The sequence below is a fragment of the Callospermophilus lateralis genome, chromosome 7 (assembly GCF_048772815.1).
Source record: "Callospermophilus lateralis isolate mCalLat2 chromosome 7, mCalLat2.hap1, whole genome shotgun sequence".
Taxonomy (NCBI): Eukaryota; Metazoa; Chordata; class Mammalia; order Rodentia; family Sciuridae; genus Callospermophilus; species Callospermophilus lateralis.
The window spans coordinates 138,004,538-138,074,771 of NC_135311.1; the positions used below are offsets into that span (position 1 = coordinate 138,004,538).

Here is a 70,234-nt window from a genome sequence, read left to right on the forward strand (position 1 = left end):
TCTACAGTGAGGAGGGGAGAGCAGGAGAGGGAGAGCTGGGCCTTCCGCCTCCCTGGGCTGGATCAGGAGGGACTGGCATCTGGTTTTAAGTGCACAGTCTGTTTTTCTCCTGCTCGACCGGCGGGTTTGCCTGGAGTTCCAGAAGGAACTTTCAGGAAATTGGTGGCAATTTGAACCCAGTCTCCTTCCGGCCTCTGTGTCTCATTCTGACACCAGACCACCCAGGCGGCTGGCACTTACTAGGAGGGTCTGAACTCTGTCAGGAGCCGCCTCTGGGAGACACTGTACAGGCGATGCCCAGGCCCGGGCTGGCTTCAGAACCGTTAGTCTGTGGTCCTTGGGTCCAGGGCTCACCGGGCCTCTGGGCCCAGCAGGAATGACTACACAAAGATACACAAGGCCTTTAGCTGGACAGGCCACACCTGGCTCCTGGGAAGGACACGGGAACTCCAACAAAAATCCAGAAAAGTTGTGTCTCCTCTGAGGGAGCTCCAGTCAAGGAGTGGACGTGCTATGGTGGTGAGGCCTTGTCACCTGGCCACACAGGTGCCGAGGAAAGCCGAGCAGGCTGCCCTGCTGGGACCCCTGCCTCCGCCAGCCATGGATCCTCTGTCAAAGGCGGCTCTCCAAGAAGGTTCTGAGCTTTCAAAGGTTCCCAGTCACTCCCAATAGATCCTCAGGTGGCCACAGCCTTCTGGGAGCCCGACGGAGGTGTGTGGCAGCGGCCAGCAGAGCCAGGCTGGATGCTGAGCAGCCCCTGGAGAGGACAGGTCGGCAGGCAGTGCCATAGGCCAGAGACCTGACTTACTGAGCGCCAGCTGTTGTCCAGGCAGGAGGCCACAGCGATGTCCCCAACTGGGGAGGGCTGTCACAGAGAAATCACAGTTTGGTGTGGACAGGGAGGACCCTGCCTTCCTTCTGGCCAGGGACCCTGCATCCACCATCATGCCTGCACTCAAGAATGAATGAACCAACAAACAGACTGGGGCTGTTGTGAAGCCCCCCCCCCGACTGGCCCACGATCACGCCACAGCCACACCCATCCAGACCCCACCCCAGTGACAAACCCTTGGATGATCCCCCAGTGCCATGAGGTGATTCTCAAACTTTCCCCCCAAACTACCCCGCCTCCTCCAATGGGATTATCCTGATGTCCTTATTTATATTTTAAATTTGAGAGTGATGGAGTTTTCCATTCTGTTTCAGAGCAAAAATCATATTTTTCTCCCATTCTTGGAGACACTTTTGTTCTGGGAGATAGTGCCACCCTCATCCTGTGGCTGAATGGGGTCGTCAGTTTGAGAGGCTGGGATGGACCAAGGCTGCATCCAAGCTGTTTGGCTGAACTTCAAGGCCTTGGACTCCCACCTCCATCAGCCTCAGCCTCCTGAGCCGCCCACCTGGAGCTGTCACATCCTGCGGCCCAGAACTGCGTGTGGCTCCCACCTGAACTGGGCTACTTCAGCCCCTGTCTTGGAATCCCCTCCTGAGGCCCACGCCCTTCTCCCAGCTGGGGCACCCAGCTCCCCGGACTTCCCAGTCCCAGGTGGGGTCAGTGCTGTGCCCTGGGCCCCCCTATCATCAGATTCTAAGGCCTTGTTAGAATTCTGTTTCCTGTCTGTGTTATCTGGGCTTTTTCATTGAGGACATCAACAACGAAACAAAAATCAATTGAAAATGGCTTAAGTTGTGAAAAAAAGGTGAGATGGATTGGTTCACACCCTGGGGAAGGTGCGGGTGGAGACGGCCATTGTGGCAGGCGGCTGGACCCTTGGTCTCTTGTTCGCCGCCTCCTTCTGCAGGACGGGCTTCTGGAGAGGAAGGGGCCTGGCTGCCGCTCTCCCACCAACTCCAGGTTGGGGCAGTGGGTGAGCCTTGGCCCCACGTTCAAATTAGGACTCTCAGGAGCTTTGAAAGGTCCTTTTACAGAGGAACAGACCCATTAGGGAAGCCCTCAGGAGCCCTCTGGGGCTGCCCTCCAGGTCCGGCAGGGTCAGTGGGACGTGGGGAGAGTGGAACTCCAAAGCAGAGAGCCAGGCTCTCAGGCCACCTCGTCCCTGCTCCTTGATGGGTCCAACCTGAGTCGGGGCCAAGAGCTCCTGAGGCAATTGTGCAGAGCACCTCCCTCTAGACCAGGCCGAGGCCGGTGGAGGAGGCTGCTGGGCAGCCAGAAGGCCTCCACCAAGGGCCCCGGGCTGCCTGCTCCCAGCCCCTCTCTGCACCTTTCTGTGGGCCCTCAAGCCTCCAGCCTGGGGCATTCACCCTCCTGTGGTGAAAGGCTGGGAGCTGGATCCACAGGATGGAAGGGGTCTGGGAGGTCAATGCATGGTCACTGCACCCCGAGCCCACTACTGGCCTCTTTCTCTCCGTGTCCAGGGTTAAAGACACGGATGAATGGGGCTGTCACAGAGCTCAGCCATGGGGCGTGCAAATGTGTTTTGGGCCCACCTTCCAGGTGTGGACTTAGATTAGGGACAGCGGAAGGAGGCGGGCCTCTGTTCCTTCTCACCACGCTGACCTCTTGGTGGGGGTGGGGGCAGAGACAGACACGCCCAGATGACCTGAACTTTGAGCTCAGGAGAGACCCCCTGGACTGCCTGCCTGCTGGGTAGAGCCACCAGCCTAGGAGACATCCCAGAAGGGACCTGACCCACAGGGCAGAGGGCGGCTGGAGATTGCAAAGAGGAGGAAGGAAAGACTAAGGACCCGTGGAGAAAGAAGCCCAGAGAACCCTGTTTGGTGAGAGTCACAGGGAGCATTCTTCCTTTGGGCCCTCCCACCAGGGGCTGAGCAGGGCAGCGTGAATGGGCAGAAGGGCAGACATGGCCCTGAGACTGGAGTAGCGGATTCAGCCCACCAGGCCGCTCCCAGGTCCACCCTCTGCCTCTGTCACCTGAGGTCCAGTGCCCCAGCCTCCCACCTCTCAGCTCGTCCACTGGCACCTGGCTGGCTGGGAACATCATTTGTATCCAAGAGTCGGGTGCTGACCTCTGGCTCCCCGACCCTCTGCATTGCATCTTAGGATTTGGGGAAAATCCTCTACTATAGCACGTGAAGTCATAATATTTACAAGGAATCAGACTCGGTAAGAAGTTAGAGGAATGCAAATCAAAACTACACGAAGATTTCATCTCACTCCAGTCAGAGAAGCAATTATCAAGAATATAAGCAATAATAAATGTTGGCAAGGATATAGGGGAAAGGTATACGCATATATTGTTGGTGGGACAGAAAATTGGTGCAACCCCTATGGAAAGCAGTACGGAGATATCTCAGAAAACTTGGAATGGAACCACCATTTGACCCAGCTCTCCCACTTCTTGGTTTATACCCAAAGGACTTAAAATCAACATACAGTGACAAAGCCACATCAATGTTTATAGCTGCTCAATTCACAATAGCTAGACTATGGAACCAACCTAGGTGCCTTTCAACAGATGAATAGGTAAAGAAAATATGATATATATACACAATGGAATACAACTCAGTCTTAAAGAAGAATGAAGTTATGGCATTTGAAGGTAAATGGATGGAGCTGGAGACTATCATACTAAGCAAAATAAGCCAGTCCCCCAAAACCAAAGGCCAAGTATTTTATCTGATAAGCAGATGCTGATCCAAATGGAAGGGGCGCAGGGAAGAATGAAGGAACTTTGGATTGGGCTGAGGGGAGTGAGGGGAGGGGAGGGGGTGTGGTGAAGGGAAGGACAGTGGATGAGATGCAATTTGTTACCTTAGGTACGTGTGCGACTGCACTACCAGTGTGACTCTGCACCATGGACAGCCGGAGGAAGGAGAAGTTGTGCTCCATTTGTGTACAATGTGTCAAAATGCTTTCTACTGTCGAGTATAACTAATCCGAACAAATTTAAAAATAATAAATAATAAAATTAAATTAAAAAAAAAAAAAAAACACCTCTAAGAATGGAGAGGCTGTGGTGGCCTTGGAAATTTTGTGGTCCCAGGAGTCATTTCAGCAGCTGGCTGAGGGGGAGCTGAGGGGAGACCCCAGCGTCCTTACTTCTCAGAGCCCACAGATGCCCTGCGCCCCGGCCCTCCTGCCGGTCCCGGTCCCGTGGACCTCAGCTCTGGAGCACAGCGCCGCAGAGCAGGCGGCTGCAAACACACCCCTCCTGCGGGGCTCTTGGGGGAAGGCTGGCTCCCGAAATATCTTGGGATTAGAAAAGCTCTGGGGCGGGCGTTCCCTTCCCTACAGCACCGAGTAACAGCTGCCGAGCGCTGTTTCTGTGAACGAGCTCTGATTTCTAGGGAGCAGCAGGCATTTGGTGGAGGTTCTTCCCTCTCTCCAGGGTCTCACATCAGCCCATGCGGCAGACACAGCTGGGCTCTGCCAGTGTCTTCTCGGGTAGCCACCCACCCAGTTGGCGCAGTGCCCCAGGATGGATGACCGGTCCCCGTCACCATCTAGTGACCGATTCCTTGACAGCCCCCCAGAACTCCCATGCAGAGGTGCTCCGGGCGACCCCAGAAGGTGGAGCCTTGAAGCCCCATGGAGCAGCTCTTGATGAAGGCTGAACCCCAACCGCTCACATCCGAGAACTGATCACCGAAGGGGGAGGCTGGCAGGGATGGAGGGAGGTGGAGAGCCTTCCCTGGCCGCCTCTCCGGTGTTAGCACATGACCCAGGCTGGACCCGACAGTGGAGCAGGATGCCCTCTCCTCCCCTGGAGTCTTGGCCGTCAAGATTAGGTGAGCTGCTGGTGATCATCTTCCCTAGAGGGAAAGTAAACACAAAAGGCAAGAATGAGACCGTTGGGCAGAGTCAGGTTGCCTAACAAAACACAGGACACAGGGTAAACTGAATTTCAAATTAGCAACCAGTAACTTTCATTGAAGAAATAATGCTTAGTATAGTATGTCCCAAATGTTGCCTGGGATATACTTATACTAAAATTCTACTGGTTCCTTGTCTGAAATTCAGATTTAACTGGGCATTGTCGAGATATACTTGCTGCATCTGCAACCCTAGTGTATGGGAGTTGAACTCAAAGTTTCCTGGCACCACAGCCTGACTTCCCCGTGCTCTTCCAAGGAGGGGAGTCAAGGGATAATTTCCTTTTTAAAAAAATTTAGCTTGAGCAGGGTTTCTGTCCCTTATAGCCAGAGGAGTCCTGGTTAACATAGCAACCGATGGTTAACATTCAGAAACAAACATGGACATCCAGGGGACGGGAAGCCCAAAGTTCAGAGCCCTGGGCTCCAGGACTCCTGAAGGAGGACTTCTGGGCTGAAGGCAGACTCCCCACTTCTCTCGGTGGCGGGTGCCATGCTGTCTGCACAGGGTGTGGCTGGTGCGGACCCCACGCTCACTCCTCTTGCTCCTGAGGCAGAGCTTCCCTGACCTCCATCCATACCTGGGGACATGGCCCCTCTGATCCCTCCCTTGCTTTCCTCTCTAGGCCACTGTTTACTACCCAGTTTAAAATGATGGTCATGTCAGTGTTTGTTTTCCATTTGCAAGGTAGTCTGTGCCTGCCAGGCCACTAGAAACCTCACGCTGCCAACATTTTAGCAGAACGAAGGTTTCCTTGCACAATAAATACCCTTCGCAGCAGCCCTATTGTCTGCAGTTGGAGTTGGGAATCACCTAAATGGCCAGCCAGGGAGGACTGGGGAGTTCCCAGGATGCTTGCCGTCCCTGGGGTATCGTGCATGGGATGAAACTGTGAGCGTGAAGACCGTGAGGCCGTATGGAGCACGCTCAGGATAGGACAGAATATGGAAACAGAACACTCAACTGCTTGTAGACAGAGCCTGCTGCCTTGTAAGAGGCCCCAGGAGGACAGTGGGGGCTGCCCGCCACTCCCTTCCTACCAGGTTTTTTATGCAGATTTCCAACGGGAGAAAACCCACCCTTTGCAAACGGCTTCTCCTCCTGGGTAGGAGTGCAGAGTGGCTGACCTTGGCTCTTTGGACCACAACATTAAATGCCTGAAGAGTCGTCTCTCTGGATCTGCTCTCAGGATGGTGATGTTGTTCCCGGGTCCGGTGGCAGCCTGTGAGTCTTAGTGACAGTCACTCCTGGCTTACTGGTGTTTCCTGCTGAGAGCAGCAGGAACGTGCTTCCCAGAAGAGGACAGAAGCCAGAGTTGGGTAAAGCGGATCCCCACTCTTGGCTGGAGCCCTGGCTTGGGACCCGGCTGAGGCAGGAGAGGCGCAGATGCCTGGGGTCAGCCCTGAGCTGCAGGTTTGCCCAGCAAAACTTGCTCTCCCGGGAGCAAGTGCTCCAGATGTGACTTAGTGGCTTTGCCACTTGGTAGCTGTGACCTTGGGCAAGTGAAGTAACCTGTCAAGCCTTAGTTTCTTACTTGCAAAATGAGGGCCTGAAGGCCTTCGCCATGGCTGAAATCCCAGCCACTGGAGGCTGAGAGGGAAACTGCGAATTCCAGGCCACATTCAGCAACTTAGTGAGATCCTGTTTCAAAATTAGACAATAAAGAGGATTGGGATGTAGCCCAGGGGCAGAGTGCTTGTCTAGCCTTATGAGGTCCTGGGTGGAAACCAGGACTGCAAATAAATAAATAAACAAATAAAAAGTGAATAAGAAAATAAAACAGGTTCTCCTGCCTGGGCTGTGGTGGCCGTGGTGGCTTCACCTTATAATGGCACCAGCCTCCGTGCTGCGGCCTTCCAGAGAGTGTGCCTCACAGAGCACCGGGGTGGAAGGAGCCAGGGGCACTCAAGAGTCTGTGTGGGGAGCAGAGGGGAGCCCAGGGAGCCTTCAGGAAGACGTCTTTGGTTAAAACCGTGAGCGCAGGGACAGCAAGGGCCAGGACAGCTTCCTGGAAGCTGGATGGGCGACCCCAAGACACAGGAGAAAAGGCCGGATTCCGGAGAACTGGGAGCAGAGCTCTGCCGCACAGGGGCTCTGGGCCCTGTGCCCCTCTGCGCAGCGCAGGCCTGGGCAGTCAGCCGTGGTGCACAGGCACGGTGGAGCCCGGCCTCGCTGGAGGACACAGAGGGTGGGTGCACTTCGGGCAGGAGAGAAGGAGATGCAGAGGGAGATATCCTCCAGGGCAGAAGAGGTGTCTGGTGTTTGGGCACCAGGAGAAGTGGGAGGCAGCTGGGGAAGGAGCCCCTAGGAGGCAGGATGGGACAGAACACCAGTGAACAAGGGAGAAACATGAAGGACCCTGACCGAGAATGATGGACCCGCTGGACACAGTGGTGCACGCCTGTAATTCCAACTGCCTGGGAGGCTGAGGTAGGAGGATCGAGAGTTCAAAGCCAGCCTTGGCCACTTAGCTTAGCGAGTCCTTGTCTCTAAATAAAATATAAAAAAGGGCTGGGGATATGGCTCAGTGGCTAAGCGCCCCTGGTTCAATCCCTGACACACAAAACAAAACAAATCAAAAAAAGAATAACATACCTTAAAAAGCAGGGGACAGATGATGGGAAGGTGCTGGAGAGTCGGTGTCGACACTTGGCAAAGTCAACAAACCCCAAGATGGAAATCGAGGCAGGGAGTGAAAAATCACACGAACTAGACTCCTGCTCCCTGATGTCTTCCATATGCTCCTATCGTTCAAGAGAGGTTTTGGAAACAGAATTTATTATGTGACAAACTATTTATTTGCGGCTTAGCAATTCCTTCAGTTTCAAGCAAAATTATTAATGTACTATTAAAATCAGCATCAAGAGAAGGATCCCAGATTTATAAAGGATTTTTGATCCCTTCTTCTCAAATCCGTGTCTTAAAGAACATCCACCTAAAGCTACTTTGGCCCATTTCTGGGGACTGGACTGCTGTGATTGTTTCCTTCACACCCATCTGTGTGCTTGTTCACTGTTCAGATTCATTAATAGCAAGAAGCACGCATGAGTTCTTCAGAAATATTAGTGATTTTTTTTCTTTAAAAAAAGAAGGTATAGCCAGGTGTGGTGGTGCACACCTGTAATCTCAGACACTCGGGAAGCTGAGGCAGGAGGATTTTGAGTTCAAGGCCAGCCTCAGCAATTCAACAAGGTTCCAAGCAACTTAGTGAGACCCTGTCTCTAAATAAAAAGTAAAAAGCGCTGGGGGTGTGGCTCAGTGGTTAAGTGCCCCTGGGTTCAACCCCTGGTACAACAAGAGTGTGTGTGTGTGTGTGTGTGTGTGTGTGTGTCTTGTGGTTAATGGTGAGTGAGGAAGGCTTCCAGCCTTTGCCACAGGGTGACCCGTCCTCCCGGAGGCTTGGGATGTGTCTTGCATTCATTTCCATCACCATGGCCTTAAGGGTCCTGCCTGGAGCTCCCCACTTCTGTAAGGAAATGCGGTTCCTGTTGCCACCCTGTGATGTCACCAAAATCTACTTGGGTCTTGTCTGCTGTTCGTGATGACCAGCAGATTCTGGGCTCTAATACCTCCCTGTGCTCCAGGAACACAACACAGTGACCAGGCCCAGCTCACTCTGCACCGTTTCCCAAAGACAGAATTAAAGCATGAGTTCTGGCAAAACAACTTTATTGTTTAAAAAATAAATGTGACATTTGACATAGAAAAAGGCATTTAAAAAACTGTTTTGAAAGGTCTAAAAAGGCTTTTGTTCTGAATGTGTCTCAGCATGTTAGCCGTTGTTGTTTCCTTAAAACCCAGGGGCAGCGCCGGGGCTCCTTCTTGCTGCTGGGCCCTCCACCAAGAAGAGGACCTCCCTCTTCTCCCCCCACAGAGGCCCAGATCCCAGGTTGCCCGGTGTGGGGCAGAGAGCAGGGACACAGTCCAGGTCACAACCAGTCCCGGACACACACACACACACACACACACACACACACATGCTGGTTGTCCACGGCCCCAGCTCCCCAGCACGAGTCCAACTCAAGCTTCCAGTGGGAGCCACAGCTCCTCCCTCCCCCCAGGCAAGGTCAGGGCAAACCTGGTGCCCACTCCCACCCCGTTCTTCCAGTGGGCACAGTGGGCAGAGAGTGGGGGAGCTGACCGCCTGTTCATGTCCCAGGAAAACAAGGGCAGAGGAGTTCTGGGAACCGCGGCCCAGGGCCCCTCCCCCGCCTCCCGTCCCACCAGCTTCATTTTGGGGGGGCAAAGACCAGAGCCGCACGCAGCGGTGGCGCTGCGCACCTGCACTTGCCACGCCAGCCACCAGCCATCCAAACCCACAGCTCTCTGCCCCTCCCACAGCAAGGGACAGAAAGATGCAGAGATTTCCTTCAGAGCACCCGAGGAGAGCAAGGCAAGGGCTTGATGAAAGCTCATCCCTGGGGATCAAAGAGGAAGCAGAACTAATGAATCCAGTGTTCCGAACCTCCCGTCCCGCCCTGGTCACACACAGACGGGCACATGGGCACATCCCTTGACCCGTTTGCAGACGGCTGCCTCCCCAGCGCTGGCTGGAGGGGCGTCTCCTGCGGAGCACTGCTAGCTCCGTGTCTTGCCAGACTCTCTGGGAGGCACAAGCCCCTCAGCTTCAAGGAGTGAGCTCAGCTGGACTGGAGCACCCAGGAGCTTCTCCCTCACACCCACCGCCACGGAGCGCTGACAGTACCCAGGGGTCGGGGTGTGCACATTCCTGAGAGGCGTCTTCAAGAACAGATGCTGCTCTGGGCTCGGTCCCTTCATGGGAGGCGCGCCTCGCAGGGCAGACTGAAGCGATGGGAGGGCCAGCTCCGCTCCAGAGTGGGAAGGGCTGGAGGACATGGAACCCTCAGGTGTACGGCAGAAAGGAAGCAGCACAAGCCAGTGACCAGCCCGGACCTGCCCCGAGCCACCAAATGGAGGCTGGACAGTGCAGGCTGATCCCTGGGCTGACAACAGGGGCTCAGTGGGTGCACGGTAGGAGCAGGCGGGTGGACGAGAGGACACAGATGTGCCTTCAGTTTAACGCTCAGGGCCCCCGGAGCGCAGTAGAGCCCACCAAAAAGTCTAGACTGCATTGCTGGCTCAGGTGACCTCTTGGGTTCTCATCAGCTGCCAAGGCTCTGGGGAAGACCTTCCTACCCCAGGGGTTGCCTCCCACCCATGCACGAAGCCATCACCAAGTGCCTGTGTCCTCAGGGTCTGGGTGCTGGTGTTGAACAGCTGCAGGGACAGCTGGAGGGAGCGGGGTGAGAGGCCAGGGTCAGTGCCCCTCATGGGCCATGTGGCCCAGGATGTTGGAAGCAGCGGCCTATTCAGGCCCTTAGCCTCTCAGCAGCCTTGCTTTCAAGGAAGGCAGGAGGTGACCGAGCAGGCCATCCCATGCTCTTCCTTGCCACGGGTTCCTTTCCTGACGCAGACACTGCCGGGCACATGCCACCAGTGGCTAACGGCACGCAGAGCCCATCTGCTTAAGGTAACAGCCCGGCTGGGCAAAGCTGTTGCGGGGCTGCTTATGTGAGGTGGCACATATTTGTAGGAGAACCAAACAATGTTTCCGAAGACTAAATTCTAGGAAACAGCCCTGTAAGTTTTTCTGGAAGCTTCTCCCTTCCCTTCTCTTCCAGCTTTCTGAAGAACAGAGAAAGGAGGGAAGCAAGACAGACAAAAGGGAATTCTCGGACCAGGGACTGAAATTTTGGAATGAAAACCCTCCAGGAAATATTCTAATTTATTAGTCCAAACAATAGGAAGCTTTGATTGTGCTCCTGATTTGGGGGCCCAAGAGTGGGAACAAAGCATTTCTGTGGAGCAAGGAGCAGGAGGTCCACAAGACGAGACGGTTGATCTTGTAGTTAGCAGAAACACTTCCCTCCAGGTGGGAAATTGGAATCCAGCTACAACCACCCAGAAGGTCCCTCAAGTCTCTGAGGCAATTGTACACCAGTGGCAATAATGTTTGCTCTGCAGATACTCACAAGGTCCCTCAAGGAGGGGCCTCTGTGCACTCGTCCTGACCAGAGAAACTGACCCCACCAACGGGAGAGGAGGAGGCACTGCCCAGTGTGGGCAACAAGGTCTGGAATTGGGAGACCCGGTTCTGAGTGGGGCTGTGGGCTGGCCGGTGGTCACCAGACAGCATCCTTAACCTGTGCTCAGTTTAAAACCATCAGTAACCAAGGGTCCCACAACCCACATCGAGCTTTCCAGATGACTGAGCAAGACGGTGCTGTGCACAGTGTTTGGCAAGGGCCCCTCTGTGAAGAACACACAGCATCTCCCAGAAAAGCTACAGGTTCCCGCTTCAGACTGCATCGTCACCATCTCCCACCCTTCCCCAAGGAGGGGAGCGACCCTGCAGCAGAGCCTCGTGCCAGCAGGTTGGAGCAGCATCCAGATTCCCTCTGCCTGAGCCAGGCCAAGGGCAAGCATCCCCAAGGCCCAGGCTAGACAGCTGCCTCCGGTCCTCCATCACTAGGAGCCCCAGGTGGGAGCTGCAGGACAGAAGGCTCCAGCCGCAGGGCTGCCCACCTGTGGGAACTGCCCATGTACCTCCCTCCGAGCCTGGGCGTCCTCAGTTCCTAACAGGGTAGAAAGCTGGACTAGGTGGGTGCTTGTCAAGCTCTGTGTCAACTCAAGCCTGTGGACTGCAAGCAGCACTTTTTAAATGAAAAAACAGAAAACAGAGGGCATCCCAGGTCCTGAGGGTAAGAATCCGTTTGTGAAACTGGCATGAGACACACATTTGTACACAGATGTGACTGAGTCGTGATTCATATTGCGGATCACAGTCCAAATGGCTGAGGCGCCCATGCTCGGTGGCCCTGGCTCTGGGCCGCTCTGCTGCCTGACCCCGGGTGAAGGGGAAAGGGGGGGGGAGCCAGGGACTCTCAGACCCTGGCTATATGACCCTCCTATATGATTGATGGAGGCTCCTGATCTGGAAGCCTTTGGCGTTGGTGCCCCACGACTCCCTGCACACTCTCCACAGATAAAGGGCAGTTCTGAGGCAAGTCACTCCTGAATAAGAACAGGACACTCTGGTCCCTGACGGGCAGTGACTCACTCTTATTCAGAAACGGTGACACAAAGCCCACTCACCCTTGCTCCTGGAGATACTGGGGCACATGGAGGCCCCTTTCGCTCTGGTTTTGCAACCACAGAGGAATGAGTTCTTAAAGAACAGATGGGGGCGTGCTGCGGTCAAGCTCCGAGGGAGGCAGATTGGGAAATGAAAGGAAATGCGAAGAACCGAAGAACCGGCGCTGGCCTGGCTGGGGATCGCTGCCAGGGCCAGGTTGGTGGCGGCGTGCTGGCGCCCCCTCATGGCCAGAGGGGGGAACTTCGGCTGTAATCAAGGGCCCTGAGTGCTACATAAAACGCCCCCTGCCCCCAGCCTAGGTGCTGCTCTGCCAGGGGCAGCTCGCTTAGAGAGATGTTCTGTCGGGACTGGGTCGCTGGAGGACCAAGTAAGAATTTTAAGGGTGCCTTTCACGTGGGAGCTCTGGCTTGGGCAACTATTACACACACACACACACACACACACACACACACACCTCCAGTGAAATTGAGAATTGTTTTCAATCTGTAGCCTGGAAAAAAGTGTAAACAGTTGAAAGTAGAGAAACAGATTTCCTGATGCTCCTCACCACTGAAAGCCCTCCCCGGCCTGTGGGCATGACTAAGTGGGCAGTGGGAACAGAAAGGACAAGTGTCCTGGGAAGTTGGCTTTTTGTTGTTGGCTCTCTTGGAAACAGTTTCAGAACCCACCCTCCCTGACTTGGGGGTTTCAGGGAGACCCCTACACTGGCCACCCACTGAGGCCCAGTCCTAGGCAAGGCGTTGGCAGTGCAGTGGGAGAGGCCAGGAGACAGGAAGTCACCAGGCTCAAGCCAGTGGCCTGAGAGGTGGTGTGAAGAGGGCTGACATCAGCTTGTCCCCTGCTGCACCAGTTGGCCAAATAAGCCCTCAGAAAGGGGCAGAGACGCGGCCGCCCCACAGGGCTACCTGATCTGAGTCCCTTCATGTCACATCTCCCCACATCAGGGAATGACGTAACTGGACCTTCCCTGGCAAAACAGCCACTGAGAGTGGAAACCCCCACCGAGGCACCCTGAGATGTGAATGAGCCTGTCACCGTAGGGATCCCTGGAATGGCTGAATCATGCACACCCAGGACGAACCAGAAGGGGGATGTGCTGGAGAGAGGACTGTCAGCAGAGGGTCAGGCCTTCCTGAGGGCTCTGGGGAGCCAGACCCCCACCCCCCAGGGCAAGGCAGTTCTCAGCTGAGAAAAGAAGCCACTAACAGGTACTAAGGTTTCTGGGGACTTTTGCGGTCCCAGAACTTATTGCTGTTTTCCTGTTACCAACCCTCATCTCTATAGAGGGAGAGGCAGAGGGGCAGCAGGGAATCGGAAGGACCTGGGGACCCAGAGGACAGAGGCACCCAGAGACAGAGCGGGTGGAGGCACCTGGAAGAGGACTGGACGTTTGGCTGAATGTGCAGAGGCTGGATGAGGGGGTGGCTAGAGGAGGCAGGGGTTGGCCTGCTAGGTGTTGGGAGTGTCTGCAGCCTCCCTGACACAGGGCAGAGCATGCAGGGGGCCTTTGTACCCTTCTCTCTATCAACCCAGGCCCTCTCCAAAGGAGCCAGTTCAAGGACTGCCTCCCTGGGAAACCACCCGATGGACATCGCCCACTGCGTTCCCTCTTCTGACAGCTGGCTGCGTCTCCCACCTCTCTTTGCCTGGTGGATACTGACGTGTAACTGCTGGGGGTCTTTCCTTGAGGTTTCTCTCCTGACCTGGATTTGAGGCACCTCAAGAGCAGAGATCCCATTTCGCCTGTTTCTGTACCTGCCCATCACAACCAGGTGGGACCAATGGTCACAGGGGCTGGGAAGGGCCTTTGAGCCTGACACTGGGCACATTGGACAGGTGGGAAGGTTGGGGGGCAGGGAGTTGGCAGGTGAGAGAAAGCCCAGGAAAAAGCAAAGGGAGAGGATGTCCGCATCATCCCAGAAAGGCCTCAAAGTCCATGTACCAAACCAGCTGGCCAGATCTAGGCAGCACGCCTGAGATGGGCCACTTCTTGGGCTCGTGGCCCACACGGCTCACCAGCATGGCAATCTCACGCTTCCTCCTGCCCATGACCAGGACTGCCACCTTCTTGGCACGGTTGATGAGGGGCAGGCTGAGGCTCATGCGCTGGTGTGGCCTGAAGGGGCTCTCGGTCAGCACCACCAGCTGCTCGCCATCCAGGCCAGCAGGTGACTGTGGGAAGAGGGAGGCCGTGTGCCCATCGGTGCCCATGCCCAACAGTACCAGGTCAAAGCTGCTGTTGGTCACCAGGGCTGAGATCTCCCTGGCGTAGGTCTGGGCGCCCTGGTCCTCCTCGGCACAGAGCCGCTGGTGCAGGTGCACAGGCATGGGGTGGATGTTGTAGTAGGGAACCCTGACATGCTGCAGCAGGTGAGCTTGTAGGCCCTGGAAGTTGGACTCTGGGTCCGAGAGTGGGACGCAGCGCTCGTCAGCCAGCCACAGGTGCGTGTGGGCCCAGGGAAAGCCGAAGTGCCCTGTGGCCAGCTGCTGGAACAGGGCTATGGGGCTTGAGCCACCTGAGAGCGCCAGGTGGAACTTGCCAAAGTGCCGCACCGCCTGCACTGCAGTGGCCTCGATGTCCTCGGCCAGCTTCGAGATCAGCTCCTCAGGCCAGGCGGAGACTAGCGGGCTTTCTCGGTATGTCGCTCTGAGAACCTGGAAGTCACTGGGCCTCGGGGCAGACCCTGGCCCTGGCACCAGCTGTTCTGGCTGCTGCTGGGAAAAGAACAGCTGGCCACCACTGAACTCAAGGTCCAACAAATGGCCACTCTCGGCCCCCGCGGGGTACAGGCGCGGGGCCTCACGGGCCAGGCTGTCCAGCAGGGGGGTCCAGAAGACCCAGGAGGCTAGCAAGTTCTCCGTGGTGATGAAGGACTCCTTTCGGCCATGGAAGATGTGCGATAGGAGGATGGAGTAGGCATCCTGCTCCCCCACGGGGCTGTAGGCGTAGTAATCCGACAGGGGGCGACCAAACAGGCGGAGCCCAGGCCGGTCCTGCACCTCCCTCCAGGTCTGGGTGGGCAGCGACGGCCTGAACAGGTTCCGGCTGACCAGGATGGCAGGGTGGCCCAGCTCGCCGTGTCCGATGTGGAAGATGATCTGCCGGGGCAGACACTGGCACTGCTCCGAGGCCCAGTGCCTCTCGCTCTGGACACAAAACGCCCGGTTCTTGAACAGGACACGAACGTAGCCCACTCTCTCATCCAAGGCCTTGCCGGACATCAGGATGAAAGGAACGCCCTCCCAGCGGAGGTTGTCCACGTGGACAAGGACGGCTGCAGTGGGGAAATGGCAGAGGGTGACCCCGCAGCCCCAGGAGCCAGAGGCACCCATCCACCTGGCACCCGTCCACCTCTGTGCTGCCCTCATCTGCCCGCCCCGCTCCTCTTCCCAGTCAGTGCTCAAAACCAGCCTGGGGCCGACTCGGTGGCTGTGACACCCGCTCCCTGGAGCCCCTCCGGGAGCCCTGGTCTAACTGACCTCGCAACCAGCAGCCTGGAGACTTGAGAAGTCCCACATGGGGCCAGCAGGGTGAGGGATCCTGACACCTGGGGGCAGGGGACGTCCCACAGGGGAGGGCACATCCCCCCTCTGCCTCCTTTGGGAGCCTGCAGGATGCCCTGAGCAAGGCCAGAGGTGGAGGCAGGGGAGGGCCGTGTGGGGCACGTCCTGCCAGTGCGCCAGAGCTGACTGCCCTCCACACCAGGCTCCAGCCTGGCTCGGCTGCAGGGCTTCACTGGCCGCCCCTTTCCTCACCTGTGGAGCGGGGACCACAGCCATGCCTGCCTCACGGGTCTGTGCGCGTGAGGATTAAGTGGGGTGATGTTTGATGCCCAGTCCCTCAAACAGGCTCCACAAGCAGCTGCAGCTCCCCTGTGGGCATTCCCTGCGGAGGAGGCAGCCCTCTCCCGGAAAGTGAGGCGCCTCCGGGACTGTCCAGAGAATGGCTTCGGTGGGCATCTGCTGGCCAGTGTGTGCACTCACAGGAAGTGTGTCTGCGATACCTGACAGAGGTCTGCACCTCCCTTGGGTGGCCAGACGTTAGCTCCATGAGAGTAGCACCTGGTCTGAGCCTCACAGATAAGCCTTCTGGAAGCTTCCGTGGGCTGGGCCTGAACAGAGGCCAACACGAAAACAGGACATCCTTAGCACATCCTCTGCCCAGAGAGTGCCCTTGGTGACCCACTGCCTTAGACTGCTAGAAGGTCAGAGGGGCAAGGCCAGTTGCCATGCACTGAGCATTCTTGTGAAAGTCCCACCCTGAGTCCCTGCCACTCAAGCCCAAGGGCACTGGGCTTGGAAAGCGGCCTCCAGCTGCTGGCCGCCCCACAGCCCACGCCCTGGAGCCCACCTGCGAAGGTTGGTGTCAGGCTGTGGAAGCTGTCTGGCTTCTGTAGCTCTCTGCGCACCTGCCCGCTGTAGGTCTGATACTGGCCCAGGACGGCGCTGCCCTTCTGCAGGCCCCGCAGGGCCTGGAAGGTCTGGAGCTTGTGCCGCAGCACGGCCTCCGAGCTGCTGACGTTGGGGGGCAGCTCCATGGCCACGAGCGTAAGGATCTCCGTCAGGTGGTTCTGCAGGGTGTCACGGATGACGCCGTACTCCTCGTAGAAGCTGGTGCGACCTGAGTGGGAAGGAGGTTGTGTCAAGAGGACCCCCCCACATCTGACCTGGCATCCCTATTCTTGTCCAGAGGGCCTGTGCCAAGGAGGGATATCAGGGCAAACCAGAACAGGGACGAGAAGGGGAGGCTTGGAGCCACCACCCTTCCACGAGAAATCCCCTATGAGAAGGCACCAGGTCCCTGAGCCCCTCCAGGAATCTGTGTGGGGAGGCTCCAGTCCCAGACTGCATGTGCAGACACACGCCAGGCCCTGGCCCGGCTCCTGCTGGGCTGGCAGGAGGCTCAGCACAGGAGCGGGCTGTGGCCCTGGTCTGACTGCCCCTTCCTAGTGTCCAATCTCGGCATCAAACTTGACTTTTATTTCTGCATCCTGCCACCCAGGGTGACAAATGCCACCCGATGGCCTGGTGCACACACACCCAGGGCAACTGCACGGAGGTGGGAAGGAGGGAAAGTGGGAAGGAGAAAAAGGAAGGAAACAGAAGTACAGACTGTGACAGAAGGGAAAGGGAAAGCCCCTCTGAGACAGGAGGCGTCCAGGGAGCAGATCAGCTGCAGGACCTTGCAGTGCACTCTTCCTGAGGAAGGAAGGAGCTGGGCCTCCCGGGGCAGACAAAGGCCAGCAGGATGGACACAGTAGGTGCTGGGGCTGAGGAGGAGCCCAGGGCAGGCGGGATGAGGTGAGGAAGCTGGACTTTGTTCCAGGCTCCAGGCAAAACCACGGGAGTGTTCGAAGCAAGCCAGACCCAGCCCACGTTAGAGGAGGGGGCTGGCCTGCTGTGGGGGAGAAGGTTGGAGAAGCAGGGAGACCACGGAAGAGGCTGCTCAGCTGCCTTGGGGGGAGGAGAAGGGGCACCCGCTGGAGCTGACAGACAGGGAAAGCGTGAGCAAGAAGAAGGGACCAAAGATAGGTGCTTAGGTCCTGGCTTAGGCAACAGGCAGTGCATCTGCAGATGGGAAGATGGAGTGAGGAACAAACGGTGCAGGAGGGAAACAGGAGCTCCAGTGAGATGTTTGAGACATGGAGCTGGCAGGTGCACGGGGCAACAGGAAGTAGCCCCGGAGAACACTGGCACAGGGCCCTGGCAGTGGCGATGCTGGGGCCTGGTGAGGCACGGAACACCTGACGGTGCCACTCTTCACACTGCAAAGGTCCTACAGGGACAGGTACCAGCTACAGAGTCAGATGCGTGAGGCCCTAAGTTCTAGCCCCAGCACAACACACACACACACACACACACACACACACACACACACAGGAAAGACAGAAAGACCCACGCCCGGACACAGACAGCGTATAATACCCCAGTGAAACCAAGCAGCACATGCTCAGGGAATCAGACACAAGGAAGGGTAAAGACAAGCAAGAAATAATCCACCCAAAATTGGGAAAAGTAAGGGAGAGAAATGGGATAGAATCCAGAGCTACTTAAGAGATGAGAGGTTGTGCTTAAACAACTGGCAGGAGCTGGGCATACAGTTCAGGGCAGAGCCCTTGCCCAGCAAGCATGAGGCCCTGGGTTCCATCCCCTGCACCTCAAAATAAGTACATAGAAGTGAAAACCAGCTGGAGGTGCACTAGGGCTCACTGGACCATGGTTTTACATATTTTGTATTTGTAAGCATTCTCTCTGATCTGGCATCTAGTTGATATTTAATTCAGACAAGAAGGTGTGGGCCCCAGTTCAGACCTGCAGGGCCCAGCACATTCCTGCAGATGGCCACCCTGGGTCCTTGGCACCTGCCCTGACCAGATCCTGGCCTGTGTTCTCTCAGGCCAGCTGGATGGCAATTGGGACCAGGACGTAGCTGGTGGAACAATCTGCCCTAAATTCAGCCCAATAAGCCACTCTTGGCAAAGGTACCAGCACAGCACTGTGGGCAAGAAATGCAGCCAGCAGCTGGACGCAGTGGTGCTCACTTGTAATCCCAGTGACTCAGGAGGCTGAAACAGGAGGGTCCCAAATTCTAGGCCAACCTCAGCAACTTAGGGAGACCCTCTCTCAAAAATAAAAAATAAAAAGGACTGAGGATATGACTCAGTGGTTAAGCACTCCTGGGTTCAGCCCCTGGTCCAAAAAAGAAAAAAGAAAAAGAAATGCAACCAGCAGTCCACTCATGTGTAGGAGGCACCCTGGACCCCTGTGAAGATGTCCACTCAAGCCAGAGTTTGAGGGTGTGGCTCTGGCCAGACAGCCTGACCCTGAGGTACGCAGGACAATCAGCCCAACTATACCAGCCAAAACACCAAGTATCCCCACTGAGAAAACATGGCTGAGCTCCATAGGCCACGGTTCTGGTCTTCAAAGTCCTTACAATATCGTTGACAAGACATCAAGGAAAAAGTGACAACGTATGAATGTTCACAATGTAGTCCTCCCAATAACAATGTCTATGGAGATCCTGCCATCATCCCCCCAACTACAGTGTCTACCACCCCATTCTGAAAGTGAGGTTCAGAGAGGCTGGGTTCCGTGCCCACGCTCACACAGTTGCTGAACAGGTAAAGAGGAGATTCCAAACCAGGCAACTGGCCCCAGAGCCTGCAGTTCTTACTACTTACCTCCCTTTACCTCCCTGCTCCTTGACTGTGTAAGAGAATATTAAACTCAGTGAGCAGCCAAGAGGCCTGAGCTCCGAGTTTCAGAAACAGTGTATGGGGTGCTAGAAGGAAGGGGCTGAGCTGGGCTTGGGAAGGAGGGTCCAAGCCAAAGGTCAGGGTTCCCAAAGCCACAGCCAGTACAAGTGTGGAGAGGACGGGTGAGGGCCTCCAGGGCCTGTGTCCCCAGGTGTGTATGCTGGGGGCAGTTAATCTCGCCTTGGCTGCAGCCAGGGATGCCTCACAGGAGCGTGGATCCAGGGGAAGCCCATCTTCCAGTTATTCAGGAGAATGCAGAAATCTGGATCCTTAAGTATAATTTGAACCCTGGTCCTCATGCATGTGAGGCAAGTGCTCTAACCCTGAGCTCGCTCCAGCCCTTGTTTAATTTTTAAATATGCACAAATAATTCAGATTTTTAAAAACTGTTCTGCCTCAGAGAAGAGTGTGTGTGTGTGTGTGTGTGTGTGTGTGTGTGTGTGTGTTTGAGAGAGAGAGAGAGAGAGACAGAGAGAGACAGAAAGAGACAGAGAGAGAGAGACTGAGTGCTTTGCCAGGGACACATCTTGGTTGTGTAAAGGAGAAGCAGAGGCCTCCATGTGCAGATCTGAAAATCTGAAATGCTCCACACTGGAAATTTTTTGAGTGCCCACACGACAGCACTAGTGGAAAAGTTCATGCCCAACCTTGTGATGGGTCACAATCAAAATGCAAGTGCACCAGTGGGCTGTATGCATTAGTATAAAATCACCTCCTGGCTATGTGTAAGGTGAAATTAAGGGACATTCGCACTTAGACTCAGCTCCTGTCCCCAAGGTATCTCACACGTGCCAACATTCCCAAATCTGAAAAAAATCCAAAATACTTCTGGCCCCAAGCCCTTCAAATAAAGGATCCTCAACCTGCGTATCCACACAAACATCTTAGAACAGGAAGGTGGACGAGCAAAAAGGAGGCTCAGGAAGATGGAGCCGGCAGAGATGGGGCGTGGCGATGGGATCCACGAGGCAGCGCTGGCTGCATCCGAAGGAAAGAAGGAAGGCAGAGAGGTGAGAAACAGTGGAGTGCAAAGCCGTTACTTAATGGACAAACAAAAATGACCTGGTGGCCGTCTGGATCCACGTTGGCTTCCGACTCCTGATCTGGCACAGGGGCAGAGCGCTGGCCTAGAGTGCACGGTCCCAGGGTTCGATCCCCAGTACCGGGGGGAAATTCACAGACTCCTGATCTGGAGCATGGTCTCTGGGGCCAGGGCTTACATCCCGTCTTTGGCCCATGATCTCAGGCAAGTGACACTGTCACACATCTAAGTGGACTACCCACCGTACCTTCCTGGCAGGGCTGCTGTAGGGATGGTGGAGTTAACAGAGACGCAGGATGAGAAGGCTGCCTGCCTGGAAGGAAGGCTGGATAAACATGGCTGGGGTTTCCACGATTGCAGGGGCTGGGAGAGGCAGGCCACCACCACCAGGCAATCAGGGGGCACTGTGGCCATTTGGAAATAGAGTGGTGACGAGAAGTAGCTGGTGTTTCCTGGGAAGAGTATGGTGACGGTGTCAGCTCTAAACCTGCTGACTCTAGAGCACCAGGAAGGCACCTAAAGGGCCACTGAAGGTGTGAGGCCAGGGCTCGGAAAACACGACACAGGCTGGCGATGAACCGGGTCCCACCAAACTGAAACTCCATCACCGCCGTCACTGCTGGAAAGCACGGCTACTTATCACCACTAAGAAACCAGCTGCTGGGGCCGTAGCTCAATGGCAGAGTACTTGCCTAGCATGTGTGAGGCACTGGGTTCGATCCCTAGCACTATATAAAAATAACAATAAAATAAAGACATCTGCCACCTACAACTACAAAAAAAAAAAAAATAGCTACCAATCAACCATGCCACCCTCGACAGCAAACCCTCCTTCAGAGATGTTCAAATATGAGCAATCATGTCTCGGAGAATCAATAAGCTACAGCAGACTGAAGTAAAAAGAGGGGACTCACGGCTTTAAGAACAGATGAATTTTTGATGGAGAGAAAGCAACAGGGTCCTTAAAAGCTCTGTTATCTGCTTACTATTCATTAATTTAGCAAATCCCTAAGTGGCTCTTTTCCTATTTTTATCCTCTCAATTCTCGATTCCTGGGGAGCACGCACGCTATACGCTTGCTCCCCACTGGGTGGAGGAGAGCTTCCTGATTCCCTCATCTCAAGCTCCCAGGGGTGCACCCGTTTTTAGCACAGCCTGTGCATTTATGGACCCTGCTCGCCCCCTGGTCAGCTCTGCCTTCTGCAGTTCCAGTTCAGACCTCGAGAGGAGAGGCCACCGTGCGCCGAGCACGAGGGGCAGGCAGGAGGCGAGGGCTGCCTGGCTGTTGATGCACAACGTGCTGACTCTCCCCCACCGCCAGGCGTCGGCTCCTGGCCACCTTTCCCAGGATGAAGGCTGAGGGCTGAAATCTACCAGGTTTGAAAGAACAGAGAAAGCACAAGCAGTTTGGACCACTGGAAGGAGACCCCGTGAACGTGGCTCCCATCTGTGCAAATCCAAGTCCCAGGCACACAGGGAGGCCTGTGGCTCTGTCCCTCACCAGGCAGCTTGTCTAACAAGATGGAAGAAAGGCTGGAGGGCTCTTGGCTTCCTAATTCCACTGTAAAACTATGCTTGAAGGGAAAGAAGTGGAAATGCTCTTAAATTTCCTAGAAATAGGTAGTGATTGCACAATTTTGTGAATAATACCAAACCACTGGTCCGCACACAGGGTGAATTTTATGGTATGTAAGTTCTACCTCAATTGTTTAAAATACTTATATTACCTAAAATTACAAAAAACTGGAAATAATCAAAATGCCTAATGACAGAAATTATTCCACGTATTCTGGAGAATAAACAACTGAACTGAAATATATTACACAGATTTTCAAATCAAGGAGATTTAAATATGTGTGTGTGAGAGAGAGATCAATACTGGGAGATTTAAATACGTATATGTGTGTGAGAGAGAGAGAGAAAGAAAGATGAGGTCAGAATAATAGAGTATTACAGACCAGTTACAGGTCCTTGTATGGTAACTTGACCCAAGTCCCGTGGGATAGACTATGGATACCGCACTCCCTCTCCTCCAAAGTTGGAAGGAGGACAGCATTTCCATTTGTAAAATATTTCTGTGAACATTATCTGATTTAATCCTTAAAACCACCCCCAAGAGAGAGGCAGCAGAGGTTCTCAGCATTACCCGGAGGTTGTGCTAAAGGTCACAGCCTTCAGAACAGAACTAGAAACCTACGCATGGCTTCCACACCACGGAGACCTGGGTTTTCCCAGCAAAACCAGATTTTTTTTAGTATTATTATCTTTAGTTGTTGATGGACCTTTATTTTATTCATTTATTTTTATGTGGTGCCGAGGATCAAACCCAGTGCCTCACACATGCTGGGCAAGCGCTCTGCCACTGAGCCACACACAACCCCAGCCTCCAGATTCTTTTTTTTTTTTTTTTTTTTTAGTATTTTTTAAGTTGCTATTGGGCCTTTATTTTATTTATTTATACACAGTGCTGAGAATTGAACCCAGTGCATCACACATGCTAGGCAAGTGGTCTACCACTGAGCCATAGCCCCAGCCCAAAACCCCAGCCCAGGTAAAGGCTACCTGCCGTCCCCACCAATATCTTCTGGGATCACTAAAATTAAGAAGTGAGGGCCGAGCCGAGGGCAAGCCGGCTGGCTGGCACTCTCTCTGGACAGGAGGCCCACAGCTGCCCCCAGCTCACCCTGCAGACAGCATGGCAGATGGGCCGGAAAGAGGAGCTGGCCTGCAGAGCGAGCTCAGCCTCGGGCACCCAGGCGGAAGGCCGGACAGCTGGTGTGTATCTGGGAGGACCCTAGCTTCCTTGGTCCCTTGGTGAGAGGCACTGAAAGGTCACTCCACCCCTCAAAGGTAAATGTGTGCTGTGCTCCTTTTCCCTGTGAGGGGACAGCGACCCTCTTCAGCAGAAGGGACATCCTCAGGAAGTCTCCCTCCTTTTTTCTTAAAAAAGAAAAAAAGGCTTCTGCCCAGAGGAAAAACTGGGGCAGGAGAGACCTTGTCCCTGGGCACCTTCTGGCTGGATGGCCCACTAAGGACAGGCGCGAGGGGAGGCTATGGAGTGCTGGGCAAGAGCTTGGGTTCACAGGTGCCAGAGACCTGGTCAAGCCTCAGCTGCACAGGTGGCCCAGCTCTGACCACTGAACCTTTGCCATTAAAGACCTGGTCTGCAGCTGCCATGAGGGCCAGACAAGGCGTCCTGGCCACACAGAGGCCGAGTGACCTGGCCAAGGTCACTTCTATGGCCCATGCTGCTATCAGGGGAATCTGTAACTCCCAGGGTCCTGGGCTGCTGGGAGGACCACCCAGGTCAGGGAGCTGCTAAGGCCAGCTGAAGGATTCTCTCGTTCCTTCCTCCCCTGCCACCCCCAGCTGGTGCAGCAGCCTTGACTCTGCAGCAAACTCCTCCTGGCCAGAGGCTGCGGCAGAACGAAAGGAAAAAAAAAAAAAAAAACACAGCCACAGAGGGGAGGAGCTGGGGAAGCCACTGCCACCCATCTGGATGTGGGTGAACAGGATGGGGAAGACTGCAAATGACCTTGCAGCTACAAGGCTGCTTCCCAGGGACCAGGAGAGCTCCACAGCCCCAGCCCGGCTCGCAGCCCGCCTCTCCGGGCACCCAGGGGCAGTCTGGGCCCCTCTGGGCAGGGGGCACGGTGGAGTCCCCACTGCCTGTCCTGCTCTGGTCTGAGGGCGTGGTGCCCTGACAGTGGAAAGCACCCTGCTCCAGTTCTGGAGCCATGAGAGCCACCCACAGCAGCAGCCTTGCAGACACGGTCCCGAGGCCTCTCCCTGAGACAGGAACAGCCAGCCCAGGCAGGTGCTGGGTTCGAACCCAAGATCCCCCTTCCACAGGCTCTCCTCAGGAGACCTGCCCAGGTCTCTGCCTGCCCTTCTATAAGAGGAGGCCAGTAAGTCTGGGCCTCAATCTTTCTGGCTAGGACAGTCAGGCCTGTAGTCTGCCTGGCCCCTGGCTCCACACAATCCTGCAAAGAAGGCACTAATGGCACGTGACACAAGGCGGCAGAACTCAAGGTGAGTGTGCCAGACACCACAGCTCTTCCCACCGCACAGCAGGCAAAGGAAGTCGCTGCCGGGAAAGAGGAGAAGAGACCCAGTCCTCCATCTCTGTCAGGGGCTGGACAGAGCCAGAGCCCAGAGAGGCACAGGCGCCACCCACTGGCATGCAGCAGGGTGGCAGGGCCCCTCCTGCCTGCTCCACATCTGCGGCTCCACTGTGCAGCTGAAGCAGGGCCAGGCCGCGCGCAGCCCTGTAGCAGCACATCACCTACACAGGCTCAGGACACCGCCTGAGCCCTGCTGAGCACCAGGAGGGGTCATCTGGAAGGGCTCAGGAGGACCTGAGACCACGAAGGCTCACAGTGGGAGCAGGGGGAACAGGACCTGTTCTTTGACGAGGGTCCTGGAGTGGAGAAACCAGCACCTCTAAAAGACGTCCTCCAAGACCCGGCTCAGAAGTCCCACCCTCCCACCTCACCTGCCCCATGGCACTGTCTGCCTGTATCCCCTGGGGAGTTTGTCCCTCATCCCCAGTAGTCTGTGAGGTGGCAGGGCATGGAGGCTGGGTCGCACACCACCCCGAGGCCCGGCCCAGAGCTGCTACACTAAACACACATTCCCAGAGCAAAGGAGAGAAAGCCGAAGAGCAGCCCCGGGGGGGAAGAAAGAGAAAGAGAAAGGTCAGGCGGAGAGAGAAAGAGAAAGGCCTCTGGTCCCCAGGTCCAAAGGCTCAAGACCTCCCCTCTGGCGAGGTCCACACTGCAGGGTGAGAGCGTGGGAGTGGCCTCCAGGATGGCCCTGCTGCTGCGGAAGGCGGCCACAGGGCTGGCTGGACAGGAGGCCGTTCTGAGGCACCCTGCAGTGTGCTCGGCCAGGAGCCAGGACCGCACTGCTGTCCCCAGGACCAGCCTCCACGACTCCTGCTAAGGACCTTGGGCATGCCACCAAACCCCATCTGTAGGAGAAGACCAGTAAAGTCCCCACTTCATACGGCTGTTGGGGGACTTAAGGAGACAATAAAAATCACTTTTATTATCACTGGGTAACAACCAATGCTTTAAATGCAGTCAGTGCTCCACACCTGAGCTAACTGATGCCAGAGCCCACGCCACCTTAGCTGTCACCATCCACAGATGAGGAAGTAAGGTACCAAGGTCACCTGCTAGAGGCAAAGACAGGCCTGACCCTCGGGTCTCCCAGCCCAGGTTGACACCATCCGTTCAGCATTTGATTAAGACTTCCAGGGTGGGTGCCCCCTGGGACCCCCTGTCCCAGGACAGACAGAAGGCCAAGTCCAAGACAAGGACTGCACTGTAGATGGAGGGGAGGGGACTGCCATGAGAGTGGGGGTGGGCCTCACAAGGCAGGCAGCAAGGCCTCCTATGGACAGTGAGGAGGATGGAACTGAGCCAACACCTGGGGGGGAGGTGGGCGAGGGGCCTCCCCCGTGCCACTCCTGCAGGTACAAAAGCAGGCAAAGCGCTCGCGCAGCTCTGATGGTCTCCCCCACGCTCACGGAACACCCAGGTCACCGCCAGCATTTATCGCCTGCCAGTTGTTTTAAAGGTCAGTGCCAGGTGTAACTGCTGGTCCAAATGCCCCCTGTGGGCAGCAGGGGTGAGCTGGGCTGGGCCAGCATGCACCCCGTGGACTGGTCCCGGACAAATGCACACAGCAGACCCTGGAGGGAGACCCCACACACCAGCACAAAATCTCTCTGGTGTCAAGCTGGCCAGAGTGCAGGGGCCCACGCTTCCCCAGATACCGGCAGGCGAGGCCCAGGAGCCGCACACCTACCTTCTGCACCCACTGTCTCCTTCATGATAACCTCCACCCGCTCCACGTGGTGCCGGTTCCAGAGGCCGTCCAGGACCTGGCGGTTCTGGTCTCGGAAGGGCAGGATCTGCGCCACCACCTGTCAGGGAGGAAGCCTGGTCACGCTGGTCATCCTTCTCGGGATGAAGAAGAAGAGGGCCTGGCCCTAAGGGCTGAAGGCCTTCTACTCCCTGGTATTCTCTGGCCAGTGGCTTCTGGACTTCAGGGGTTTATGGCCCAGTAAAGACTCCACATGCTTTTAAGTGACCAAAACAGAGTTACCAGCCAAAAAAAAAGAACATACTTAAAATTATTTATCTTCGATGGCTATCAATTTTTAATAAAATACACTTTAATGCCAAAAACACAGCATGAACACTTCAGATTGAATGCACTCAGTATTGCTTTTCATTTTGCAGTTGAGACGTAAGAACCTCACCAGGACTGGCTCAGGTCTGGGGACCACTACTTGTGACTAGTACTATGGCAACTGCACACAGGAGTGGGTGACCAGCAAAGCCTTTGCCAGGGCAACTACCTGGTGTACCACACAGGGCCTGGCTCTGCAGCCCACGTACCAAAGAGGGCAGGTGCAGTACACTCTCTGACAGTGTTACTGGGACTGGACACCCTCAGGGCCCCGAAGCCTGTGCAGAATGAAATGGCTGCTGACCTGCATCCCTCAAGAGATCACCCTAAGCTCCTGCCTCTGAGCCTGGTTTAGATACCCAGACTTAGGGTCTTCTGGCCCCTATTCAGTTTTAAGATCTTGTCACCAACCTTCTGGATCAAAACAGATTTCAGAAAGGAAAAGATTTTTTTTTTTTTTTTTTTTTTAAGGCTGACAGGTACAAGACAGAAAAGCTAATTCTAAGTCCCACAGTATCCGCAATAGAAAACCGGGTTCCGACAGCAGAGGCCCTGAGCCACCTCTGTAGAAAAGCAGGGACAATGCGGGGAATCAGCCCAGACATGGGCTGAGAAGAAAAATGTCGGACAGAGCAAGAGCAAGAGGCTGAACACACAGACAAGAACCAGCAGTCCTGCCTGCGGCTGGCTGGTGATCTGCACCTGCGTCTGCACCTACTGCCCATCGCAGGGAGGCCGGGTGGCTCAGACTTCACAATGCCCTCCAGCCTGGTTCCACAATTAGTGGTGCGGCCCTGCTGGTGGGGGCCTTGGGACCAGGTACACCCAGCCCTGGCAGGCTCTGAGTTGGAGCTCACCTGCTTGCCCAGGTAATGGTCCACACGGTACATCTCCTCCTCTTGGAAAAAGCTCCCAAGTTCTGTAGCCAGCTGCTGGGCTGAGAGGTGGTCATGGCCAAAGGGTTTCTCGAGGACAACCCGCAGCCAGGCACCCAGGCCTGGCCGGCAGCTGCTGTTGATGTTGCGGGCAATGTCTGCATAGGCAAAAGGCGGCACCGAGAAGTAGAAGATCCTGCCAGCCTCGCGGAGGCCCTCCTGCTGGACCTGAGCCTCAATGTCCTTGCTCAGAGTCTGATAGTCCTCGGCTGTCTTCAGTTGGCGGTACTGGCTCAACCGCAGGAACTGACCCTTGAGTTCAACACACCGACTGGGAGTCACGTCCTGGGGGCAGGAAAGGGACTCCAGGGTCTTGGTCATGAGCTCCTGGCCCTGTTTGGGGGCCGTCAGGGCAGCCCCATGGAAGCTGAAAGTGTAGCCCTTCCCGGCCTCGTCCAGGTACAGCTGGAAAAGTCCCTGCCATAAGTACTTCTTAGCCAAGTCCCCAGTGGCTCCCAGCAGGATTATGGAGACATGTCCCTGGAGCTCCTGGGCCTGCAGGTGGCCCAGAAGGGTCACACACACAGCCACTGTGAGCATCTTCCAACTGCCGGGGAGCCTGGGACACAGGGGAAAGACAAACAAGGAACAGGGAAGGCCAGACATGAGCAGGTAGCCGTGTCTAAGGTAGCAAACACTTCCTGCCTGGCGAGAAACGGCCACACATGTCTCAGAAAAGTGTCACAGCTCCCCCAGCTTCCCCCTCCTTCCTAGGCAGCTGGGCTTCTGTGCAGGAAGTCAGGGGAGAGGGGGCCTGCCCTGCAAACAAGGCTGTGCCTGGGAGAGTCACAGGCCACTTGGTAGAGAGGGACCATCCTGCTGCCAGGAGCAGGGAAAGTGGCACATGGAACGCGGAGGCCCCAGACTGGGTTAGAGCCGTGCACCTCGCACCCACAGCCATCTAAACTGTGAGCACAGGTCACCTGACCAGCAGGGTGACTCTAGCCCAGGAACAGGAGGAGGTCCTCGGGCACAGCTGGAGCCGTGAGAGAGTGTGGCCTCTCACCTCGCCTGGTTTCTTCCCAGGTTTACTAAATTCTGGGTACAAAACCACTACCAGTAATAATAGCACCAATAAAAACACTCTGGGGCTGGGGGCTGGCTCAGGGGCACGGCACTTGCCTAGAATGCACCAGGCTCTGGGCTCGATCCCCATCACTGCAGAAAAACAAAAGCAGACCCTGGAGCCCACTGTGGAGAGTCAGGCCCCGCTGGACCCATTAGTAACTGGACCACCCCTTAGCCTCACTGTACTTCAGTGTCCTGCCTGAACTGGGGCAACGGGCACCCCTCCATCACTGAGTTGTCATAAGAATAAAGTGAGTTAATTCAAAACGTCTTAACTAATACCCAAAAGTATAATAAAAGTTGTACATTTTAACAAGGTACCATGAAATGTTTGAGATAAAGATTAATATATATATATATATATATATATATATATATATATATTAATTAATCTTTAAGTCAGCTTAATCCTATTTATCTCCTCAAACATTTATCAATTCTTTGTGATAAAAATTCAAAATTCTTTCCTCTTGCCTTTTGAGATGGCCGGTACAGGATCACTATCTATAGTCCCTCGTGCACAACAGTGCTCGGAGCTCCTTGCTTCTAACTGTAACTTAGACCCACTGAGAAGGGCTTGGTGGTTATATCATGCTTAGGCCAGTGACCACCACCTCTTAAGTAGCACATTTGTGGTAGCTGCTGTTGGAACAGGAACAAGAGCAGTGAGCACCTGGGTTCTCATGGGCCAACAGTGTAATGGACTGACTGGCTCCAGTCGAGAACATACAGAACCCCACGGGGTGGGCTCCATTACAGTCTCCCCTTTTGCACATGGAAAAGCTAAGCCTTGGCCGGATGAAGGCCCCACGGTGAGAAAGTGGGGAGCTGGGGCTGACCCAAGGCTTCCTGGCTCCCGGGCAATTGCAAGCCACAAACTGTGAGGCAAGCCTGTCCACCGGCTGGTTTTCAACCTGACCCAAGGCAGCTGCCTGAGAGGCAAGAGGCCGGGGTGGGCCCAAGCATACCCAAGGGCTTGTTTATTCTGGCCTCTGTTCTTGCCAAGGTTTAGGGCTCAGGGTGCTGAATCTGTACTCCATGGACTCCACCCTCCAACTTCCCAGGGAGGCTGGGCTTTCAGGAAAGGACAGGAGAAGCAAGGAGAAAAGGAACCTGGTTGGCATCAAGGCTGATGGAAGGAGACACTGGAAGTGGGGCCCAGCCTGGGCGTAGGAGAGCAGAGGAGGAACCAAGGCTCCTGTGCACCCTCCATACGCCAGGAATGCCACCAGACAGGGCAAGAGCAAACCTGCAATGGCTTTAGGAGGCTATCAGATGGTTGCACACACAGGTGTACAGAAGAGGAAACTGAGGCTTGAAGAAGAAACTGAACTTAGAAAATGCCCGGAAGAACTTTGCCAGCTTACTGCTCAGTGTCCCTGCACAGAGGGGACCAATCTGCCTCTTGACTTGATGTCAGACCCTCTCCCCCTCTGCATCTTCCTCATGTCTCCAGAGATCCATCCCCAAGATGGCCCTTGTCATGGCCAAACCAAGAGGAAGGCCCACGGTGTCTGTCAGTGTCCATTAGTCCAAGGCCCGCCCAGCTGGCCCGCCAGCCTTCCTCTCTTGCTCTTCAAGTATCTGCACTTCCCCACAAATATACAGATGGACTTTCTCCCGCTTCCCAACCCCTGTCCTTGGCCCCTTGAGCGTTTCTTTCTCAACTAGCCATCTCCCTGTCCAGAGGGAAGGACACGCTGCAAGGTCAGTGCGGAAAGCGGCAGGGAGAGAAATCTGAAGCCCAGAGAGCAGCCTGGAGAGGGAGGAGGTGCCAGCTGGCGAGCTGCGCTCCAACTCCTGATGGTTCCTGCGAGCCAGGCTCGGGACACCTCTGTCACAGGGACAGGCTCGGGACACAGGGACAGGCTCGGGACACCTTTATCCCAGGGACAGGCTTGGGAAACTCAGCGGCTGATGGGCAGGTGGGGAGCCCAAAGCCAGCACCTCTGCCCTGCCCCCAAGAAGACTGCAGATATCCAGACATCCGAATGGACAGCATCCGGCCCTCTGTCTAGCGCTGTTCCACCCTCAAGGCCTGCCCTCACCACCAGCCCGGGTCCCGCCGCTCTCAGGTTAGCTTATCTCTTGTTCATGTTCCAGAACTCCCTGAAATACAGAGTCTGGTATTTCGACATGGTTGCTCACTCCACGGTTGCTAAACCCCTAGGGAACAACTCCTCCCCAAGAGGGTGTGGGTGGTACATTTGTGTGTACTGAGGTTTTGTTTTGTTTCATTTGAACCTGAAGCAGTTGCTCAAACTTTAATGTGCACTTGGATTTCCTTGGGATCTTTTTAAAATGCAGATTATGATGCAAAAAGGTCAGAGCTGAGGCTGGTCCAAGGAGCACCTACGGCGAGATTCCCGGATGCTAAGCAGGGTCAGTACCAAAACGCACAAGCCTGGTCCTCCCCCTGCCAGGACAATGTGATTCAGCAGGTCCAGGACAGGTCAGGTCCAAATGATATTTCTAAATAGTATCAAATGGTTTAACTGGCCCGTCCTCCATAATAGTGGGCTGCTGATTCCTGGGCCCAATAGTAACACCTACGTTGAGCAAGTAGTTGTACAGGTGACTGACAAGCACGGCCCTGCACGTTGATGCTCTGTGTACAGATGAGGGAACTGGGAGCTGGAAAGAGCTATGAGGTCCCAGACCCAACACCTGGGTCCCTACACTAACCTACCTCCTTCCTCAGTAGAGGAACGTGTTGGGGTCCCGTGATGGGGGCTCAGCACCATCTCCCAGCAGGAAGACCTCACTAAAACACCTGATCAGTTTCTTTATCTATAAGAGGAGGCTGATTGAGGTGGGGGTGGGGAGCGAGAAGGGGCCTACCCAATCAGTGTGACCAAAAGAAAAAAAAAGCTTATACAAATGTTAACTAGTTAAGATGATTAAACTAAAGCATCTCCAGACCCCTCTGGGGTTGCAGGACTGCAACCTGGAGATGATTTCCTCTTCTCCAGGGACACCCAGCCCAGCTCTCAGACAGCCTGCGAACAGAACCCGGAGCCACGGAGCACTCCATCTAGTCCTCACTGCACACCAGACACCCTCCAGGGTACCCAGACATGCCCAGTGAAGTCAAGAACAGGACCCCAGAGCCCCCGGAGCAGGGGTGAGGTGCAGGGAAGACGGATGGATCCGACACGCTCCCCCTGGTCTACACAGCTCTGTCACACCGTGGAGGCTATGTGTTTGAAGGCTTTTTTCTAAGCACTTGCTTCTCTCTCTGCTCTGAAAGACATGGGACACTTGAAGTTAGGAAAAGCAAAAACAAAACCATGGAAATGGCTCCAGCAACTGATCCAACTATGAATTTTCTTTATTTTTTAAAGAAAGAAATCAATAGTCAGGTGCAGCGGTGCACACAGCAATGCAGGAGGCTGAGGCAGGAGGATCAGAAGTTTGAGGCCAGCCTCAGCAACTTAGCAAAACTCTGTCTCAAAATTAAAAACAAGCTGGTGGTAGAGCACCTCTGAGGTCAATCCCTAGGACAAAAGGATTTTGGGGGAGGAGGAGGAGAAGATGACAATAAAGCTGGCCATGGTGGTACATGCCCGAAATCCCACTGATTTGGGAGGCAGAGGGAGAAAGATGGCAAATTCCAGGCCAGCCTCGGCAACTCAGCAAGACCCTGTCTCAAAATAAAAAATAAATAAAATGGGATGTGGGTGTAGCTCAGTGGTAGAGCACCCTGGGTTCAATCCCCAGAAATAGGGGGTGGGGGAAGAAGAGGGAGAAAGAAAGAAATCAATCAATAAGAAAACCCTTAGTGAAAAGTTTGAGAGAAGCGTAGGACAGGAGGACAGGGTCTCAGCTTGGGAACTGGAAATTGGGGCCATTCCTGGAGGGGCCTTCCCCCAGACAACCACCTACTGGACAAGTCACCCACCTGGCGGGGCCTCAGCTCCTCAATGGGGAAGGGGGGTCTGCGCCACAGCGTGGGCACAGTCCTGCACTGCCCCCCAGTCCTGTGCTTTCCAAGGAAAGGAGGTGGCCACCTATTGACAGGGAGAGTCCTGTACAGCAGGGAGATGCTCAGAGCCGTGGACCAAATTATGGTCAAGGAGCTGATAACCGAGCGTCATTCAGAAGTTCAGACAAAGCTCTTTGAAGAGACAACTTAAGAATGTGGAAGATACGGTTTCATGTATGATTCTTAGACAAGAGGCCAGACAGAAATGCAGGAGGGTGGCAGGGGTGGGGGCTCTGGAGGGCACAGGGCACCTTGGGCTGCCCAACTCTGAGTCTCAACTGCCACCCTGGGAGAGACTCACCTGTTAGACGAGGGCCCTGCTAACATCCCAGAAGCCAGTGGGTTGGATCAGAATGCAGCTCTGGCCTTCATTTTACCCCCTGGAAGAGGCAGATATGGCCAGAACCATGCAGCTGTCCCTGCCCAGGCCCAGCACGGGCACAGCCAGCCAGTGTCCGAGTTCCAGCAGCAGCAGAGTGGTTTCTGGTCAACCACAGGAGGAAGCTGCTCTGAGCCCTTATGCCAGCAGAGGAGGGCGGGGGAAGGCACTGGGAGGTTAAGGTCAGTGCTGCCCGCCCCCGTGGACACTTAAAACTCTGACACTAACAATGCTGCCAGGAAGGAAGAGCTTATGAGTCTGAACTTTTAAAAAGAACACATGGGAGAAAAGTAAGAATTCAGACCAAAGATCTCTAAAACTGAAGCATAAGGTGAGGGACACCCAGCCAACCCAAGTATCTTTGCTGCACATTCCCTTCTTGCTCTGCCCCTACAGGTGCCAAAGCTCAATTGTGATGCAAGGTCATCTGTAGTGGTTCCCCGCAGGGAGAGACTGGGCCAAAAGCTTCCTGACCTGGCTCTGAGGGCCTGACCTAAGGGAATCCTCATTCCCAACGCCTCTTGAGATGGCAAGTGTGGGCGGTACAATCAGCCGTGCGCTGGACCACTTCACACTCACATGAAGGTCCCTGCTAAGTTGTCAGGAAGTTGTCCAGCCTGTTTTTAAATACAGCCATCATCAACATGGAATATATTTATATGTAAATCATACTAAAACAAAGGTAATAAACACTCAAAACTCATAACCTCCTAATCATTTGGCGCTTTTTTTTTTTTTTTACTATTATGTATGCTCTTGACATTACTTATTGCTACAAGATCTATAAAGTGAAGACCTTCTAGAACAGGGTGTGCCTAAAGTTGGCCAATGTGGGAATATTTATACAGACATTGGCAAAGGCTATAGATAAGACTCCCCAGCACCAACACCCCCACCTTTCACAGCCAGCTGTTAAACATTTACTAGCACACAACCGCCCAGGTAACCAAGCCTGTGTTCCCAGTATGGACATCCCCCGCTCAACTCCAGACTAGAACCATCAGGCACTGCTGACCGCGTCAGCTGTGCATCTATCTACCAGACTTAACATGTTCAAAACTGAACTGAGCCATCCCCCAACCTGCTTCAAACGCACTCTCCACCCCCTACCTCCCACCCTCACTCTCTTCTCAGTAAATTGCAACTCTCCCTTTCTAGGTGTCCAGGCCACTAATCTTGGAGTCATCTGATCTGATGGTAAATCTTGTAGTTTCTATCTTCAAAATTTATCTAGAATATAACTACTTCTTGCCACCTTCTACCACTCCGCCCATCTGTCTGGATTACTGTGGGAACCTAATTAGCCTTCTGCCTCTGCCTCTGGCCCCTGGAGAGTAGCGACTCTGCACAGCACTCAGAATGACCTCCTAAGTGCGGGTGAAAGCGTGTCATTCCTCTTTTCAGAGGACTCAGGCTCCACACATTTGGGCCCTGCCCTTGTCACCCCTTGGACCTCTCTTCCTACTCTCCTGCCCTCTCCAGGTTCCCGCTGCTCAACCTGCTGCCTCAGGCCCTTTGTACTTGCTTGCTGTTCCCTCTGCTCCCCCAACCCCAGAGGGCTTCCTCAGGCCACTCCATTAAGCTGTAAACCCGCCACCTCCCTCTTGCCCTCTCTGCTCTCCTCCCTGCTTTATCTTTCTGGGCTCACACTGCTTTCTAATGTACTGTTTGATGATGACTTTGCTCATTGCCTGCTAGTCCTCCCCGCAGGAATCTCAGTCCAGTGAGGACAGGGACCGTGGCTTGTTTGGCCCACGGCAGCAGCCCAGTCTCCAGTGGCCTGGCTCACAGGAGGCACCCTGTAAACATTGGCTGAAGGAAGCAATAAGTAAATCCCGTTTGCACAGGTCTGCTGTCACCTTGTGTGCACGGTACCTGCATTTGAGTGACGGCACCTTGGAATGAAGCTCTCCTGGTGACTTCAAGCACAGGGACAGGGCACACATCGGCAGCTGGTTACCATACTAACAATACTAACTTAACAATACTACTAATAACAAGAGCTGTGGAGAGTACTGAACGGCATGCCAAATGCTAGGCTCGGAGCTAGACATGGATCCTGTCATTCAATCCTTTCCACAACTCTGCCGTAGGTCCTTCCATCAACCCTGTGTTGAGTCATGAGAGGAAACTAAGGTGCAGAGAGGTAAGATAACTTACTGACAGACAGACAGCGTAGAGCAGACAGGGTCTGAATACAAGCAGTCTGGTTCCAGAGCTAACCTCTCATCCACCTGCACAAAGTGTGGCTACATCCTCAAAGGGCAAAATGAGAACATGTCATGGTCTGCTCCTCTGTAAGGCTGGACCATGGGTGGCTGAGGCCCCCAAGCCATGTTTCTCACATAGGCCAGCCGCTATAGCAGCTCTGCTCCATGGGTCAAGTCGCCCTGAACCCTAATGGCTGCTAATCAGCCTGGGCCTCACGTCCACAGTGATTCACACTCCTCCTCCCGGCACTGCACAGGCATCTTGTTGAAGCCTGAGTTGCTCTATTAAAACCTGGACGTCCCTGGAGGCTAGTTTCTGGAGAACTGGTTGAGTGAGAGAACTCTGGATTCAGCTCTGCTCTGCTGCTCAACATCAGAGTGACCTCAGACAAGACATTTAACCTCTTCTAGCTCAACCACAGAATGGGAAAACAAGTTGATTATAAGGGCACATGGAGATATTCCGCAGGAGGCATTTGGGCAATGCTTGGGAACAGTAAGCACTCAAGAAATGCAAGCTTTTATCACTGAACACCAGCTCTTCTCGCCAGCTTCTCGGGACTGGTGCAAAACTTATTAACCATCTCACAACAGAAAAAAAAATGCCAAGGAACAGCGCAGGACAGTTCATCAGGGTCTTCCCATCCTACCAATGAAAAAGTAAAGGGTACAATGCTGGCAGGGTTAAAAGGTCCTGGCCAGAAAAATAAAAAAGAGGGACAAGTGCAAACCCCCCATTCAGCAACCGTAGGCCCTCCACTGAACTGTTCTGGGCCTTTTTATTCAGATGCAAAATGGGGATAACTCCATATTTTTATTGGTACAGATAACGTGCATAATGATAGGACTTGTTGCCACATATTTGTACTTACACGTATTACAACAATATAATTTGGCCAATACCACTCCCAACATTTCTGTCCTCTCTCCCTTCCTCCCTTCTCACAGCTCCTCCTCCTCTACTGATTTCCCTTCTATTTTCATGAGATTCCCATACACACACACACACACACACACACACACATACATTTCTTTTCCTTTCTCCTCTAGCTTTCAAATATGAGAGAAAACATACAACCCTTGACCTTCTGGGTTTGGCTTAGTTAGCTTAACCCAATGTTCTCCAGTTCCATCCATTTACCAGCAAATGACATAATTCCACTCACTTGATGGCCAAATAAAACTCCATTTGTATATATATCACATTTTCTTTATCCATCCATCCATTGATGGATACCTAGCTGGTTGCATAGTTGGGCTATTGTGAATTGTGTGCATGTATCTCTAGAGTATGCTGACTTTAATTCTTTAGGGTAAATACTGAGGAGCTGACCTATCTCATTGTAATGTCTGGCCAGAGCAAGCCAAATCAGGGCATAAGTATGCGGTGGGAGGACATGGTGGTGAGAGATCTCCCAGGCACCTGACTCCCAGCCCAGGACTGCAAATAGTCACATTACACTCCTGCTCTGACAGGTCAGGACCCTGGGTTAGAGCCTGGCAGACTCCATGAGGAGGTCACAAGCAGTGACACTCTGGCTTATTCAAATTCCAGAAGTAGAGCAACAAGTGACTCGGCTACAAATGATAGAAGAGAGGTTTTCCTTTCAGTTTCCCTCTGTTGGCTTAGATTAGTTTCCCTTTGAAATGGCCCAACCTTCAGACAGTAACAGTAATTTAGTAAACTCCCGCCTTTGGATGAAGGCGAATTGAGTGTCTTTCCCTAGTGTGGCTTTCTGTTAGCAGTCATGTGTTTCAAAGACACTTCACACACACACACAATTTGAAAAATGAGCTCTGCTCATGCCAAACACCGCACTTTGATCTCGGGTGTTCCTAAAAGGTATCAAAAGATGAGTCTCATAAACTCCAGAATACTACCAATCACCCATCGCTGCAGAAAACGTAGAACAGAATCTTAAATATGCCCTGTCAAGAGGAGTTTTCTGTCATCGGCTACCTTTCACGACCCCGGGGGTGCGGGGGGCGGGGGGACAGATCGTGGCCTTGGGAGGTCGCCAGAAGTTCTCATTTCTGGCCATACAGTCCACGTTGGGGGGCTGGTGGTCAGAGACCACTGGCCGGTGCACCGGGACGGAAACCCAGGCCAGGCCACAGCTTAAACGCCGAAGAGGGAAAGCCGGCGCCCGCCCCGCGGCACCTCGCTCCCGGAAGCCTGGAGGGGACGCCCGGGGCCCGGGCCTGGCCAGCTCCACTGACCGGCCACCAATCCCCAGGCGGTCGCGGCTGCTCGGCTCTACCGTGCGGCAGGAGGGCCGCGCCGGGGCTGGGCGGGGGAGGAGGCTGGCGCCGGGGACGCGGGCCACCGCCTGGCCAGGCTGGCGGCGGGTTATTCACAGAGCAGCCCCGAGAGGGCGGGGGTGGCAGCTTACTTCATCTCGCTCGTCACAGCCCGCCGCTCCTCCGGGAAGTGGCGGGCAGCGGGGCCGCGCCGCGCCCGGGGGCTTCGGAGCCGGCCTGCGCCCCGCGCCGCGCCTCCTCGGCCGCCGGGGGCCGCCCTGCAGGTGCGCGCGTCGCACGGGCCCGCGCCTCCCGCGCTCGGGGTGCCAGAGCGGGGCGCGCTCCCCAGGCCGGGCGCCGCAGACGCGGGGACGCGGGGACGCGCGGCCGCAGGGCCCAGCGGGCAGGCCTCGGGCCACCGCGGCGCGCAGGGCGGGGCCCGGGCAGGCCACGCCCAGGACCGCGGGGGGCCTCGCGGGGGCGGGGCTCGGCTGCCTCCCGGGTCAGCGGGCGAGGCCAGACTCCCTCCCTCCCATCCTCAGCCTCCCCTCGTCCCGGGCTCTGCTGTCCAGCGTAGGGATGCCTGGCCGCGTCTCCAGGAGATGCACAGCAGCTGATGGTGTCCTGGAGGAGACCGGCGGCGGGTTGCTGGCTCCTCCTGAGACCGGGAACCGCTTACCTGGCCTCCCAGGCCTCGCTTCCCCCCCACCCCAGGGTGACCTGCTGAGTCCGCCCTGGGTCGGTATCCACGGGTGGCGGATCTTTTCCTTTCTCCTCTAGCTTTCAAATATGAGGGAAAACACACAACCCTTGACCTTGATCTCCTGCACCTCATCCCAGTGGCCTTGAGACCGGCTTCGTCTATACAGTGGGGACAATGAGAGCACCTGCCTCAGGTTGTCGGCACAGGTGGCTTAGTAAATGGCAGTTGTACCTGTGTGGCTTAAAGATAGACAGTGAGCGGAAGATAGTGTTTAAATGGGATAACAGGGTCACTGCCTCTTGAGCACCCTGGCATGGTGATTTCTGTCCTCCATCCCTCCCTCACCCTGCCCCAACCTCCAGTCCAACCTCCAGTCCAACCTTGAGCCTGCTTTCCTCAGCCCTATGGCTCTGTCAGTGCTCCTGATGGCCGCAAAGAGGCTGCTGTTGCCCCACTCCATGGCCCTTTCTCCCAACAGATAGCAGTGGCCTGGGGCCAGTTAAGGCAGGGCTGCTGCTTCACTGGTCAGCCCAGAGTCCCCTCCTGGACATGGGAGCCCTATTCCCACTCCTGGAGCATCTTAGCCCTGTCCCTTCTTCACACCCACCCCCTGGCCACCCCAGGGCCAGAGTCTGCCTGGTCACCTCTGCTGAAGAACACTGGGCCACCCTGGAGAGGGGATTCTGAACTGAGAGAAAATTTACAGCAGCTTTTTATCTCAGGACAGTTTCCTTAGAGGAGTGTCAGGAACCAGCAGAGGAACCTGGCGACGATGGCCCAGCTACGCACGCGGGGCCAACAGGCGTGATTACCACACAGGATGTTGGGCAAGGGAGTTCCAGGAAGACCGGGGAGCAGAGGGACACCAAGCCCTCTGAGCCTCAGCGAGGATTTAGGTCACACCCAGCAGAGTCTGGGGTGGGAATGGGGACAAGATGCCAGGCACCCTCTCAGTGGCCTCCACAACTGGTAGTGAGCAGGAGGGTCCAAGGCATGGGATCAGCCAAACAGGACAGGGGTCCAGCTTAGAGCCCTGCCTACATCCCATAGCCCTGTGAAACCCAGCTGTGAAAACCAGGACCAGGGAAGGCACAGGTGGGAGTGGACAGGCGCCCAGAGACTGAGATGAACCAAGGGACGTTTCCCAGACTTCTATGCAGCCATCCATCACAGGGTGATCTGTTACCTTGAGAGCCTCTTTTAAAATAGCACCCCTCCTCAGAATTCTGTCCCTGTTTCTATTCATCAATAAATCATCATCTTTTTTTTAAAATATTTATTTTTTAGTTCTCGGCGGATACAACATCTTTGTTTTGTATGTGGTGCTGAGGATCGAACCCGGGCCGCACACGCATGCCAGGCAAGCGCGCCACCGCTTGAGCCACATCCCAGCCCAAATAAATCATCATCTTAATGATAAAAAATAAAATAGCCCCCAACTCTATCAGCTTCACTAGCTTTGTAAGGAAATGCCCCTGTGCCCGCTTCACTGGGTATGTTTGGGCGGAGGCTGAGGAGGGATGAGCCTAGGGTCGTGCCACTGTGAGATGACCTGCCTCTGCTTCCTCACCTTGTCTCATCTCAGTCTCATCCCGCCTCGTGCCTTCTAGTTGGACCTGGGCCATTGTTTCGCTGTGTCCACCATGGAAACAAGTTGGTCTTGCTGACTCCAACCCCAGCCACCAAGGGGTGAGTCTTGCTTCCCAGTAACCAACATCTACAGCCCTGTCCATGCGGGCCCCATGATTGGCTCCAGCCCCTTGGCCTCTCTGAAGTTCTGTCCATCCACCTCTGCGCTGACGGCAGCCACTAGACACAGCTGGCCACCAGTACCGCCGTCACCCGGAACCAGGTGTGCCCACGGCCCTGTGAAAGAAGCCAGAAGGAAAGAGGGTGCCCCTGGAGGAGGGGAAACCCCGTGACCAGATTGTCTGAGGTTCATCTCCTGCTACACAAGGAAGGCCCCGAGGCTGGTCATGGAGCTGCTTAGGTTTGGATTTTCCTTCCTGGTCTTTGAACTTGGAATAGGCCAAAGTCAGGGTTAACTCAGCCAGCTTCAAACCACGGAAAGTGAGGCCCGGCGAGATGAATGACTCACAGAGATGTCTGTGGAGTTAGAAATAAAGTCACGTTGCAGTTTCTATTTTCAGGTACCACTCCCTAAGTCAGCGCTACTTGCTGGCTCCGTGCTTTTCGCAGGGGGTGGGAGGGGAGGGAACAGGTGCCGTAGATTTCAGCCACATGTAGATCTTCCCATCCCCGGACACAAGAGATGTCTCAGAACTCTTTTTTTTAATTTTTCCCAATGGGCTTCGTAAAGTAGTGATGATTTAGTTTTTATTGCTGCCACAACAATTTACCACAATTAAGCCCAGGTTTATTTCCTCACGGTTGCAGAGGTCAGAAGTCTGACCCGGGTCCCACTGGGGTGAGGTGCTACGTGGAGAAGCCAAATTCTTGTTCACACTGTGCACTAGGCACTTTCTGCCCAGCGCAGAATTCAGTGCCTTGTGGTTTTAAGAATAAAATCTCCATTTTCCTGCCGGCTTCAGCTGAGAGCTATCCTAGCTAGGAAGGTCCTCGGTTTGTGGGGCCTCCCTCCATCTGCTAGGCCAGCAATGGAAGGTGGGGTGCCTCGAATTCCTCCTTCTTTTACCAGGGTCACCTCTGACTCAGCTGGGAAAGGGTCTCTGCTCATTGGACTGGATTAGGGACATCTGTGTAATCCAAAATCATTTCCCCATCTCAGAAGCTGTACCCTTTGGCACCTGGACTCCTTTAAGGAGTTATTACTTTTCCCACCACAAATTATAAATTTGCAGATGATTCCAACCCCCCCACACACACACCTTGTGTGTGAGGGTGTGGGATTGGGGGGTGTTCCTGGGAATTGAACCTAGGGCCTTGCACATGCTAGGTGTGTGCTGTACTCTTGAGCTCCATCCCCAGCCCTTTTTATCTTTTATTTTGAGACAGGGTCTCACCAAGTTGCCCAGGCTGGCCTTGAACTTGAGATCTTTCTGCCTGAGCAGCTGGAATTACAGGCTCAACCCCTCTTGATTATGCAGGATCTTTATCACATCAATTTTTATAAGAACCTTATTGAGATAATAAGATAACCTTATTCACATTCTATACAATTCACTGACTTAAATGTGCAACTCAGTGGTTTTTAGTATGTTCAGTGTGCGACCATCTCCACAAGCAAGCTTAGAACATTTTCATCACCCACACAGGGATCCCTGTACCCATTAGAATCACTGCCTATTTCCCCCAAACTTCTCAGCACCTGGAAACCACTAATAGGTTTTCTGTCTATGGATTTGCAGATTCTGAACATTTCATAGAAACAGACCATACAAATGAGGCCTTTTGTGTCTAAACATACCTGTGTCTGTCTGTATGTTTTCAAGGTTCATACGTGTTATAGCATGTATCAGCATCTCACTCCTTCTCATTGCTAAATAATATTTCATTGTATATTCTTACAATAAATAATATTTGTGATTAATTTATTTGTACTTAAATAAATAATGTTTAATTGCGCGGATCAAACACGTTTGCTGATCCATTCATCAGCTGATGGACACTGGGGTTGCCTGTACTTTCTGTTAGAAGCCATGCAGCCGTGGACATGTGTGGGCATGTTTTAGGTGGACACGTATTTTCATTCTTCCTGGGCATATTCTCGGGCAGGACGAAGGGTCATAGGGTAACCCTATTCTAGCCTCGGAGCCACCATGCTCCATCTTTCTCTGTTCCCCCGAGTGATGCACAAGATTCCAGTTTCTCCACAACCTCGTGAGCACTTGCCACCCGCTGAGTTCTAGGTCACAGCCATCCCAGTGGGTGGGAAGGGACTCTAGCTGTCACTGTGACTCCCTGACAGCCCACGACAGTGTCTTTCCATGTACTTATCGGCCATTTGGGCATCTTCTTTGGAGAACTGTCGAGTTAGTTTCTCTGCCCGTTTCAGCGGAGCTCAGTTTTCATTCGTTGTTAGCGTTCCTTCTATATCTAGGTGTAAATTCTTTACCAGATACATGATTATTTGCAATCGTTGTCTGCCCTTCCATGAGTTGTCTTTTTACTCTCCTGAGGGAGTCCTTTAAGGTTGAAACATCGTTAACTCTAATGATGGCCGATTTATCTATTTTTCCTTTTCGGCTTGTGGTGCTGGGGATGGGGCCAGGACCCCCCACGTGCAGGGCGAGTGGTCTCCCACCCAGCCGCGCTCCCAGTCCCTATTTTTACTTTTCCTGATCCAATGTCATGAAGATTTTTTTCTTGTCTTCTAAGAGTTTAATAGTTGGGGCTATTCTATTTAGGTATCGGGGGGTTTGTTTTCTTTTCTTTTTGGTGGTGCTAGGGATGGAACCCAGGGCCTCATGCATGCGAGGCCCCACCTCATACCCCCACGTTGCAGCTTTTGGTCGTTTTTTGGTTAATTTTTTTGTATGTGATGGGAGGTGGGAGTCTGATTTCCCTCTGTGGCATGTGCATATCCAGTTGTCCCAGGACGAACTGTTGAACTGTCACATGCTGCGTTTATTCAGAGAGATGCACAATACCAACAGGACCAAAGCACCCGCCCCGTCCAGTGAGACAGACCCTGGCTGACCAAGACCTGGCAAGTAAAAGACCCTTTAAAAAGGACTGTCCAGTGAGCATGGTGAGATCTCAGGAGCCAGGGCCATCAGGTTCCGTGCGGGGGGCGGGGGGGGTCCCCTTTGCCCTGCCCTTGGCACGTGTAACTTGAGGATGCTGTCTGCAAGCGGCCACTCGGCCACAGTCTGAAGAGGTCTGCATGCCCTGGGGTGGAAGGGAAGCCGCTGGTGCTGATGCTGCCTGAGCCAGGTCTCAGGGGAAAAAGCCCCACATTCTGCTTGCAGCTTCCTGGGGTGGGGGCCGTAAAGGGAAAAGAAGAGAGAGATGGGGGAGCAGCTGGCCTGAGTGTGAGCCAGACAGGGACCTGAGTAAGGAAGCGAGAGGCACCTGGACAAGGTCGACACTCCTTGCCTTAAGCTTCCAGAGGGGGAAGCTCTTGGCTGGCAGATGAAATGAAGAGACAAAGTGCTGGCAGCCACCGCAGACATCACTGCACCAGCTGGAGCTGCATCGTGTCCTCTGGGCCAAGTGGAGACGCAGCCTGGGCACCGCCAAGCCAGGGGTGAGCCTGGGGTCTGGGGAAGGACAAGGCACCCTTGCAGGGGAATGTGATGGTCAGCAGGACCTCACGAGACCCCTCCGGCTTCCTGTTGGCTTCTCCAGGAAGCAGACGCTGTCTGTCTTTCCCAGGACTAGACTGCAGTGGCCTGGTCTGGGGCCAGGAGTTTGGGAGCCTCTGATGAGCCGGCAGTTCCCAAGTGTCTGCAGGGTCACGGCAGGGGACAACTCTGCGCTCATCGGCCTCCAGCACTCCTCCAATCCCAGCAATGCAGGTAAGATGTCCCTCGTTCATTCAACCGATCGCACGTGCGAGGCACCGTGCTCGGGGGCACAGCCTGGGTCAGGAGCTTAACTTCCACTCCAAGCCCGTGTGCAAGGTCGGGGGATGGATAATAAAAGCAGAACATTGCGAGGGCCACAAAGAAAATAAAACCCAGCACTGGATCAGGTCATCTGGCTGTGTACTTCCAGGCGTGAGAGTTGACGGAGGCCAAAGGGAAAGAGGTTGGCCATGCAGAGATGGCAGAGGCCCCCAGGCCCGGGCATCCCTGAAGGATGGAAAGGAAGCTGAGCCAGAGCACTGAGCAAAGGAGGCTTGAGAGCAGGTGGCAGGGCCTTGGAGCCACCGTGGAAACCCTGGGCTTCGTTCTAATTTGTAACAGAAGGCTCTGGGGAATATTAAATTAGAAAGTGACACAACCAATTTTCATTGAGAAAAGTCCTGCATTCCTGGGTCATGGGTCTGGGGAGAAGCATGGCTGGGCCCATGGTGGAGCCTAGAAACCTGGATGCACGGCTCCGAGGTGCACTGAAGTGTAGGTTTGGGACTGGGAGTGGAACTCAGGGGGAGAGCACCTGCTGAGCCTGAAGAAGACCCCCGCTTCCATCTCCAGCACTGCAAAGGAGAAAAAGGGAAAGAAGGAAAAAAAGACTGTTACATCTGCAGACCTCAACAAGTGGAAGCATGGCACACCATGGGGTGCCACACAGGAAGCCGCAGGGTGGGTGGGGGAAGAGAGAATGAGTGGGAAACGGAGGCACGGGCCTGCATTGTGGACTGTGCTGTGAGGAACTGGGAGGCAGGGTGAGCAGCCTCGGGACCGGATATGTGGATGCTCTCAGCAGGCTCCAGGCAGAGGGACTGGATTAGTTCCTTTTCAGTTGCTGTAACAAAATACCTGAAACCGGGTCCTTTATAAAGAAAAACATGTTTCCTTAGTTCACAGTTTGGTAGATCTAAGAGCATGATGCCCCTTTGACAGCATCACATGTCAAATGGCGTCATAGTGGGAGCACCTGTGAGATGCAGATATCACATGGACAGACAGGAGGCCAGAAGATGGGGAGGGTCAGGATTCCTCCTTTAGAGCAACCCACACTTATGAGAGCCACCAGGGTCCCACGAGAACTACCTTATCCTTTCTGATGGCAGTGCCCCAATGACCCAATCACCTCCCTGAAGGCCCACCTCTCAAAGGTCCCACCCCTCCCAGCAACACCACCCTGAGGGCCAAGCTCCCAACTCATAGACCCTTGGGGACAAGCCACCTAGATCACGGCAGGGGGCTGCCCTTTGTTGTCTGTACCTGGCCCTGGGTGACCAGGCAGGAGGACAGTGGTCCTGGGGATAGAAGTGGTGGGCTGTGGGCTCTGAGCGGGTCAGTGTGCATATGGGAGGGGGGCTTCCCGGCAGGTCCATCTTAATTCCCAATAACTGGCTGGACCTGAGAGGGACAGGCTCTCAGAGTCCGTGAGACCAGGTGGCAGAGACAGAAATGAGGGTCCCTGTATTCTGCAGAAGAAGGTCAGGAGAGGGGACTAATGGGACTCGCCGTGGATCTCCCAGCTGAGAAGGGACAGGACCCACGACGTGCCTGGGCTTTGGGCTTCTGCAGTCGGCTCCCCTCACTCTCTCGGGGCAGGAGACACAGCTGCCCTCGCAGAACTTCAACTCTGAGAGCCAGGGGGCCGGTCAGGCCAGCAGCACCAGGTCCCTGAACAGGAGGAGGCCTGGTCTTAAGTGACAGATGGTCGTTTGAAAGGAATGAGGATGCAGAACTTCCTGTGAGCCACTTAGGAGCCACCCTGGGCTCACCATTTCAGCAGCTATGATTTCCAAGTGGCTCTCCCCTGTCCAAGGCCACAGCCAGGTCCCCGAGGCCACAGCCCAGGAACTGAATGCTTCTAGATTTGTGATAGGAGATGTGTTAGAGTCTTGGTCCCTGGGTGGCATTATCAGGAGGTGGTGGCACCTTCGAGAGGTGGGGCCTAGTGGGAGGCCCAAAGCACGGACTGAAACATAAGCCAAAGTAAAGTAAACCTTTTTTTTTTTTTTTAGAGAGAGAGAGAGAATTTTTATTTATTCTTTAGTTTTTTAGTTTTCGGCAGACACAACATCTTTGTTTGTATGTGGTGCTGAGGATCGAACCCGGGCTGCACGCATGCCAGGCGAGTGCGCTATCGCTTGAGCCACATTCCCAGCCCAACCTTTTTTCTTTATAAGTTGATTTTCTCCAGTACCTGTTACAGTGAAGGAAAACTGCCGGCACAGGGGACCTCTTGGTAGCAGTTTAATGGACGCCTTTCCGATGTGCAGGCTCTTGACCATGTAAATAATGTCCTTCCAGCCTTTTATTGTATTTATTTATTTATTTGAGAAGGGTTAGGGGTTATTCTATTAAATCCAGCGACAGAACCAGTAAATAACAGTTAACTCTTTTTAAAATCAAGATTAAGAGACTAGAGTAGGTCAGGGGGCAGCTCCCTGGTGGGGCGCTTGCCTAGCATGTGTGGGCCCTGGGTTCGATTTCAGTCCTGAAAAAAAGGAAAAAGGGGCCCCTGTAGGACACCAAGTGGACGTTCAGTAGAACACGTCGCTGGGATTCGTTTGGAGGCACAGCCCCCAGGGAAGGCTGGACGGGGATGGAGATGTAGCCTGGCCCTGGTGGGCGACCGAGTGAGCAGGGGTCCTGGTCCTGCGGTGGGCGTTCCCAGGAGCTCCCGCTGGGGAATACTGACGGCTGCTGAGAAGTCTGTGTGTGTGGTGGGGCGGTGAGGACGGGCCGTGTGGCCTTGCTGACCAAGTCCTTTGGCCCTGGCCCATTCCCGTCCCGTGGAGATGGCCGTGGACACCTGCAGACATCGTCCTTTACAGGAGAACAGCTGTGGTGGTTTTCAGCCTTTTGTTTTGTGGGGAGGGTCCTGCCAACTAGGCTCTAAACACTCGGCCCTTCCTCGGCACCACTGGTAGCTAAAAGATCTTTGTCAGATTCACTGTTATTTTTTACGTACGTGAAGTCACATTTGGTCGTGCATTGAAGGGATGCTAGCAAGAGAATGGAGAGACAGCCCACAGAAGGGGAGAGAAATATTTGGAAACCTTCAGCTAAGTGTGTAGACTAAGTAGGGTAGCCACACAACGGAGCATTACTCAGCCATGAAGAGGAACAGAGTTCTGACACAGGCTACACTACAGGTGAACCCTGAGGACTTTGTGCTAAATGAAAGAAGCTGATCATGGCAGACAAATTACTGTGTGATTCCACTCCCGTGCCATCCCTAGAGTGGCCAAAGTCACAGGGACAGTCAGGAGAACAGTGGGGGGCCAGGGCTAGGAGGAGAGGCAGGGGGTTTAGTGCTCCATGAGTACAGTTTCTGTTTGGGAAGATGAAGAAGTTCTGCAGGTGGAAGGTGGTGACCACCTCTCCACACTGAATACTCAGCGCCTCTGAATCATAAATTTTCAAATGATCAAAATGGAAAATTTTATATTTGTCTATTTTATCATATTTACTTTTGTGCAGATGCTAGGCAAGTGCTCTACCACCAAGCTACACCGACAAACCCACATTTTTCTTTAATTGCTTAAAAAAAGAAAGAAAAAGCACCTTTGGGGCAGTGTCCCACAAGGCAGAAGCAGTAGTCATGGGTTTGTGCAGTTTTTTTTCTTGAACCTCCTGGCTCCCGCGCTCTGGGTTAGGAGTCCAAGACCAGTGGTCTTCCCTCTACATTTGTGTGGAGCTCTATTGCTGGAACAGCGGTCATATCCACGTGGCAAACACAGGGTTCACTTCAAAGGTCCAGTTCTCGTCTCCATTTCTGAGTCCCTTCAATGCCTGGAAGAGGCCTGTGTCACCTGTATTTTACTTTATTTATTTACTCAGTGGTATTGGGGCTAGAACCCAGGGCCTAGCCCAGGCTAGGCCATGCACACTGCCTCCGAGGTCCCTCCCAGCCCTTTTTATTTTTTTATTTTGGGACAGGGTCTCACTGAATTGCCCAGGCTGGCCTCTAATTTGTAATCCTCCTGCCTTGGCCTCCTGAATAGCTGGGACTGCAGGCTCCAGCCCACCTGCAGGTTTGTTGTAGAGGGTTCATTACACGGTAGCTTAAGTCAGACACTTTGCCCTTGTGATGAGTCTGGTATGGAAGCATGTTGAGTCCCTGGTACAAAACGAAAGGCACATGGATTCCAACATGCGCCAAGATCTCTGAAAGGCTTCTTCCCAGAACCCATGCAACGTTCTCCTGACTCTTCTAGGGTTCAGTGTCCTGTGGATGGGGCCTCTGGTAAGCTTATCTCTGCCAAGTCCTGACGTTGGGCAATGTTAGCAGGAAGCTGCAGGTCCTTGAAGGAATTCGTATCACAAATAGAACATTAATGAGCACTGGCTTTCGGGGGAACTAGCTCCAGTAAACAGGTACTTAGAGGTGAGGCGGGAAGTGTGAAGGCAGTTCTAATTAATGCCTGTGCTAATTGTGCTACTCACAGTGGGGAGAGGAACCCTAGCAGATATTTTAAAAGCTTTGCGGGTAGCTGGTGAGTTGAGCGAGTGGGATTCCTGGGGCTGGTGCAAACCGTTCCAATGTTCTTATTGGCCTTTTCCTCTCCAGTTATGATTTACAATGTTCAGTCCCATAGAGAAATCGGGACCCCAAAATGACAGCTTCTCTGGGGGGGGGGGGCCTGGTGAGAGGTGCCATTTCCCCACCTACTGGCCCTGCTTTAGACAGGAGGACGGGGAGGCTTAACTTGTCCCTCAGGGTTGGCGCTCCTGCCCCCGGGGTTGGCAGGTGTTTCCGCTCGTCACAAGGGACAGTCGAGGGTCTTTTAGGACTCTCCACATCTCTCAAGGGCTGTTCTTCTGATTGCTGTGAGCACGCGGCCTCTGGCTGGCCTTTCACTTGTAATTCCGCCCCCAACTTCTGGAGATGAGATGTTAAACCCCAGACTTCCTCCCCATCCCCTTGGAAAAATCTAAGACTTCCCAGACTCCAGCCTGGGTCCTCGGGCCCAGGACAGGCTCGGGAAAGAAAGTCACTGCCAGGGGCCGCTGTGGCCTGACGCCATTCCCCACCCTTAGGTCCCTGGGTGGGAATGGCTTCCAGGCTGTGGAATTCAGAGCCTGGGGGAGGCTGCCTGCTCTCTGGCTTCCCCATTAGGGAGAGACATCCTGTTCCTCCACGAGATGGCGATACCCACGAGACTCTGGCCCCTTGCTCTAAAACACATTCTTTCCTTAACCCCAAATCTGCTGAACTGAGTTTCTTCTTCAAAGTAGATGTCGAGCTAAGGGATGCCCCCCATCTCCGGACGCCCACCTTTGCCGGTGAGCCGGGTCCTCCACACCTGCTGGAGTCAGGATTGGCCAGTGCCTGAGTCCTGGGTCTCCCGCTGACATGGAGCCTGCGACCCACTTCAATGTCCTGTTACGTCACCTGTATTTCACTTCCACGACCCAAAGATGGAATGCAAAGCCAGCATTTCTCTTTCTCTTTTCTTTCTCTTTTGTGTTTTCAGAGTTGGGGACAGGGGCGGAGCTCAGTGGCAGAGCACATACCCCACATGCAGGAAGGCCTGGGTTCAATCCCCAGAATCAGCACCACCACCATCCCCCCGAAAAATGCAAATCTAGAAGGTGAAAAATGGTCAGCAGAATTTAAGGGACCCAGGCGAGGCACCAAGCAACTTCAGGAGACCCAGGAAACTGCTTAAGAATGCAAGTCGGCTAAAGTTCCAGTTAGTCAAGGTCTTTACAGCCCACGGGCACCTCGCCAGGCTCCTCCGCTGGTGAGTTTTGTCAGCGTTGCTGATGGCCTCACAGGTGCCCTCCTCCTGTAGGCACCACAGCACGGGTGCCATCTCTCACCTGATCAGGAGGGGCTGGGCGCCTCCTCTGGGCCTCTGGGCGCACACCCCGCGAACCCAGCCCTGACAGGCCCCCTCACCTGTCCTTGGTCTCCCAGTCCCCAGCACAGCGCCTGGCGCATGACAGAGCTGGACAAAGCCTGCTCCGAATTACCCCCCGGGGAGGGAGGGGGAGAGCCGGACGCCAGGAACTTATTCTTCAAGGAGTTTTGCTTCTCCTTAAAGAAAATCTTTTAATTGGATTTTAGATATAAAAATTCCATCTGCTCTTTATTTTATCACTTTCTGTCACATGAGATGCTGCCCTTGGTGGCTTAGAAACACAGTGAGTGACGGCAATAAAGTGACACAGCAGGAACATTAAAACTGAGTGTAGTTTAAAAAGTGGACCCTGACGTGCCCCACTAAAAGGGCCAGGTTTCCTCATCGGCGGCGTAAGAGCTCCACATTCCGCCGAGGCAACTTGCCTGTCCAACGTCCACTCTCCCCGAGTAACAGACGCATGTGGTTGGCAGTGGGGTGACACCACGTTTCCAGACTTCTCTTGCAGTTGCCACACGGATAAGTTCTAGCCAATGAGACGTAAGCAAAAGTTATCAGGTAGCACATATAAAACACAGAGACAGGTGGCGAGCGTGTGTGTGTGTGTGTGTGTGTGTGTGTGTGTGTGTGTGTATCTTCCCCTTAACTCTTGTTAATGAAACAACTGGAGCTCCGGCAACTCTTTTGGCTTAATGAGGTGACTGTGAGAATGAAGTCACAGGCTAAGGATGACAGAAGAGGAAGGTAGGAGGAGCCAGGGTCCCTCCTGACAACACCGAGTAGCTGCCTGAGACCTCTTTTTTGGTACCAGGGATTGAACTCAGGGACACTCGACCACTGAGCCACATCCCCACCTTATTTTGAATTTTACTCAGAGACAGGGTCTCACTGTAAGTTGCTTCGTGCCTCACTGTTGCTGAGGCTGGCTTTGAACTTGCGATCCTCCTGCCTCAGCCCCCTGAGCTGCTAGGGTTACAGGTGGGCACCACTGTGCCTGGCTTGGAGTATTTTTAAGTGGTGAGGAAATGAGGTTGTATTTTGTTTAAGATGCTATTCCCTGCTCTGTCCCCAATACAGTTCTCAGGGATCCTGTTAGAACGGGTCACTTGGGGACCAGTCACTTTATTTTCCCCTCTTGGGAAGGAAGTGTCTGTAGCCTGCATTGCGCATCTTGTCTTCTCAAACGAAGCATATAGTGAACATATGGTTCTGGGTAAAATACCAGATGCCCAATTCGATCTGAATTTCAGATAAACAACAAATAATTCTTTAGGAAAAGCATGTCCTAAATTTTGCACGGGACATACTAATACTAAAAGATAACTCGCAGCTTTCCTGAAGTTTGGATTTAACAAGGAGCCCTGTGATTCAGTCGGCTGACTCTGCCAGCCCCCACCAGGCAGAGGACTTCTCTCTGTCCCCTCTGGTGCGGGGCGTGGTGAGGATGGACAGTCCACCAGGGTCTGTGTGGCTCCCGCCCCTGTGAGGTGGGCCAGCCGGCCGTTCTGCGCCCTCCCCCCGGAGACTGTCCTGTCTCTTCCTGGGGCACAGCTCGCCCCTAGACTGCTCTCGGCAGTCTGTCTGTCTGTCTGCCACGGCCTCTTCCCTATTTATTCATTTATTTTTATTCTTACCTTGGTTCTGGGGGTCAACCCAGCGCCTCACATGGCTGGCCAGTCCTCCACCCCTAGTTCCACTCCAGTCCCTGACCATTTATGACGCCCCCGGTAACCTGGTGACCACGTTCAGAGCGGGTGCCCTGAGCAGCTCCAAGTGCCCCTACTTTTTGCTCCGGGTCCTTGAGCAAGTCACTTACCCTGAGTTTGGATTCCCTCCTGTAGAGTTAGGGGAAAGTGGGAGCAGCAGCCCTTGTCCCTTGCTAGGCACTCAGTGGAGGGGACTAATCGCTGTGGGGTGAGGCGGTGAACAGGCTCTGAGCAGAGAGCGGTCCTGTGGCCTCCGGAGCCATGGGCCGGGGCGGGCGGGGCAGGGGACAGCGGAGAGGCCAAGAACTTGAAGGAGAGCTGAGGGGCAGGTGGGGTCCACCACAGCTGGGGCGGAGGACAGTGTGTGTCTGGAACAGGCTGAGTCCTGTCCCCCTAAATCCATGTATTGAATCCCTGATTCCCAGGACCGCAGAATGTGATTCTACTTGGGGACGGGGTCTTTCTAGAGGTCATTTTAAGGACCCCAAAGGAAGCTGGTGCTACGGAGTGAGCAAGAGATGAGGGTACCCCAGGGGAGGCTGAGGCCAGAGTCCAGACCTCGCAGCCTCGTGGCTTGGTGAGGCCGGTGTGTTTTGGGCTGAGGCGAGGGGCAGCTCTGGAGGGGCACGGGGCTGTGCATCAGGGAGGGGCAGGGTGACTTCCCCAGGCCGTAACTGAGAGAGTCCTGTGGGCTCCTGGCAGCCAGCTGTCAATCACGGGGGCAAAACAGAAGTCTCCAGGAGACCGAGGTTATAGGTTCGCCTGGAATTGAACCGTCCCTCCAGGGACCATGGGAGAAGGCCGGGAGAGTTCCTCCCATCCCCCATTCATTTACACCTATTTATGGAGCCCTACTGTGTGCCAGGCAGGACTGGGACAGGAAGGAATGCAGCAGCCAGCCTCTCTGATGCCAGGCAGTAGCATCCCAGTGCAGGGGGCCAATAACAACCGCGTACATGTGTCAGGTCAGTGCCGAGGGATGAGTCGGGGCAGGGGACGCGGTGGCGCGGCGGTGCTGAGGGGCCATTTTGAAGGAAACTGGTCCAGGGAGAACTCTTTGGTCAGGGATGTTTAGGGACAGACCAAGTGGTGTGGGCTCCGTGACAGAGAGAAAAGTGCTCATGGGAACCGCAGTGACAATGTCAAGGACCCCAGAGGGCCTCCCTGCAATGAAGGGAGCTTCCAATTTGTTTGCAAGGGCTTAAGAGGTACCCATTGTTCCTTCACCGTTAGAGCGACTCCACCTTCCGTCACACACAGACAACCTTGGAAACAATGTCCAGGCTGGCCTTTAGTTTGGCTCAAGGAAAAAGAAAAGGCAGAACAGTTCTGAGCTGCGTGGATGGAACTGTCATCTCTTCTTGGCTCTGCACGTACTACACGCTCAATAAACACTGATAAAATAGACAGGTGAGAAAAGCCCACGGAGTGCAGACGAAGCCTGGCCCCAGGTCTTTGGAGACATAGTTCTGCTTAAACACACCAAGAGCCACCGCAGAGCCTTTCTCTTCTACTGACAGTGAACGCCACCATCTCCTTCCCCGTCCCGGGGGGGCTGTGGTTTCGTGTTGGTGGAGAAAAGGCCGCATGCATCAAAGAAAGCTTTACTCATCCGGAAAGAAAAGCCACTGTGACGCATTCCCATCCAGTCCTGATCCAGATGTTTTGCCATCTAAAGGCCAAGGGGCTTTTTGTGATTTAAGACATAGGGAATCTTCCAGTGCAAGGGCAGTGCTGAGCTTAGCGAGCCCAGCCGGGCTCCAGGGAGGCCGCTCCGGGCTACTGGAGGGCTCTACCTCATCCTGAGACAGGAAAAACCCTGACATTGACTCTAGAGCTTCTATTTTAGAGCATCTTCCAGGCAGATGATCACTTTCTCTAGTTTAACCTAGTTTTCTCCTGCTGTTACTGAAAATAAAAGAGTCAGTGGGATTACTGCATGTCAGCCTCGCATGAGACAGGCAGTGAGGAGACCTTGGCTGTGTCTGCCTTTGGTAGACTGTTCGTTGACACTCAAACAGGAGCTAGGCTGCACACACATTTTTTTTTTTTTTTTTTAATCGAGGTCTAACTTGACTGGGTCATTTACATGCTAGAGCTTGGTATTGACGAAAGGGAAGGGCCACCAGGTTTGTCAAAATGTGGCATGGAAAAATGTCAGTCTAACACAAGTACCTGAGAGACTGTGTCCAGAAGAGCCCAGTAGTTTCTGCTTTCTTTTTTGATGTAAAAAATGAAGGCCCCAGCCAGGTGTGGTGGCACACACCTGTAATCCTGGCTGCTCAGGAGGCTGAGGCAGGAGGATAGTGAGTTTGAGGCCAACCTCAGCAACTTTGCAACCCTAAGCAATTCAGTGAGACCCTGTCTCTAAATAAAGAAAGGGCTGGGGATGTGGCTCAGGGGTTAAGCTCCTCTGGGTTCATTCCCAGATACCAAAAAAAAAAAAAAAAAAAAAAAAAGATTCTTCTTCATTACTGACCTGACAGGTATTTTGTTAATCACTACTGACCAAAAGGGATAGGTATGCAGGGACATCTCACCTCCATTCTCAAGCTTAGGACAACCTGGGGTGCTGATCTGCACAGTGAACTTCTTTCCTACGTAGCCAAAGGCAGCAGAAGCCGTTTCTGTTGAGGATGGCAAAGGAGGATGCCCAAAGTGTACATCCCCAAATGCCCAGTGAATACCAGGAAAAGACACAAAGCAGAGATGGTGGTTAGCTAAAAAATCAATGGCATAAAATTGAGACGGAGAAAAATCAGCAGACCCAGCATGATTAAGCAGAAGTATAGTTAAGAGCACAGATTTTGGAGCCAGATGGCCAAAATCCCGCCACCTATCAGCCGTGACACCCAGACCTCCTTGGGCCTCGATTTCCTCAGCTAACCTGCCTCAGAGGGTGTTGTAAGAATTAAACACGTCAATACAGAAAGCACTAGAAAGAGGCCGAGCATTCTGTGGACGCTTGTGAGCTATCCATTTCTCAAATGGAAGGGGTCTAAAGGTCGAGATAAGATTGGAGCCCTCCATGCCATTTTGCTCCCATGAAAAATTTCACTGGAAGAGGGAGTGGACTGAATTATGGCCCCCGAAAGAGATGTCCAGTTGGACACATGAACATGACCTTATTTGGAAAAAAAGGCCCTAAATCCAATGTGTCTCTTTAAGAGACTGGACACAGTGAGAAAGGAGGAAGGCACACAAGGGACATGCCAGGTGAAGGCAGAGACAGGTGGGAGGGACGTGTCTCCCACCGAGGACCACAGAGGACCACCACACCCACGGGGAGCTGGGGAGAGGCCTGCAGCAGATTCTCCTCAGGGCCTCCAGAAGGGGCCAGCCCTGTCCAGACTTTGGCCTCCAGAAAGGGGAGACAATGGATCTCTGCTGTGTGAAGTCACCGTGTCTGGGGCACTTGATTCGGGCAGCCCGAGGAAACGAACGAGGGCCCGTTCTGGGTTTCAACACTGGTGGGGACAGACGAACTGCTTCCTCTGGCTGCAAGACAACTCCTTGGTGTTTTCCCCACTTTGAGTTGAAGTCCCTTGGCTTAAGTCTGCCACTTCCTCAACCGGGGAAACTGAGCGGCAGCGCAGAGGTGACTTTCAAGGTCACAAGAGAAAGCGGCAGAGGCAATCCCTCACCCAAGAGGGTCTGATACACCGTGCAAAGACGCCACACGACCAAGACTCTGAAGACCCACATTCTAACCCAAGTTCTGCCTCTTACTCTCCATGTGCCCGTGAGCCAGGTCCTGTGGCAGTATCTGGCTTTGAGCTCTCTGGGGTCCCTTCCACCCTGATATCCCAGGAGACTGCAGCACCCCTCTCCCCAATCACAACCAGGTAGAGGTGCAAGAAGGACGAGTGATAGCCCGGTGGTGGCTGGTACTGCTCTGTCCGCCAGCACAGCGCACGCCGCACAGCCTCACCTGCCTGCCAAGGCCCCTGAGCCAGGAGGGTGGATGAGGGCAACGGCGCAGGGCTGTACCCGTCTTGGCCACAGCGCACTGCAGCATCTCCCAGGCAGGATGCGGGCAGCAGAGCCTCCCCTCCTAGTCTGTACCGAAGAGAGTCACATGCTCCTGGTCTTAATTCAGTAACAAAATGTACAAGGAATTGATGCAATTGGTCCTTTTGAACAATTTATTAAGAAGGAGGGTTTTAGCACTCCCCCAACACACACATGCACTCACACACATACACATTCTCCTTTATCACCCTTTCTTAGACTCTGAGTGTGTAATAAATTCGAAACCTGGGAACACCTACTTCCCCTCTCGCCCTCTTCCAGCTCTCCCGGTATCTATTCTGCATAATCCCTTGTGGATTATATTAGAATGAGCTATTTTAACCGTATCTACATTTAAACTCTGCTGGAACTTTCCCGGTTAAATTCCCGTCTCTGTCTTAGATATTGACTTGCACAGAGGCAGGAGCAGAAACTTTAGGAATCACAGATGTGTTGGGGCAAAATTGACACTGGGTGGCCTTCTTGGACCTTTCACGCTTAAGCATGTTCTTTAAATGGGATTTTCTTGGAGGAAAACAAAAACACAGGTTTCCCAAACTGCTGAGAATTTACCAGTGGGCAGAGAGGAATTTTCCTCTTCTTCCCCGTGGTCTGCCTCTGCCCTGGAGCAAAGTAACGGTCTGAAGCCAAGCAGACTGCCCGTTCCTGGGCAGCAACTCCCATCCTATAACTTCTGAACAAGTCCCACCTTCTCCAAAATCAAGGCTGACTGACAGATTCTGCAGAGTCTTCTTTTTTGCAAGAAAAGCATCTTCAGGTGAACAAATCTGGGAGGTGGAGCAATGCCTTGGACCTAGTTGTGAGGACTCACAGGGAGGGAGGAGGCTCTTTGGAGATGCGTCTACAGGAGTGGACATCCTGCAGTGTCAGGGGTTTAAATTAAACTGGGAGGAGGGGAGAGACCAGCCCCGCCGCAGTGCTGGTTCCTGGCATCATTTAGGTGCAGGGACCCAGATGACACTTCTGATTTTGGGTCCTGCCTTTCCAGCAGCAGTCTGCAACTTGCCGGTTTCGGGCAGGACGGCAGCCGCTGAGCAGAAGGCAGAGGTAACTTTCAGGGAGGGGTGTGTTGATTTCGGGGTACAGAACAGCTCGTTCGAATGCTCCTTAGGTGGCTGGCAGAAAGATTCCCTCTCCTTTGGGGTTTTTTTTTTTCTGAGGCTTTCTCCTCTAAGAAGCCAGAATCCTCTCCCTACACCACGCAGAAACTCTGGCCTCAATGAACTCCGTTCCTGGTTCTTCCCCGCATGGCTTTCCGGCAGAGCAATGTAGAGAAAGCTGAGTCAGTTGCTCCTGGGAGTCAATTTTAAGATGATTTTTATAAAGCCTTTTCAACTCTTTTTTTGGGGGCGAAAAGCAAGGGGGGGGGTTGTTCTTTCTCAGGTTGATCTCATGTTTGCACCTTGTGTTTTAATTAAGCTACAATGAATATTAGTTGGTGGAGGAAATCGTGGTGATGGTTTTATGATTAAAAAAAAAAAAAAATCCTACTCCATTGCAGTTACGCTGCAGTCCCCGCAACCTGGTTCAGCTGCAGAGGCTCGCTGCGCCGTCCTCTCTACCCTTGCCGGAGTCTGAGTGTCGGATCCTCACCCGAGGACTGCTCCAAGCACCCCGCCACGCACGGAGCCCCATCTCCTTGCCCACCTACCCTCTGCAAAGGACCCCGGTAAGTGAGCTGATGTCGGGGACACTTGGGGTTTGGAGGAGAATTTGGACACTGCAGCTTTAAGAATGCCGTACTGCGAAATCTTTCTCCTTCAAGTGACTGCAGAACCGCAGCAGCAGCGGCGGCGGCGGCGGCGGCGGCGGCCGTGGCTCGGGGAGGGGGAGGAGGGGGAGGAGGGCTCGGGGGAGACGGAGGAAGGGGATGCCCACTCCCGGTCAGCTCGCTGGACACCTCGGACCGGGGAGCTCTCAGCCCCAGGCAAACCCAAAGCGCAGCCAGGACGTCCCCTTTGGTTAGTTTCCGTCTCCCCCACGCCGCGGGCGGGGACCCCGCAGACTTACTGAGGAGTTGGCGCTCAGTCCCCGGCGGGTGCGTGGCGTGCGCCGCGCGCGTCCGTCTGGCTAACGGGCTCTTTAAGCCGCGTGGGACGGGGCCGGGGAGGCGGGTCTGATCTCGGTGGCTGGCTGAGCCCTGGGGACGCCGCGGCAGCCTTCGCCGAGGGCGCACGTTTTCTTTTCTTTTTTTTTTTTTTTTTTGGATGTTACTGAGACGAGCGTTGGAGGGAAACTCGAAAGAGGATGATTTGTGGCCGTAGGGGCGGAGACTGCAGCGTTTAAGAGCGGTGAACCCCCTTCCCGGGTCGCAGGTGTGGAGAGTGGATGCCTGGGGTGCAGGCGTGGGGGAGGGGCTCCACCGGGGCTCGTCTAGACGGACCGCGCGGAGAGCAGCAGCGTATCCTGGGAAGAGGCACAAGCCACCTGAGTTGTGCGTCTCTGGGACCCAGACTCCTGTGGGCCCGGCCAAAAATCCTCCCCCAAGCTGACTGCTGCCTCTGTGGGTGGGCCAGCCCTGCTGGGTGGCTTTTCCAGCCTCCACGGTGCGCGAGTCCAAGTCCACATGGGAGGTGAGGTCCTGCAGTGCCAAGGGTGGCACCTGCCCATGCGGTCCCAGATATCGAAAGGCTGAGCTCCTTGTGATTCTTCCCAAAGAAATGTATCTTTTGACAAAAAAAAAAAAAAAAAAAATTCTAAAAAATTCTAGATCTCATGGTACAACAGCTCAAAAGATGAGCAGCAGACCTCTTGGATAGGTGAGCCCAGGAAACAGCAAGTGGGCGGTAACAGCCGAGGATGGCAGAGGGACATGACCTCCGTGGTATCTGCATTGTTCTGGTTCTCCCCGTAGAGAGGAGCCAGGTGATAAGTCACATCCTTAGAAAACCTGTCTGCGCTCTGCAGGGAATGGCAGGCACTGAGTCTTCTTGGGGCATGAGAGGTGCCCCGTACCAAATGCTGCAGGCATTTGGAGAAACGGGATCCCATAGACTCAGATTATCTGGGGCCTTGGCCTGCAGAATCGCCTACTCTGGAAAACCACTCTGTGGGCCCAAAGCAACTCCCTCCCCCCAAGTTCGGAGTGTCTCCCTACTGGCTGGCTTCACGCTGCTCATTCTCTCCTGCTAGCCCATCTTCTGGCTTCATTTTTAAGAACTTTCCCTGTGTATTTAAAACCATCTTTGTCTTCTACCCATTCGTCTGCAGCAATTTTAATTTTCCAGACTAATATCCTTGGGTGCAACTGATTTTGAGCACAGAGCACCCAAATGAGTCCCACAGCATCAGGGTCTTTTGGATTTACCATTGTGTGAGGCTAAAGATGGACCCTCCCTTGTGCACCATTAGGCTCAACCCTAGCCCACCCCAGCCCCTCTCTCCAACCCCAGGAGCTCTTAGGATGGGCCACCTGTCCCTGGACTTGTAGTTTCTCCTCCTCAAGGGATGGAGGTTTTCAGGGACCCTGGACAGCCAGAGAATGAAGCTGACAGGCCCAGACGCCTCTCTATTCCGTGCCTCCCTGCCCAGCCTGGATGACAGATGAGCATCTTTTCTGTCTGGAATTAGCCAAAGGAAAGGCCTGCTGGCACCAGCTGCAAAGCAAATGCCACTGTGGTCCCCAGCATGCAGTCTGTGTCTTCTAACCTCTGTCCTCCTATGTGGAGGTCAAATGAGACAGGAACTTCACAAATGTGCTCTGAACAGGAGCAGGTGACCCCTGAGCCCAGTCCTGACACTGCTGAGGCTTGGGAAATGAACTGCTCACACTGTGAAGTGAACAAGCAACGGCCTGGCTGCAAGAGGCCTCCTTCCCTTGGCAGGCACCGTCTGGGCCCAGAGTGACTAAATTGAGATGACGGGGAAAGGAGGTGCAGCAGCCAAGGTGACACAAACCCCTCAGGGATGGGCAGGGTGGGGGGAGCTTGGCCTCTGCAGCCCTGGACACCTTCAGTTCTCAGGCAACAGAACAGGGAGGCCACAGCGGGGAGCTAGGCAGGCAGGAGATGAATCAGGACAGGAGGGCACAGCGTTTTCCAGGTTTTCTGAGACAGGAAGTCCAAGTGGTGACAGCCACCACTCACCCACATTACCTGCAGGAGGGGCTGCCCTTGTTCCTGCCCACGAGTCAGATCTCATGACCTTGCACTGGGCACCACTGTCATTATCTGGGGGCTTATGTGGGCCTGAGTTGGGCTTGAAAAAGAATTCTGTCTTTCCATGCGCCAGAGTTCTCAGAGCTGGGCGCGTTATGGTGCAGGAATGTGGAGGCTGGTTCCCCAGTTATCAGGGGCATGAAAGCAAGGGGCTGCCGAAGGTGCACGTTTGGGTTCGAGATTGCCATCCATCCCGCGCACAGACTCCCTGGAACACCTCCCAATGCGCCAGCGCTGACTCAGGGCCCTCTCCCCAGCTCTCTCCTTCCTCCCGCGTCCACTGCCCCAGCATTGGCCAGCCAAGCCCTTGCCGCTGGGTTCTCCCGGGCTCCTTGCGCAGGGGCAGTTGGAACCCAGGCTGCAGCAGGCCCTCCCCCGCCCTCCCCGCCCGGGCCAAGTCAGCAGTGCTGACGGCTGCGGGGCTGCAGCGGCGGCGGCGATGCGGAGACCCTGCACCACTGCTGGGGCGGGCGCCCGCGTCCCGACGGCCACCTCCTGGCGGCTGCGCGCAGCCCGCGCCGAGACCCGACCTGACGGCGGCGCTGATTGGTGCAGTGAGTGAGTTCCCTGCTTTATTTAGACCACCTTTTCTCAGGACAGTACTTCACTGGAGTTGAGGGCTGGGGCAGGAGACAGGCTTCCCGGGCGAGAAGGATGATAAGTGGGGAGTTCTGCTCCTGGGTCCCAGTACCCACTGGCTTGCGCATCTTGAACCCACCAAGTCCACAGCGCTTGGGACTGAGCACCCGTCAAGTGCGGAGCTGCTTTGGGGAAACTCCAGCCACCAGCCATCTACAAGCCAGACCCTGGGAAGGGTTAGGAAGGCTTTGCGAGGAGCCAAAGGAAGCTGTGTCCCCTGCCTTGGCTTTGGAGCTCCTACTCTGAACCCTGGACTCCAATTTGGAAGACAAGGATGCCCTTCTGGTTGGGGGGTAAGGAAGAGATTCCCAACTCAGGCATCTTTTGGGTGAGGGCAAAGGGACCTTCTGGGACCCGGTCCTTGAGTGCACCCACTCGGCATTTTTGGGACAGCCTATGGAGACAGAGGCTCCAACGTGTTGGGGGAAAGGCTTTTCCCCCCTTATGTCATGTAGTTAGTCATAGAAGATTGAACTTGGATGTAGAGGAAGTCCAGCTTCCCCTGCAGAGGGAAACAGAGCCAGCAAATGTGGGTGGGGTCCAGTAGCTTCTGACCCTTAGGGTCATGTGATGTGCTTAATGTGGCAAGAGTTAGGGGCCTGGGGACAGAGAGGGCAGCCCCAGAGGGTCTAGACAGCACCTTCTGCCCGGCATGGCAGCCTCTGGTCCACATTTTTTTTATGCCAGTGGCATGAGAATGCTTCCCAACTAATCCCCAGGGGCCCTTCTTGGCAAAAGCCCTGTCTCCCGGCAAGATGGGAAGTGATGTCAGCTGCGCACACCGGCGGGCTCTTCTGGGGTTGCTCACAGTTGTGAGGCAGTTTGGGGACTGAGGCCTCTCGATGTCCAGACCTTGAACTTCTGTTGGAAGAACTTCCACCCAGGTGGCTCCTTTTCCCTGTGCCCCTGCTTTAGGTTGAGTGTCTCCACCGTGGTGGCTGCCCTTGGAACCTGCATTGCGCCAGGAGGAGGGAGGTTGAAGAGGAGGAGGAGGTGGAGGTGGAAGGGGTGGTGGGGCCTGCAGAACCTGCTCTGCACTGATGACATCAGTTTGGGGGGCTCACTGGGGCCCGTGGCTGCCTAGGTACTGACACCAGGAGCCCTCCCATTCAGCCTGGGACAGCACAGCACTGCGGCTGCTGTCTCCCTGCCAAGGACATGGGGAAAGGCAGCTCTCCAGGAGATGGACTGCACCGTCCAGGCAGAGCCAGCCACCAGCCGAGTCCCTGTCACTCCTCCAGGGACCAGATCCCCTCCAGGGATAAGAGAAAGTTGGGGACCACCAGAGCAAATAGCAACGGGATATTGGTATTGCTCACCTGACAAGGTGACAGTACCCAGCCTCTGAGAAGAAAGGGCGCCAGGGAGGCAGGCAGCGGCCAGGTGACAACCCCGAAGTGCTTGTGGGATCCGAGGGCCCCAGTACCCAGCTGGCACCTCCCCACTGGGCACTTTAGCTTTTCTCCAAGGCGAGTGAGCAGTGTGTCTCTACAGATCTGACTAAGGATCAGGTCCCATCTCTCCTTTTATGCATTCAAACTTGAACCCCAGATGTCCACAGCAAAGTAGCTTCACACTCTAGTCAAAGCCAGAAAAATACTTAGAAATGACCTGCTCCAAGCCCCTGGGCTGGGCTCAGAGATGAAGACAGGCAGGCCCAGAGAACTGACTTTCTCAAGGACACAGGGAGCTCAGGGCGACCTGGGATTCCCTGGGACACGTTCCAACCTGGCATATGGGATAAGGATGAGATCATCAGCGCTGGATCCGTCAGGTGTCCTGACTCAGGTGAACCAGGACAAGGTAAGAAAACTGAGGCTCTGGAGGGGACACAGTTGGGCAAAACTGACCACGTCAGGCAGTGCTGCTCTGGGAACCAGACGCTGCTTTTGAGCTCCTTTGTAGGACCTCTGGTTTACAATTCTCGCCGGGCCAAGTGCCAGGGGGAGAAACCGTCGGGCTTCTCTCATTTTCTCCTCTTTGCCATCCTGGAAAATAGGGGCTACTTGAGCCTGCGGATTATTAGTGCTGTCATTCAGACTTCCTCCAGCAGAGGGCGCGGGAGGACCCAGAGAGGAAACCCAGCGGCTCACTCCTCAGCCAGGCGGTTTGTGGAATGGAGTTTTGAGTTTTATTTAGTCCCATGGGCCAAAGGCACAAGTTTTTCAAGATTCGGTTTCAACTAATAAGAACAGGAAGTTTACTTAGAGATTTCCCTGCCATTCAGTATCTATCATCTCCTGCTCCGCCCCATGCCACTTTCGCAATACAGAGGTGTGTGCTGCGGCTTCAGGGTTTGGTCTTGGAGCAGCCCCGATTAGTCCCTTGTGCCTCTGTTATCTGAGGAGATTTAGCAATACTCCCAGGGAGGGCTGACCATCCTTGAGGGGGGCGGCCACAGACAGGGTCCAACTCCGCCTTCTGGTGTCCACACAAGATCCTTGGGTTGTCCATTTCACGTCCAGGGCTGTGTCCCCACCCAGCTTGGAGAATGTGCCTGGATGACAGTGGCAAACGCAGGAATCAGCCTCTGGCTTTGGTGCCAGTCTTCTCCCGCCAGCCTCTCCCTTGCTGATCCATCTTTCTGTCCTCATTTGGGCTTTCTGTTGGAGTCCCCCAAACACTTTTAGGCCAAGTGAGCTCCCTCTTTCCTCTCAAACGGTTTTACTTGTTAATGTGCCCTAAAGGGCCACGCTCAGCTACTGGGATTCTCCAGAGGACTGCCCGTTTTCTTGGATCAGATCACCTGACTTCTGTAGGGTAAAAGGTGCTTTAGAGACAGTGAGGTGTCCTACGCTGGTGGCCACATCTTGGTTCTCCAGTTCAGGGCACAAGGGAGACCGAGCTCGGCACACCCTTGTCAAGCACATGCTGCAGCAGAAAAGCTGCCAGGCCCGCGGCTGAGTGTAGGTGGTGTTCTGCTGAATGTGACAGAGGAGCAGAAAGTCAGCCGGATAGTTGACAGGGCCATCTCAAATGGGACCAATGGGAAAAACATAGTTTCTGTTTCTCTAATAATGTAAAATATTTGATCTGTCAAATAATTCTTGATCATATATATATATATATATATTTATTTATTTATTACTGGGGATTGAACCCAGGGACACTGACTCACTGAGCCACATCTCTAGCCTTTTTATGTTTTTATTTTGAGACAGGGTCTTGGTAAGTTACTCAGGGCCTCACTAAGTTGCTAAGGCTGGCTTTGAACTTGCGATCCTCCTGCCTCAGCCTCCCAAGCTGTTGGGATTACAGCACCAAAAAAAAAAAAAAAAAAACTCGGGGTGGGGCGTTCATTGACATAAGAATCATGGAGAGGTGTACACAAAGTACAAGGTCTGCACACTTTAAGAACCAGCAGCATCTCACCTGTCTGCCTGTGGGTGGTCACAGTATAAGGACCCAAGTCCCAGGGACAGAGTAGATGAGTCAGCTTCTGCCTTTTCCTCCTTCCTTTTTGATCCAAGGCCTGATCAAGGGTGGGAACTTGGGCATCTTCCCCTTGTGCTAGACCACTTGAGTCTAGAAGGGTTGTAGTTGACCTGTCCAATCCCGGGCTCTGCCCCTGAGCTATACCTCTTATTGCAGTGTCGGTGCCAAACCTGTCAGTTTGTCACTTGCTTTCTTGGGTGGCTGACTGTTGGAGGTAGGGGGTTTGGCTTGGGTTTTGTGTGCTTTTATACCCTTACTAGTAAGTAGCACAACCGTATTGTGTTTGGGTCATGTGCGAGAAAAAGCATCCTGTTTTAAAAATTTAAATATTTAAAGCATGTATTTTTTTTTTTTTGACATTTCTTCCTTTGGTAAAATTTCAGGTCCCTTAAGACAAGGCAGTGGCTTGAGGATCCGTGTATTCTGAAAGACCCTGCCTTACCCCATGCAGGGTATCACCCCTTTATGGTCTTAAGTGTCACCTGGTTCTGCAGCCCAAGTGTAAATAGCCGTTCAAAGTCTCAGAGTTATCAGGCGTCCTTCTATGCAAAAAGTTTTGCTTATTGCACAACAAAGTGACTTTTTTTTTTTTAAGTACAAATTAGGCTTTTCTTCAAAACAGGAGGGATCAGATAGGGCTGGCTCGTGAACATTGTGAAATGCCTCTGCTGCCTCCCAGGCTGCCGTGGGTTCAAGGGGCCCAGGTTGCTAAGGGGGCTCGCTGAGCGCCATGTTTGTGTTCTGTCTGACCCTCTCTCTCTTCTTCCTTAAAATTTGCTGTCTGCTGGGGACACTGACACACCTCTGCTAAGGCACAAGGTCCCTTAGGCATTTCCTGGGACTGCAGGGCCTTAACCCGATGCAGCCAATGCAGCCCTTCCTGCTGGGGAGGGGTGAGGGACGCTTTGTCTCAACAGTCCTGCAAACCTCTGTGAGGCTCCTGGAGGCCCAGAGTGACTGCTCCCCCCAGGCCGTCCTTCAAGGCCAGCGGGAGAGACCCTGCGCCAGCCGGGAAGCCCTGGGGGTGCCCCTCAGTCTGGATGCTTTGCACATGCAGTTTCCTGAGGGCCATGCTAAGCATTCTTCCTATTTATAGAAAGCCCGGGTGAGGCTCAGCCAGCTGGAGGAAGGGCCCTGACACAGCCGCAGAACTCTGAATGGATGCTGGAGGCCAGAGACAAGCAGGGTGTGGCCGGTTGCAGGACAGCGGCCATCCGCGGGAGTCCTGGGAGCGTTTAGATATTCTGGGATCTGGGTGCCATTCTTTCTGGCTCTTTCTCTTGGCCTCTGCTGTCCTTTAGGGCAGTTTACCTTGGGTGGGCGACCTAATGTGATTCTCTAACACTGGCTCTGTTCGGTGAGGCCCCTGCCTGTCCTCAGCAATTCTTCTCCACCCCAGGACCTCAAAGCTGGGGTGTGGGGTTCCAGTCAACCCTCCTGCAGTGGGTGACCCTCTCTTCTACAGGACAGTTCAGATTTCCTCCTAGCAGGGGGGCTCTTTTTCCATTATTTTTTTTTCCTGATAAATCATTAGAATTATCTGGTCACCTGCACAAGGAATATGGTGTCTATCCGGTTTTAATTAGGAAAGGATTGTTTCCCTTGCACGACCCTTTGGCCATAAGAAATGGGCTCTGTAACCTCGGAACCAAGCACCTCGTACCTCGGGCTCCCTCTGAGGTTTCCCAGTGGCCCAGGATGGAAACTCACTCAATGTCACAGCCTCTGGTTCTCACTTCCTGTTGCTGCCGCTGAGGGTGGTGACTGAGGGTGGCCGTGGACGTGGCCCCAGTGCCCTGGTCTGTCTGGTTCCTTGGCCTCAGCCCCAGCTGCCCAGGACGGCGAGGCCAAGGTGGAGGCCCAGGAGGGAGGAGAGCCTGGCCTTCAGCAGGAGTCTGCTCTGAGGGCCCCTGGTTGCTCGGCCGCTGGGGCCCGGCCGCCCTGGCTGTTCTTCCTGGTCCACTTTCCTCCTCCGTCCCCAGGCTCCTTGCTCCCTAGATGGCGCGGCTCTGGACACTGAGCGTCCAGCTTTGGTGGATCTTATCCGGCCGACTCAGACCCGCTGTGGCCGCGGCCCGCCCTCTACCTCACGGCCCGGCAGTGCTGCCATCTCTTAGGGTTTCTCGGGTCAAATTGGCAGAGCTCCTTTGGTGTGGGCCCCACCACAGATTTCCCGGCAAACGCATGGACAGGCCGCTAATGGACGGGCGGGAGTACCTCCAGACAGCCGCTGGCCTTGACCTTCCGGGATGAGACAGAGGCAGGGCTGGGGCTCAGGGTGGGGTGCTGCCACCCCAGAACCCAGGTAGGTGGACATGTAGGGGCCCCTTTCAAGAGGAAGACCACTTTCCTTGGAAGTGACTGTGGGCTGGCAGGCATCGAGGACGAAGCCTCGGTCCACACTGTCCTTGTGACCCGGAGGGAAGGTTTGCCGGCCGCTGACTTGAGCAGAGAGGAGAAGGCGGGGGTGGTAAATGAGCAAAGGCATGAGACTGGGCAGCCAGTGCTGGCTGGTCCCTTTCAACAAATGTTTCCGCAGCACATACTGGACAATGGACTGTTCTAGATGCTGAGAACAGCAGCCAGCAGAACTGTCATTCCCATGGGAGCTCACCTTCTAGTTGCAGGTTGGGAGAGACAGACAGTGAACATAGGTTGTTAGAATGTCGGATGGCAGACACATGGGCAATAAAGCAAGGAGAGAGGACTGAGTGAGGCAGGAAGTCCTTGTCCTTCAGGTGGCATTCAATCAGAGACCAGGAGGAAGGGGGTCGCAAGGCATGTGAGTGTCTTGAAGAAAGCAGCCCAGGCAGGGAGGACAGCAAGTGCAAAGGCCCTGAGGCCAGATCACGCCTGGTATAAACTAAGACCAGCCAGGAGGCTGGAACAGAGTGTAGTTAAGACACAAAGGACTTGACTTTGAGTCTGAGATGAGGAGCCACTGGAAGGTTCTGAGCAGAGGAGTGATGTGATTTGGTTTCCTTCTGCAAAGATAACTCCTAGATGTTGTGTCGAGCATAGTCTTTGGGGATCAAGAGCCAACTGAAACCAGTTGGGACACCATGGCTCCTGCTTGGAGCACCACAGTGGCTTGGACAAGTGCAGAATCAGTGAACAGGATAGAATAGGCAGCGGTGTTTGGATTCTGGGTGTGTTTGGAGGTGGAACAGCAGGCGTTGCTGATCGACATGATGTCAGGTAGGACAGAGTCCAGCGTGGCCTCTAGGTGATTGGTCAGGGTGTTAGAAGGACGGACGGAGCTGCCAGCTTTGGAGATGGGGAAAGCTTCAGAGGAGCACTCTGAGTAGGCAGGGTGCAGCTGGGCCTTTAGCTTAGGACTTGGGTGTTTGAGATTCCTTTTACACATCCACGCCACTTTGAACTGGTCACTGACTATTAGAGTCAGAGGTCAAGGGCGAGGTGAATGCAGATATTAATGTGGGGGTCATCAGTTCAGGAGTTACTGAAAGCCAGGGAGGGACAACGGGGGTCCATGGGTCAAGCCCTGGGGTCCTCCAGCCCAAAGAGGAAGGAGACCAGGGTTGGAACCAGCAGAGGAGGCTGGAGTGACCAGGTAAGAACCAGGGGAGAGTGGAATCCAGGAGCTAAAGGAAAGGGGCATTAAGAGTCCCAAAGACCAGGAAGGAGCCCTCTGGGTCAAGTCAACATTTGGATGTAACAATATGAGGTCACTTATGACCTTGACAGGTCGTAAGTAAAACAGAAGCAAGCATCGCTGCAGGCCCAGGCCTGTCTTGTCTCCAGTGATTGCAGACTCAGCCTCCAGGCCCTGGGCTTATGTCAGAAGCCAGATCTAGTGCTGGTCCGACTGTGAAGCACCAGGCTCTCTGGCACCAATGACCCATCAGACTTTTTATAATATTTTTATGAAACTCAGTCACACTGCAGCCTTCCAAACCCCAGTCTTGGGTTCTGATTGGGACTGCTGCAGTATAATCAAAACACATTGGCTGGCTGAACTAAAACGCCTTTGACCTTCAACTAGGTCCAAGGATAATTTGGTAACCCAAGAAAAGCCTCCATAGGGTGCATTTGTCTGGGGATCAGACCCCAAAAGTGGATTATCTGGGAGACCCCTATCAATGCCTCCTCTACTTCACAAAGTAAGTGGTGTGAGCAAACATGGCAGGTGAGGAGAGGTATCCATGAGGCCTTTCAACGACCAGAGGCAGCAAATCTGCATGTAACGCAGCCCAGTGGGCCACTCCCTAAGGCTACAGCCTCAGGAAAGACTTTGGAGCTGTGTGGTCCAATATGGCAGTCACTAGCCACATGGCTCGTGGAAGGAGCGGAATTTCGGGTTTCAATTAATCATGGTCACACGTGGCTAGTGGCTCCCCTCTGGAACAGTGATTGGCAGTCTCGGGGTAAGCTGGGGCTCCTGGGGCTTTTTGTAGGATGAGATCCTTGGAAAGGGAAAATGCCCTTCCCACAATCCTTGGGGCTGGAGCTTGGATTCCCTGATAGTGTGACCGTTAAAAGGAAGCTGGCCTCATGTTCACTCTAAGCTGGAGAAATGGAATGTTCCTGTTCTGTGTACTTCTCGCAGCATGGAAGCAATAGGCAGACCCTGGCATTTCTCACTTCTCTGGACTCGAGGTCTGGGAGTTTTTGTGCATTTCGATAGAAGTGGAGGAGTTCCCCCCGTGCCTGCCACCCTCGTCAAATGGCACATGATCTAGGGCAGAGGGGAGTAGTGGACTGTCCTGCCCTTTGGGACCAGCAGGGATCCAGGTGCCGTGTCTTCTCCTTTCAAACCTGTATGCTTTAGACGAGAACATGGGACTGAGGCTCCTCTGAAGCTCAGCTTATCTTCTGCCAAGGGGGCATAATACCAGAGCTTCTTGCTGCAGACTTATCAAATGCAGTGAAGTCGTAAAGCACTTGGCTGTGCGGGCCATGCAGAAGGACTTGACAGTGGTAGTTAATAATATGTATGTGTAGAGACTAATTACTCAGCTCCACCAACAGACAGCCCCTTAGTTGACCCTCCATCCTTAATTAGGACAAAGGTTGATTTGACGCGTGAGCCAAAGATTACAACTCGGGAACTGGAAAATTAGCAGAACCTTAAAAGGGCCACGTGGAGCTAAAATGCCCAGCAGTGGCTAAACACTTAAAAGGAACACTTCCCTTTGTACGGCTTACGTTGATTTGCTATTTTTAATCCAGTGGGGATTTCTTCACCAACCCAAGTCCCGTTGGGCTTCCTTCTTCAGAGACGGGGCCTAGAAAACTGTGCTTGCTCATGGCTGGAGCCTTGGAAGTTCTAGATAGGTTCTCTGGGGCCTCCTGTAGCCGCCCCCACCACCGCCCCATGCACATGCGCTGACTTGACCATCACTCAATCATGAAATTCTCTGATGTCGGGTCACAGTGAAGAAAGCCCCCTCCCCAAGACACCTTTCTTCTGCGGGGTCTGGTGCAGGCCCCTGTGACCCTGTAGACCTGTCTGAGGGGATGTAAGAGTCAGGCTGCCTGGGCCTCCGCACTGCCACCACCGGCCCCCGCAGGGATCAGCTTCCTGTCTTAGCCACACCAAGGTGAGAACTGCTAAGTTAGGGGAGTTAGAGGGTTTTCCCCATGACCAGCTGATCATGCCAAGTATTTCCAGCCAATAAGGGAGAATGGGGACGCGGCTTCCTTATTTCCTCTTTTTACTGTGATCAGCCTGCTCTGAACCTCAGCTTTTGAAGTGTACAATTCAGCAGGCTGCAGGCGATTCACAAAGTTGTGCAACCACCACTGTCATCTCATTCTGGAGCATTGCCATCCTCACTCTTGGACAAGATCCCTGCACAGGCCCACTGGCGGTCAGTTCTCCTTGGGCTCCTTGCTGGGTTTTCCTATTGACTTGAATCTGGAAGTTTCCCACGCACTTCATCAGTTTGTCTTTCTCATTTGAGATGAAGAGATGATCTCAGAGAGGGAGGACAGCCAGGCAGCCACCAGCGACTTGGAGCCTCGTTGGTTAAGCTGGAGACCCCACGGTTATCTGGGGGATAGTGCTGCATTGGTATCTGAGGACAGGGGCAGCTGCTCCCAAGGGGCTAGCTGACACTGGTCGGTGCCTCCTCTGCAGTTCCCTTTCTCCAGAGCCCTCCCGTGCCACAGCCTGTAAGCAGAGACCTGAGCTACAGATGCATGGGTCTAGGTGGGTCTAGAGGAAATTGTGGATGGGCTGGGCGCTCATGCACAGTGGGCCGGGGACAGCATTTTGGCAGATAGAGGCCTTGTTTATACAACAATGCTTAAAGGAGAAAAAAAAAAGATCTACTGATGTGAACTGTTGGTGTGGAAAAATGAACAGGAGTGGGATTGTTTCCATTCTCTGGTTGACAGAGTCTGTATTTATAAATAAACAGTCTGGTGTGTCCAAAGTATATTTATTCAACTGTTAACTGCCCAGGTGAAGGCATTTTGGTGGTTTTAAAAGGAAAGCAAGAAAAAAAAAGCCATTGAAAGCAGAGGTGCAGAGCTATCAGTGTTCCCACAGTGTGTCCACATGGAGCTGGGGACTAAGACTTCCCAAGGCCTGGGATGAGGTGGTGCTCCCAGAGGGGCATTAGATGAGCAGCTAGAAGGCATGAGGGTGCCTGCGATGTGCTGGCACTGTCTAGTGTGGTCTTTATAACCAGGGGCGGTGCTAGTCACTCATTCTACAGTATTTATTGTGAGCCTGTTGCTGTCTGTCCACATGAGGACACAAGCTCTGAGTGGCTGAGCCATCTGCGAGGTTGGGGTGCTTAAGGAGGAGGGCTGGGGGTCTGATAAGCATGCTTTTGGATCCTGGTTCTACCGCACTCTCCTCCTTGTGATGGTGGCCAAGTTTCAATCCGCTGGGCCTCGATTTCCTCACCTGTGCTAGGGGCGTAACGAGTACATAGCTCAGAGGGCTCTTTGGAAGATTTGATGCACTTCCTCAGGGGAGGGCTAGGCGGACACCTGGC

At 54.1% G+C, this 70,234-nt stretch overlaps 1 protein-coding gene across 1 annotated transcript; it reads right to left on the reverse strand.

Moving 5' to 3' along the window:
- Positions 1 to 8,447: 8,447 nt before the first annotated feature.
- Positions 8,448 to 37,495, reverse strand: H6pd (hexose-6-phosphate dehydrogenase/glucose 1-dehydrogenase). The gene is made up of 5 exons (XM_076861352.2): positions 37,385 to 37,495; positions 27,272 to 27,908; positions 26,028 to 26,145; positions 16,264 to 16,533; positions 8,448 to 15,187 (listed from the first exon to the last, which is right to left on the reverse strand). The coding sequence occupies exons 1-5, from the start codon at positions 37,387 to 37,389 to the stop codon at positions 13,824 to 13,826; spliced, it is 2,394 nt and encodes a 797-aa protein (XP_076717467.1). The 5' UTR covers positions 37,390 to 37,495; the 3' UTR covers positions 8,448 to 13,823.
- Positions 37,496 to 70,234: the final 32,739 nt, after the last annotated feature.

What these genes read in the sequence shown, in the direction of transcription:
- H6pd (XM_076861352.2), bottom strand. An exon ending in ACCATTACCTGGGCAAGCAG is followed by an intron (nt 26,146 to 27,271) that starts GTGAGCTCCAAC and finishes CCTCCCTGACAG; the next exon opens with GTGGTGGCGCAGATCCTGCC. An exon ending in GGAGACAGTGGGTGCAGAAG is followed by an intron (nt 16,534 to 26,027) that starts GTAGGTGTGCGG and finishes CTTCCCACTCAG; the next exon opens with GTCGCACCAGCTTCTACGAG.